General features: G+C 38.1%; 2 protein-coding genes and 1 non-coding gene across 3 annotated transcripts; 2 read left to right on the top strand and 1 right to left on the bottom strand.

The window, feature by feature from the left end:
* Window positions 1-18,262: 18,262 nt before the first annotated feature.
* On the top strand, window positions 18,263-18,366 carry LOC130964210 (small nucleolar RNA R71). The gene has a single exon (XR_009080313.1). It is a non-coding gene; the product is annotated as a small nucleolar RNA R71 (small nucleolar RNA).
* A 16,253-nt stretch (window positions 18,367-34,619) lies between these two features.
* LOC130962825 (uncharacterized) lies at window positions 34,620-35,321 on the bottom strand. The gene has a single exon (XM_057888989.1). The coding sequence runs from the start codon at window positions 35,319-35,321 to the stop codon at window positions 34,620-34,622; it is 702 nt and encodes a 233-aa protein (XP_057744972.1).
* A 7,037-nt stretch (window positions 35,322-42,358) lies between these two features.
* Window positions 42,359-43,360, top strand: LOC130962826 (uncharacterized). The gene is made up of 2 exons (XM_057888990.1): window positions 42,359-42,579; window positions 42,652-43,360. Exons 1-2 carry the CDS (start codon window positions 42,359-42,361, stop codon window positions 43,358-43,360), a joined length of 930 nt encoding a protein of 309 aa, XP_057744973.1.
* Window positions 43,361-72,089: the final 28,729 nt, after the last annotated feature.

The following is a 72,089-nucleotide window of genomic DNA, read 5'->3' on the forward strand; positions in this document are numbered from 1 at the left end:
CATCTGTCCCGAATAGAACCAGTAGCAGGGGCGTCCCTCCCTTCTACTAAGATTTCTGAGACTTTCCCAGATGAGCAACTCTTTGCCATTCAGGAAGCTCCATGGTTTGCAGATATTGCAAATTTTAAAGCTGTGAGGTTCATTCCCAAAGAGTACAGCTACGTGCAGAGAAAGAAATTAATTTCAGATGCCAAGTACTACCTCTGGGATGAACCATATCTCTTTAAGAGATGTGCTGACGGAGTGATCCGCAGATGTATACCCAGAGAAGAAGCACAAAAGATCCTATGGCACTGCCATGGATCACAGTATGGAGGACATTTTGGAAGTGAGCGAACAGCCACTAAAGTCCTCCAATGTGGCTTCTACTGGCCTACTCTCTATAAAGATTCCCGAGAGTTTGTGCGTAACTGTGACAGTTGCCAAAGAGCTGGTAACCTGCCTCATGGATATGCCATGCCTCAACAAGGGATATTAGAGATAGAATTGTTTGATGTATGGGGAATTGACTTCATGGGTCCATTCCCACCATCATACTCGAACACTTACATTCTGGTGGCAGTGGACTACGTATCTAAGTGGGTAGAAGCAATTGCTACACCCACTAATGATACCAAGACCGTGCTAAAATTCCTCCAGAAAAACATCTTCAGCAGGTTTGGTGTTCCCAGAGTACTAATCAGTGATGGGGGCACTCATTTCTGCAATAAACAGCTATACTCTGCTATGGTTAGATATGGAATCAGCCATAAAGTGGCAACTCCGTATCATCCACAGACAAATGGGCAAGCTGAAGTCTCTAACAGAGAGCTAAAGAGAATCCTAGAGCGGACTGTAATAGCCCGAAGAAAGGATTGGGCAAAGAGCTTGGATGATGCTCTGTGGGCATACAGAACAGCATTCAAGACTCCTATAGGAACCTCTCCATACCAACTGGTGTATGGGAAGGCCTGTCATTTGCCTGTGGAACTGGAACATAAAGCCTACTGGGCAGCCAGATTCCTAAACATGGATGCTCAATTAGCTGGTGAAAAAAGATTGCTCCAGTTAAATGAGCTAGAGGAGTTCAGACTCAATGCCTTTGAAAATGCAAAAATTTATAAGGAAAAGGCAAAGAAGTGGCATGACAAGAGATTGTCAACCAGAGCCTTTGAGCCAGGACAAAAAGTTCTGCTCTTTAACTCTAGGCTCAAATTGTTTCCAGGAAAACTCAAATCCCGGTGGAGGGGTCCGTATGTGATTACAGGAGTCTCACCATATGGATATGTTGAGCTTCAGGATGTTGATTCTGACAAAAAGTTCATTGTTAATGGATAGAGAATCAAGCATTAGCTTGAAGGAAATTTTGAGCAGGAATGCTCAAAACTGAGACTTGAGTGAGTCTCAGTGAAGGTCCAGCTAAAGACAGTAAAGAAGCGCTTGCTGGGAGGCAACCCAGTCATTGGAAGGTTGTATGAATTGTTTTTACAGAGGCAAGTATCAAAAATGAAGGAATTCACAGAGTTACAGAAGGATTCAGCTCAAAAGCAGAGAAAATGAGCTTACTGGCGAAAAAACGCCAGTAAGGGGCATTTTGGGCGTTAAACGCCAGAATGGGCACCATTCTGGGCGTTTAACGCCAGGTGTGCAGCATCCTGGGCGTTTTGGAAAAACGCCCAGTGATAAAGGAATTCTGGCGTTTAACGCCAGCCAGGGCACCTGGCTGGGCGTTAAACGCCCAAAAGGGGCACCAAGTGGGCGTTAAACGCCAGAATGGGTGCCATTCTGGGCGTTTAACGCCAGAAAGGTGGGGGGGACCACAATTTTGTTTTCAAACCAGATTTTTTCAAACTTTCCTTTTCTTACCCATATTTTTCCACAAAAATACATCTCAATCTCTCATCATTCACTTTCAAATTTTCAAATATCTAAAATCACTCTTCAAATCTCTCAAATCATTCTCAAAATTGTGTTAAAAAAAATCACCCTTTTCTCAATTTCTTTCCATATCTTTTCAAATCTCTCTTTTTTTTCGAAAACTCCCCTCCCCACCTTATAAATTCACGTTTGGCTCCCTCATTCCATCACACCATTCGAATTTTCTCTTCCTCCCCCTCTCTTCTCTCTTTTCTTTTGCTTGAGGACAAGTAAACCTCTAAGTTTGGTGTGCTTTTCCGTGATCACTAAGCCAAGATTCATCAATATCATGGCTCCTAAGGGAAAACAAACCAATTTAAGAGGCAAGAAAGAGAATAATCCAAAGAATCTTTGGAATCAAGAGAAGTTCTTAACCAAAGAACATGAAGACCATTATCACAAAATAATGGGCCTGAGGTCAGTGATCCCGGAAGCGAAATTTGATCTGAAAGAAGATGAATATCCGGGGATCCAAGAGCAAATTCGAAACAGAGGATGGGAAGTTCTAACCAATCCTGAAATAAAGGTTGGAAGGAACATGGTTCAGGAATTCTACTCAAATCTGTGGCTAACAGATAAGCAGAGAATGACTGGAACTGCTTACCATACCTACAGAACCATGGTCAGAGGGAAAGTTATGTACTTCCATCTGGACAAAATAAGAGAAATCTTCAAACTACCTCAACTGCAAGATGATCCTGATTCCTTCAATAGGAGGATGGTGAGAGCAGATAAAGGGTTGGATCAAGTTCTAGAGGACATATGCCTCCCTGGGACTAAGTGGATAACCAATTCAAAGGGTGTCCCAAACCAACTCAAGAGGGGAGACCTCAAGCCAATTGCAAGAGGTTGGCTAGACTTTATTGGGCGTTCCATATTGCCCACTAGCAACCGTTCTGAGGTCACTATCAAGAGAGCAGTGATGATTCATTGCATTATACTTGGAAAAGAAGTGGAGGTCCATCATGTGATTGCTTGTGAGATTTACACAATTGCAAATAAGAATTCCACTGAAGCCAAACTGGCTTACCCAAGCTTGATCTCCTTGCTCTGTAAAGAGGCTGGAGTGAAGATGGGAATAGATGAGTTCATACCCATTGAACACCCAATCACCAAGAAGTCAATGGAAGGACAAATGCAAGACAACTCTATCAAAAGGAGGGCGCAGGAGTTCCTCCCTGAATTCCCTGAAATTGGCTACTGGGCCAGCCTAGAAGCGTCTATCACCAAGTTGCAAGAAACTATGGAGCAACTGAAGGAAGAACAGCAGAATCAGAACTGCATGCTCTGCAAATTACTGAAGGAACAAGAGAAGCAGGGGCGTGAACTTCAAGAGATGAAACGCCAAAAGCTCTCCTCTCAAGTTGAGGGAGCATCCACTTCTCAAAATCAAGGTTGTTGAGTCCTAACTCTGTGAAAACCTCTATCATTAGGAGCCTAGTTTTTCGTTTTCTTTTATTTTCTATTCCTATTTTTATTTTTTTTAGTCTCATATTATATCTATATTTGAGTCTTGTTCTTAATTCATAATTAATAAAATTTATGCCTTAAAGTTATGAATGTCCTATGAATCCATCACCTCTCTTAAATGAAAAATGCTTTAATCACAAAAGAACAAGAAGTACATGATTTTGAAATTTATCCCTGAAACTAGTTGAATTAGTTTGATGTGGTGACAATAGTTTTTTGTTTTCTGAATGAATGCTTGAACAGTGCATATGTCTTTTGAATTTGTTGTTTTGAGAATGTTAAAAATTGTTGGCTCTTGAAAGAATGAGGAGAAAGAGAACTGTTGTTGAGGATCTGAAAAAAATCATCAAATTGATTCTTGAAGCAAGAAAAAGCAGTGAATTCAAAAAAAAAAATATTTCGAAAAAAAAAGAGAAGAAAAAGAAAAAGAAAGAAATAAAGTTGTGAACCAAAGCAAAAAGAGTGTGCTTAAGAACCCTGGACACCTCTAATTGGGGACTTTAGCAAAGCTGAGTCACAATCTAAAAAGGTTCACCCAATTATGTGTCTGTGGCATGTATGTATCCGGTGGTAATATTGGAAGACAGAGTGCTTTGGGCCACAGCCAAGACTCATACACTAGCTATGTTCAAGAATCAATATACTTAACTAGGAGAATCAATAACACTATCTGAGTTTTGAGTTCTTATAGATGCCAATCATTCTGAATTTCAAAGGATAAAGTGAGATGCCAAAACTGTTCGGAGGCAAAAAGCTACTAGTCCCGCTCATCTAATTTGGAGCTAAGTTTCATTGATAATTTGAAGTTTATAGTATATTCTCTTCTTTTTATCTTATTTGATTTTCAGTTGCTTGGGGACAAGCAACAATTTAAGTTTGGTGTTGTGATGAGCGGATAATTTGTATGCTTTTTGGTATTGTTTTTAGTATGTTTTTAATATGATTTAGTTAGTTTTTAGTATATTTTTATTAGTTTTTAATTAAAATTCACTTTTCTGGACTTTACTATGAGTTTGTGTGTTTTTCTGTGATTTCAGGTATTTTCTGACTGAAATTGAAGGTTCTGAGCAAAAATCTGATTTAGAGACTGAAAAGGACTGCAGATGCTGTTGGATTCTGACCTCCCTGCATTCGAAGTAGATTTTCTGGAGCTACAGAAGTCCAATTGGCGCGCTCTTAAAGGCATTGGAAAGTAGACATCCTGGGCTTTCCAGCAATATATGATAGTCCATACTTTGCCCAAGATTTGATGGCCCAAACCGGCGTAGCAATTCAGCCTCAGAAATTCCAGCGTTTAACGCTGGAACTGGCATAAAACTTGGAGTTAAACGCCCAAACTGGCATGAAAGCTGGCGTTTAACTCCAGAAAAGGTCTCTACACGAAAATGCTTCATTGCTCAGCCCAAGCACACACCAAGTGGGCCCGGAAATAGATTTTTCTGTCATTTACTCATTTCTGTAAACCTCAGGTTACTAGTTCACTATTAATAGGATCTTTTGACATTGTATCTGTACCTCATGACACTTTACACGTTTTCTTTGTGTACCTTTCACAGCATGAATCTCTAAACCCCATGGTTGGGGGTGAGGAGCTCTGCTGTGTCTTGATGAATTAATGCAATTACTACTGTTTCTTATTCAATCATGCTTGCTTCCATTCTAAGATAATACTTGTTGTTAATCCGGATGAATGTGATGATCCGTGACAATCATTATCATTCTCAACTATGAACGTGTGCCTGACAACCACCTCCGTTCTACCTTAGATTAAGTAGTTATCTCTTGGATTCTTTAATCGGAATCTTCGTGGTATAAGCTAGAACTGATGGCGGCATTCAAGAAAATCCGGAAGGTCTAAACCTTGTCTGTGGTATTCTGAGTAGGATTCAATGATTGAATGACTGTGACGTGCTTCAAACTCCTAGCAGGCGGGGCGTTAATGACAGACGCAAAAAAATCAATGGATTCTATTCCGGCCTGACCGAGAACCGACAGCTGAATTCCGCGTGCTGTGACAGAGCATATGCAATCGTTTTCACTGAGAGGATGGGAGGTAGCCGCTGACAATGGTGAAACCCTACATACAGCTTGCCATGGAAGGAGCCTTGCGTGTTTGATAAAGAAGACAGTAGGAAAGCAGAGATTTAGAAGATGGAGCATCTCCAAAACCCCAACTTATTCTCCATTACTGCAATACAAGTAACCATTTTATGTTCTTTTGCTTTTTACAATCAATCCTGATAATTTCTGATATCCTGACTAAGATTTACAAGATAACCATAGCTTGCTTCAAGCCGACAATCTCTGTGGGATCGACCCTTGCTCACGCAAGGTATTACTTGGATGACCCAGTGCACTTGCTGGTTAGTTGTGCGGGATTGCAAAAGTGTGATTGCAATTTCGTGCACCAATATGAAAATACAAGACTTTGTGTTCCTTTCCTAATTTTTGCCTCATGGATGAAAACATGCTTATTTTGCACTAAATTAGATACATTTCTAATCTTCTCTTGGTGCCATTCGATGCCGTGACCTGTGTGTTAAGTGGTTTCAGAATATAGGGCAAGGATGAACCGGAAGAGAGAAGGAGAATGGGCGCAAAGGAAAGGAGCATGAGAAATTGAGCTTTGGGAACTTCAGCAAGGGCGCGTGCACGTAGTTGGTGCGCCCGCATGGATTGCGCAGTTAGAAGTCAAAGCCAGAAGCTAAGCCATGAGCCGGCATGTGTAGCGGCTAGGCCATAATCCCCATGGGCGCGCACGCGTACGTTGCGCCTCCGCTCGCATTGCAAGATGCCCAAGCACGCGTGCGCGCCGGTGCTCGAATATGTTTTTTTTTAAAAAGAGTCACGTGACCTGGGCGTGGAGACAGTTGGAGATCTCATCTTGGGGAAGTGCCTTGGCGGGAAGAGCTTAAGAAGACCGGGGTTGAAGGGTTAAGGGACTTTTGACTCATTTTAGATTGTTCTAGATTTTTTTGCTATTGGTAGTTACACTCTTGGAGAGAGAGAGAGGGAGATTCCAAGCTCTCATTAGGGTTCATCTTCTTCACTAATGAATTCTCAATCACTCTTTGGTGAGATCCATTACAATTCTCAATTTACTTTGTTCATGTTATAGATCTTCTTCTCCAATCTCAATTAGTGCTTGTAATTGCTCAATTCTCATAGATCCTAGATTCAACTTTGTAGTTTTGGATTTTATCAATTTCTTGAGAAGTTCATTTCCATTGTTGTTCTTTGTTAATTGTTGTTAGTTTCTTGTGTTGAAGCACTTTCAATTCTACTTTCTTCTCATTTTTACTATGCCTTTCATCCTTGCTCATCAATTGTTTGATAAAATGCCAACACTAGTTATGGAGTAAAAGTTTCTTACTTGGCATAGGGTTTGGGCCATTAGAAAGAGTTGAATAGTTTATGTTAATTGTTGATTTGGAATTAGAAATTGCTAATTGACTTGGAGTGCACTAAAGCTAGATTTCCCTAAGGTAAAACTAGGACTTGTGACTCAAGTTAGTTATTCTCATTTGACTTTCCTCTATACCTAGGGGTTAACTAAATGAAGCAAGGCCTAATTGTTGTCATCATTGAAGGAACTATAAGGATAGAATTTTTAATGCCAACCCTAGGCCAAGCCTTCTAAAGATTGATTGTTTGTCATCTATTTTGCTAAACCTTCAAAGAATCATAATAAGGCTTCCTAATCAATAAGATGCATTCTCTAGCAATTCCAAGGGAGGATGACTCGGGAGACTAGTACTCTCGGTTATAGATTGTAGGATTGTTTGATGCGAAGTTTGAATGTCGATAAGACTATACTCACGATTATATCCATTATTGAATTCTATATCGGCATGATAAATTTCGGTTATCAACTATTACTGCTTTTTGGATGGCTATTCAGGTTATAACCAAATTGCAGTGGATCCTCAGGATCAAGAGAAAACAGCATTCACATGTCTATCTGGAGTATTTGCCTACAGAAGGATGCCATTTGGTCTGTGTAATGCACCTGCAACCTTTTAGAGATGCATGCTCTCTATCTTCTCTGATATGGTGAAAAATTTTTTGGAAGTCTTTATGGATGACTTCTCAGTATTTGGAAACTCATTCAGCTCCTGTCTTGATCATCTAGCACTTGTTCTGAAAAGGTTCCAAGAGATTAACCTGGTTTTAAACTGGGAAAAATGTCACTTTATGGTGATTGAAGGAATTGTCCTTGGGCATAAAATTTCGAACAAAGGAATAGAGGTGGATCAAGCTAAAATAGAGGTAATTGAAAAATTACCTTCACCTGTCAATATTAAGGAAATTAGAAGCTTTCTGGGGCATGCAGGATTCTATAGGAGGTTTATAAAGGATTTTTCAAAAATTGCAAAACCTCTGAGCAATCTGCTAGCTGCTGACACGCCATTTGTCTTTGACATGGAATGTCTGCAGGTGTTTAAGACTCTGAAAGCTAAGTTGGTCACAGCACCTGTCATTTTTGCACCAGACTGGACATTACCATTTGAATTAATGTGTGATTCTAGTGACCATGCTATTGGTGCAGTCTTAGGACAGAGGCATAACAAGCTTCTGCACGTCATTTACTATGCCAGCCATGTTCTAAATGACGCACACAAAAATTACACAACCACAGAAAAAAAAAGCTGCTTGCAGTGGTTTATGCCGTTGACAAGTTTAGATCCTATTTAGTGGGATCAAAAGTGATTGTGTACACTGACCATGCTGTTCTTAAATATCTACTCACAAAGCAAGATTCAAAACCCAGACTCATAAGATGGGTGTTGCTTCTACAAGAGTTTGATATAGAAATAAGAGACAGAAAAGGGACAGAGAACCAAGTGGCTGATCATCTGTCCCGGATAGAACCAGTAGAAGGGGCGTCCTTCCCCTCTATTGAGATCTCTGAAACCTTCCCAAATGAGCAACTCTTTGCCATTTAGGAAGTACCGTGGTTTGCAGACATTGCAATCTATAAAGCGGTAAGATTCATACCCAAAGAGTACAGTAGGCAGTGGTGGACGAAATTGTGATCCATATTCTTTTGTATTTGTATGAAATCATTATTGTGGCACCAGTTGAATTCACAACTCCTTTCAACTAACCAGCAAGTGTACTGGGTCGTCCAAGTAATAAACCTTACGTGAGTAAGGGTCGATCCCACAGAGATTGTTGGTATGAAGCAAGCTCTGGTCACCTTGTAAATCTCAGTTAGGCAGATTAAAATTGTTTATGGTTTCGAAAATTAATAATAAAAGAGAAGAAATAAAAGGGATAGAATACTTATGCAGATTCATTGGTGGGGATTTCAGATAAGCGAATGGAGATACTGTATGCTCAGGGACGCCTGCTATCCTCCTGCTTCAACTCAGTCCTTCTTACTCCTTTCCATGGCAAGCTGTGTATAGGGGTTCACCGTTCGACGATGGCTACTTTCAATCCTCTCGGGAAAATGGTCCTCTGCGGCTGTCACTCGCATGGCTAATCGTCTGGAGGCATCACCTGGCCGAAGGCTACATCCCATCCTCGTAGTGAAAACTACGCTCACGCGCTCTGTCACAGCACGGCTAATCACTGGTTGGTTCCCGCGCCTACTGGAATAGAATCCCTTGATTCTTTTGCGTCTGTCACTAACGCCCAGCACTTGCAAGTTTGAAGCACGTCACAGTCATTCATTACCGGAATCCTACTCGGAATACCACAGACAAGGTTAGACTTTCCGGATTCCCAGGATCCTACTCGGAATACCACAGACAAGGTGAGACTTTCCGGATCCTCATAAATGCCACCATCTATCTAGCTTATACCACGAAGATTCTGTTGGGGAATCTAAGAGATACACATTCAAGCTCTGTTGCATGTAGAACGGAAGTGGTTGTCAATCACGCGCGTTCATAAGTGAGAATGATAATGAGGGTTATATAATCATCACATTCATCATGTTCTTGGGTGCGAATGAATATCTTGGAATAAGAATAAGAGAGATTTGAATAAAAGAAAATAGAATTGCATTAATACTTGAGGTACAGCAGAGCTCCACACCCTTAATCTATGGTGTGCAGAAACTCCACCGTTGAAAATACATAAGTGAAAGGTTCAGGCATGGCCGAATGGCCAGCCCCCTTAAACATGATCAATAGCCTCTTAGGATGAAGAATAAAACAAAACTGAGACCAAAGATGTCTAATACAATAGTAAGAGGTCCTATATATACTAGACTAGCTACTAGGGTTTACATGAGTAAGTAATTGATGCATAAATCCACTTCCAGGGCCCACTTGGTGTATGCTTGGGCTGAGCTTGATCAATCCACAAGCTGAGGCTTCTCTTGGAGTTGAACTCCGAGTTATGACGTGTTTTGGGCGTTCAACTCCGGATCATGACGTTTTTCTGGCGTTTAACTCCAGACAGCAGCATGAACTTGGCGTTCAACGCCAAGTTACTTCGTCAATTTCCGAATAAAGTATGGACTATTATATATTGCTGGAAAGCCCTGGATGTATACTTTCCAACGCCATTGAGAGCGCGCCAATTGGAGTTCTGTAGCTCCAGAAAATCCATTTCGAGTGCAGGGAGGTCAGATTCCAACAGCATCAGCAGTCCTTTTGTCAGCCTTTTTTCAGAGTTTTGCTCAGATCCCTCAATTTCAGTCAGAATTTACCTGAAATCATAGAAAAACACACAAACTCATAGTAAAGTCCAGAAATGTGAATTTAACATAAAAACTAAGGAAAACATCCCTAAAAGTAGCTTGAACTTACTAAAAACTACCTAAAAACAATGCCAAAAAGCGTATAAATTATCCGCTCATCACAACACCAAACTTAAATTGTTACTTGTCCCCAAGCAACTGAAAATCAAATAGGATAAAAAGAAGAGAATATACTATAAATTCCAGAATATCAATGAATATTAATTATAATTAGATGAGCGGGACTTGTAGCTTTTTGCTTCTGAACAGTTTTGGCATCTCACTTTTTCCTTTGAAGTTTAGAATGATTGGCTTCTTTAGGAACTTAGAATTTTGGATAGTGTTATTGACTTTCCTAGTTAAGCATGTTGGTTCTTGAACACAACTACTTATGAGTCTTGGCCGTGGCCCTAAGCACTTTGTTTTCCAGTATTACCACCGGATACATAAATGCCACAGACACATAATTGGGTGAACCTTTTCAGATTGTGACTCAGCTTTGCTAGAGTCCCCAGTTAGTGGTGTCCAGAGCTCTTAAGCACACTCTTTTGCTTTGGACCACGACTTTAACCACTTAGTCTCAAGTTTTTCACTTGGACCTTCATGACACAAGCACATGGTTAGGGACAGCTTGATTTAGCCGCTTAGGCCTGGATTTAATTTCCTTGGGCCCTCCTATCCATTGATGCTCAAAGCCTTGGATCCTTTTTACCCTTGCCTTTTGGTTTTAAGGGCTATTGGCTTTTTCTACTGCTCCTTCTTTTTCTTTTCTATTTTTTTTCACCATTTTTTTTCAAATTTTTTTTCGCAAGCTTTCTTTTTCACTGCTTTTTCTTGCTTCAAGAATCAATTTCATGATTTTTCAGATCCTCAATAACATTTCTCTTTGTTCATCATTCTTTCAAGAGCCAACAGTTTTAACATTCATAAACAACAAGATCAAAAGACATATGCACTGTTCAAGCATTCATTCAGAAAACAAAAATATTGTCACCACATCAATATAATTAAATTAAATTCAAGGATAAATTCGAAATTCATGTACTTCTTGTTCTTTTGAATTAAAACATTTTTCTTTTAAGAGAGGTGAAGGATTAATGGAATTTATTCATAGCTTTAAGGCATGGTTACATACTAATGATCATAAAGTAGAGACATAAAACATGGATAAATGGTGGACAAAATTGTGATCACATCAATGTAGTATTCTTTGTTGTTGTATGGAATCATTATTATGGCACTTATGTGTGGACACAACTCCGTTCAACTAACCAGCAAGTGTACTGGGTCGTCCAAGTAATACCTTACGTGAGTAAGGGTCGATCCCACAGAGATTGTTGGTATGAAGCAAGCTATGGTCATCTTGTAAATCCCAGTCAGGAGGATAAAATTATGGAATTTAGAAAATCAAATATGATTAATAAAAATAAAAAGGGATAGAAATACTTATGTAAATCAATAGTGGGAATTTCAGATAAGTGTATGGAGATGCTGTGCTCCTCTTGAATCTCTACTTTCTCATTGCTTTCATCCAATCCTTCTTACTCCTTTCCATGGCAAGCTGTATGTAGGGCATCACCGTTGTCAATGGCTACATCCCATCCTCTCAGTGAAAATGGTCCTATGCTCTGTCACAGCACGGCTAATCATCTGTCGGTTCTCAATCAGGTTGGAATAGAATCCCTTGATTCTTTTGCGTTTGTCATCACGCCCAGCCTTCAGGAGTTTGAAGCTCGTCACAGTCATTCAATCCCAGAATCCTACTCGGAATACCACAGACAAGGTTTAGACCTTCCGGATCCTCATGAATGCCGCCATCTATCTAACTTATACCACGAAGATTCTGTTGGGGAATCTAAGAGATATGCGCCCGGCCTAAGGTAGAACAGAAATGGTTGTCAATCACGCGCGTTCATAGGTGAGAATGATGATTGGTGCGCGAAATTGTGATCACTACACAACTTTGCACAACTAACCAGCAAGTGCACTGGGTCGTCCAAGTAATACCTTACGTGAGTAAGGGTCGATCCCACGGAGATTGTTGGTATGAAGCAAGCTATGGTCACCTTGTAAATCTCAGTCAGGCAGACTCAAATGGGTATAGTGATAAACGCATAAAGCATAAAGATAAAGATAGAGGTACTTATGTAATTCATTGGTAGGAACTTCAGATAAGCGTATGAAGATGCCTTCCCTTCCGTCTCTCTGCTTTCCTACTGTCTTCATCCAATCCTTCTTACTCCTTTCCATGGCAAGCTTTTGTAGGGTTTCACTGTTGTCAGTGGCTACCTCCCATCCTCTCAGTGAAAACGTTCCTATGCTCTGTCACAGCATATGGCTAATCAGCTGTCGGTTCTCGGTCAGGCCGGAATAGAATCCAGTGATTCTTTTGCGTCTGTCACTAACGCCCCGCCTGCTAGGAGTTTGAAGCACGTCACAGTCATTCAATCATTGAATCCTACTCAGAATACCACAGACAAGGTTAGACCTTCCGGATTCTCTTGAATGCCGCCATCAGTTCTCGCCTATACCACGAAGACTCTGATCTCACGGAATGGCTGGCTCGTTTTTCAGGCGAGCACTCGGTTGTCAGGCGATCAACCATGCATCGTGTATCAGGAATCCAAGAGATAAACACTAGAGCCTTGGTTGCTTGTAGAACAGAAGTGGTTGTCAGTCACTTTGTTCATGAGTGAGAATGATGATGAGTGTCACGGATCATCACATTCATCAAGTTGAAGAACAAGTGATATCTTGGACAAAGAACAAGCGGAATTGAATAGAAGAACAATAGTAATTTCATTAATACTCGAGGTACAGCAGAGCTCCACACCTTAATCTATGGTGTGTAGAAACTCCACCGTTGAAAATACATAAGAACAGGGTCTAGGCATGGCCGAATGGCCAGCCTCCCAATGATCTAAGAACTAGATGTCCAAAGATGATCTAGAGATCTAAAGTGATCAAAAGATGTCAAATACAATAGTAAAAGGTCCTACTTATAGAGAACTAGTAGCCTAGGGTGTACAGAGATGAGTAAATGACATAAAAATCCACTTCCGGGCCCACTTGGTGTGTGCTTGGGCTGAGCAATGAAGCATTTTCGTGTAGAGACTCTCCTTGGAGTTAAACGCCAGCTTTTATGCCAGTTTGGGCGTTTAACTCCCATTTAGGTGCCAGTTCCGGCGTTTAACGCTGGAATTTCTGAGGGTGACTTTGAACGCCGGTTTGGGCCATCAAATCTTGGGCAAAGTATGGACTATCATATATTGCTGGAAAGCCCAGGATGTCTACTTTTTAACGCCGTTGAGAGCGCGCCAATTGGGCTTCTGTAGCTCCAGAAAATCCACTTCGAGTGCAGGGAGGTCAGAATCCAACAGCATCTGCAGTCCCTTTCAGTCTCTGAATCAGATTTTTGCTCAGGTCCCTCAATTTCAGCCAGAAAATACCTGAAATCACAGAAAAACACACAAACTCATAGTAAAGTCCAGAAAAGTAAATTTTAACTAAAAACTAATAAAAATATACTAAAAACTAACTAGATCATACTAAAAGCATACTAAAAACAATGCCAAAAAGGGTACAAATTATCCGCTCATCACAACACCAAACTTAAATTGTTGCTTGTCCCCAAGCAACTAAAAATCAAATAAGATAAAAAGAATAGAATATGCAATGAACTCCAAAAACATCTATGAAGATCAGTATTAATTAGATGAGCGGGGCTTTTAGCTTTTTTGCCTCTGAATAGTTTTGGCATCTCACTCTATCCTTTGAAATTCAGAATGATTGGCTTCTTTAGGAACTTAGAATCCAGATAGTGTTATTGATTCTCCTAGTTAAGTATGATGATTCTTGAACACAGCTACTTTTTGAGTCTTGGCCGTGGCCCAAAGCATTCTGTCTTCCAGTATTACCACCGGATACATACATGCCACAGACACATAATTGGGTGAACCTTTTCAGATTGTGACTCAGCTTTGCTAGAGTCCCCAATTAGAGGTGTCCAGGGTTCTTAAGCACACTCTTTTTGCCTTGGATCACAACTTTATTCTTTCTTTTTCTTTCTTTTTCTCTTTCTCTTTTTTTTTTGGTTTTTTTTTTTGTATTCACTGCTTTTTCTTGCTTCAAGAATCATTTTTAATGATTTTTCAGATCCTCAGTAACATGTCTCCTTTTTCATCATTCTTTCAAGAGCCAACATTCATGAACCACAAATTCAAAAGACATATGCACTGTTTAAGCATACATTCAGAAGACAAAAGTAATGCCACCACATCAAAATAATTAAACTGCTATAAAATTCAAAATTCATGCAATTCTTTTTCTTTTTCAATTAAGAACATTTTTTATTTAAGAAAGGTGATGGATTCATAGGACATTCATAACTTTAAGGCATAGACACTAAGACACTAATGATCACAAGACACAAACATGGACAAACATAAGCTTTAATTTTCGAAAAACAGAAAATAAAGAACAAGGAGATTAAAGAACGGGTCCACCTTAGTGATGGCGGCTCTTTCTTCCTCTTGAAGATCCTATGGAGTGCTTGAGCTCCTCAATGTCTCTTCCTTGTCTTTGTTGCTCCTCTCTCATGATCCTTTGGTCTTCTCTAATTTCATGGAGGATGATGGAGTGTTATTGATGCTCCACCCTTAGTTGTCCCATGTTGGAACTCAATTCTCCTAGGGAGGTGTTCAGTTGCTCCCAATAGTTTTGTGGAGGAAAGTGCATCCCTTGAGGCATCTCAGGGATCTCATGATGAGTGGGGTCTCTTGTGTGCTCCATCCTTTTCTTAGTGATGGGCTTATCCTCATCAATGGGGGTGTCTCCCTCTATGTCAACTCCAACTGAATAACAGAGGTGACAAATGAGATGAGGAAAGGCTAACCTTGCTAAGGTAGAGGACTTGTCCGCCACCTTATAGAGTTCTTGGGCTATAACCTCATGAACTTCCACTTCTTCTCCAATCATGATGCTATGAATCATGATGGCCCGGTCTAGAGTAACTTCGGACCGGTTGCTAGTGGGAATGATTGAGCGTTGGATAAACTCCAACCATCCTCTAGCCATGGGTTTGAGGTCATGCCTTCTTAATTGAACCGGCTTCCCTCTTGAATCTCTCTTCCATTGGGCGCCCTCTTCACATATGACTGTGAGGACTTGGTCCAACCTTTGATCAAAGTTGACCCTTCTAGTGTAAGAGTGTTCATCTCCTTGCATCATGGGCAAATTGAATGCCAACCTTACACTTTCCGGACTAAAATCCAAGTATTTCCCCCGAACCATAGTAAGATAATTCTTTGGATCCGGGTTCACACTTTGATCATGGTTCTTGGTGATCCATGCATTGGCATAGAACTTTTGAACCATTAAGATTCTGACTTGTTGAATGGGGTTGGTAAGAATTTCCCAACCTCTTCTTCGGATCTCATGTCGGATCTCCGGATATTCACCTTTTTTGAGTGAAAAAAGGACCTCGGGGATCACCTTCTTCAAGGCCACAACTTCATAGAAGTGGTCTTGATGCACCCTTGAGATGAATCTTTCCATCTCCCATGACTCGGAGGTGGAAGCTTTTGCCTTCCCTTTCCTCTTTCTAGAGGTTTCTCCGGCCTTGGATGCCATAAATGGTTATGGAAAAATGAAAAAGCAACGCTTTTACCACACCAAACTTAAAAGGTTTGCTCGTCCTCGAGCAAAAGAAGAAAGAAGAGAGTAGAAGAAGAAGAAATGAGGAAGAAGGAAATGGCTTTTGTGTTCGGCCAAAGAGGGGGAGAAGTGGTGTTTAGGTTGTGTGAAAATGAAGGGGTGAAGAAGGGTATATATAGGGGAGGGGGTGGGTAAGGTTCGGTCAAGTGAGGGTGGGTTTGGGTGGGAAAGTGGTTTGAATTTGAATGGTGAGGTAGGTGGGGTTTATGAAGGATGGATGTGAGTGGTGAAGAGAAAGAAGGGATTTGATAGGTGAAGGGTTTTTGGGGAAGAGGTATTGAGGTGATTGGTGAATGGGTGAAGAAGAGAGAGAGTGGTGGGGTTGGTAGGGATCCTGTGGGGTCCACAGATCCTGTGGTGTCAAGGAAAAGTCATCCCTGCACCAAATGGCATTCAAAATCACGTTTTGAGCCATTTCTGGCGTTAAACGCCGGGCTGGTGCCCATTCCTGGCGTTTAATGCCAGGTTCTTGCCCTTTTCTGGCGTTTAACGCCAGTCTGGTGCCCCTTTCTGGCGTTAAACGCCCAGAATGGTGCCAGACTGGGCGTTAAACGCCCAACTGCTAGCCTCACTGGCGTTTAAACGCCAGTGGATTCTTCCTCCAGGGTGTGCTATTTTTCTTCCTGTTTTTCATTCTATTTTTGCTTTTTCAATTGATTTTGTGTCTTCTCATGATCATCAACCTACAAAAAACATAAAATAACAAAAGAAAATAGTCAAAATATAACATTGGGTTGCCTCCCAACAAGCGCTTCTTTAATGTCAGTAGCTTGACAGAGGGCTCTCATGGAGCCTCACATTTTCTCAGAGCAATGTTGGAACCTCCCAACACCAAACTTAGAGTTTGAATGTGGGGGTTCAACACCAAACTTAGAGTTTGGTTGTGGCCTCCCAACACCAAACTTAGAGTTTGACTGTGGGGGCTCTGTTTGACTCTGATTTGAGAGAAGCTCTTCATGCTTCCTCTCCATGGTGACAGAGGGATATCCTTGAGCCTTAAACACAAAGGATTCTTCATTCACTTGAATGATCAGTTCGCCTCTATCAACATCAATCACAGCCTTTGCTGTGGCTAGGAAGGGTCTGCCAAGGATGATGGTTTCATCCATGCACTTCCCAGTCTCTAGGACTATGAAATCAGCAGGGATGCAATGGTTTTCAATTTTCACCAAAACATCCTCTACAAGTCCATGAGCTTGTTTTCTTGAGTTGTCTGCCATCTCTAATGAGATTCTTGCAGCTTGTACCTCAAAGATCCCTAGCTTCTCCATTACAGAGAGAGGCATGAGGTTTACACTTGACCCTAAGTCACACAGAGCCTTCTTGAAGGTTATGGTGCCTATGGTACAAGGTATTGAAAACTTCCCAGGATCTTGTCTCTTTTGAGGTAATTCCTGCCTAGACAAGTCATCCAATTCTTTGGTGAGCAAAGGAGGTTCATTCTCCCAAGTCTCATTTCCAAATAACTTGTCATTTAGCTTCATGATTGCTCCAAGGTATTTAGCAACTTGCTCTTCAGTGACATACTCATCCTCTTCAGAGGAAGAATACTCATCAGAGCTCATGAAAGGCAGAAGTAAATCCAATGGAATCTCTATGGTCTCATTTTGAGCCTCAGATTCCCATGGTTCCTCATTGGGGAACTCAGTGGAGGTCAGTGCACGCCCATTGAGGTCTTCCTCAGTGGCGTTCACTGCCTCTCCTTCCTCTCCAAATTCGGCCATGTTGATGGCCTTGCACTCTCCTTTTGGATTTTCTTCTGTGTTACTTGGGAGAGTACTAGGAGGGAGTTCAGTAATTTTCTTGCTCAGCTGTCCCACTTGTGCCTCCAAATTCCTAATGGAGGACCTTGTTTCAGTCATGAAACTTTGAGTGGTTTTGATTAGATCAGAGACCATAGTTGCTAAGTCAGAGGGGTTCTGCTTAGAATTCTCTGTCTGTTGCTGAGAAGATGATGGAAAAGGCTTGCCATTGCTAAACCTGTTTCTTCCACCATTATTGTTGTTGAAACCCTGTTGAGGTCTCTCTTGATTCTTCCATGAGAAATTTGGGTGATTTCTCCATGAAGAATTATAGGTGTTTCCATAGGGTTCTCCTAGGTAATTCACCTCTTCCATTGAAGGGTTCTCAGGATCATAGGCTTCTTCTTCAGATGAAGCATCCTTAGTACTGCTTGGTGCATTTTGCATTCCAGACAGACTTTGAGAAATCAAATTGACTTGTTGAGTCAATATCTTGTTCTGAGCCAATATGGCATTCAGAGTATTAATCTCAAGAACACCTTTCTTCTGATTTCTCCCATTGTTCACAGGATTCCTTTCAGAAGTGTACATGAATTGGTTATTTGCAACCATTTCAATTAGCTCTTGAGCTTCTGTAGGCGTCTTCTTCAAATGAAGAGATCCTCCAGCAGAGCTATCCAAAGACATCTTGGATAGTTCAGAGAGACCATCATAGAAAATACCTATGATTCTCCATTCAGAAAGCATGTCAGATGGACATTTTCTGATCAATTGTTTGTATCTTTCCCAAGCTTCATAGAGGGATTCTCCATCCTTTTGTCTGAAGGTTTGGACTTCCACTCTAAGCTTACTCAATTTTTGAGGTGGAAAGAACTTTGCCAAGAAGGCATTGACTAGCTTTTCCCATGAGTCCAAGCTTTCTTTAGGTTGTGAGTCCAACCATGTCCTAGCTCTGTCTCTTACAGCAAAAGGGAATAGCATAAGTATGTAGACCTCAGGGTCTACCCCATTAGTCTTGACAGTGTCACAGATTTGCAAGAATTCAGCTAAAAACTGATGAGGATCTTCCAATGGAAGTCCATGAAACTTGCAATTCTGTTGCATTAGAGAAACTAATTGAGGCTTAAGCTCAAAGTTGTTTGCTCCAATGGCAGGGATAGAGATGCTTCTCCCATAGAAGTCGGGAGTAGGTGCGGTAAAGTCACCCAGCACCTTCCTTGCATTGTTTGCATTGTTGTTGTTTTCGGCTGCCATGTCTTCTTCTTCTTTGAAGATTTCTGTTAGGTCCTCTGTAGAGAATTGTGCCTTAGCTTCTCTTAGCTTTCGCTTCAAAGTCCTTTCAGGTTCAGGGTCAGCTTCAACAAGAATGCCTTTGTCTCTGCTCCTGCTCATATGAAAGAGAAGAGAACAAGAAAATGTGGAATCCTCTATGTCACAGTATAGAGATTCCTTGAGGTGTCAGAAGAACAGAAAAATAGAAGAAAGAGGTAGAAGAATTCGAACTAAATCAGAGAGAGTTCGAATTGTGCATTGAGAAGGAGTGGTACTCTATAAATAAAAGGATGTGGGAAGAGGGGAAGAGAATTTTCGAAAATCAATTAAAAAGTTTTTAAAATCATTTTGAAAAATTGATTGATAATTTTCGAAAACTCAAAGTGGAAAAAGAATCAAATGATTTTTGAAAAAGATTTTGAAATTAGAAGTAAAAAAGACTTGATTGAAAACTATTTTGAAAAAGATGTGAAAAAAAAATGATTGGTTTTAAAAAATATGTGATTGAGAAGATATGATTTGAAAACAATTTAAAAAAAAAGATTTGATTTTAAAAATTAATAACTTGGCTATCAAGAAAAGATATGATTCAAACATTAAACCTTTCTCAACAGAAAAGGCAACATACTTGAAATGTTCAATCAAATCATTAATTGATAGCAAGTATTTTTGAAAAAGGAAAGAAATTGATTTTGAAAACATTTGATTGAAAAGACATGATTTGAAAAAGATTTGATTTTGAAAAACTTTGAAAACTTGAAAAAAAATTGATTTGAAAACAAAATCCTCCCCCTTGTGCCATCCTGGCGTTAAACGCCCAGAATGGTATCCATTCTGGCGTTTAACGCCCAAAATGCTACCTTTTTGGGCGTTAAACGCCCAACCAGGTACCCTGGCTGGCGTTTAAACGCCAGTCTGTCCTTCTTCACTGGGCGTTTTGAACGCCCAGCTTTTTCTGTGTAATTCCTCTGCTGCATGTTCTGAATCTTCAGTTCCCTGTACTATTGACTTGAAAATAGAACCAAGATCAAATAAACAATACATGCAAGACACCAAACTTAAAATTAGACACTAGACTCAAACAGAAACATAAAATATTTTTGGTTTTTTTTTATTTTGAAATTTTTTTGTGTTTTTTTCGAAAATTATATGGAAATAGAAAATAAAAGTTTCAGAATTCTTAATTTGGATTCCAGGAATCATTGCAATGCTAGTCTAAGACTCCGGTCCAGGAATTAGACATGGCTTTACAGCCAGCCAAGCTTTCAAAGAAAGCTTCGGTCCAAAACACTAGACATGGCCAATGGCCAGCCAAGCCTTAGCAGATCATTGCTCCAATAGCAAGATTGATAGAGATCAACAAGCTCTTGTGATGATCAGTTGAAACCTCGGTCCAATAAGATTAGACATGGCTTCTCAGCCAGCCAGATTTCAACAGATCATCATGAAACACTAGAATTCATTCTTAAGAACTCTGAAGAAAAATACCTAATCTAAGCAACAAGATGAACCGTCAGTTGTCCATACACAAAACAATCCCCGGCAACGGCGCCAAAAACTTGGTGCGCGAAATTGTGATCACTACACAACTTTGCACAACTAACCAGCAAGTGCACTGGGTCGTCCAAGTAATACCTTACGTGAGTAAGGGTCGATCCCACGGAGATTGTTGGTATGAAGCAAGCTATGGTCACCTTGTAAATCTCAGTCAGGCAGACTCAAATGGGTATAGTGATAAACGCATAAAGCATAAAGATAAAGATAGAGGTACTTATGTAATTCATTGGTAGGAACTTCAGATAAGCGTATGAAGATGCCTTCCCTTCCGTCTCTCTGCTTTTCTACTGTCTTCATCCAATCCTTCTTACTCCTTTCCATGGCAAGCTTTTGTAGGGTTTCACCGTTGTCAGTGGCTACCTCCCATCCTCTCAGTGAAAACGTTCCTATGCTCTGTCACAGCATATGGCTAATCAGCTGTCGGTTCTCGGTCAGGCCGGAATAGAATCCAGTGATTCTTTTGCGTCTGTCACTAACGCCCCGCCTGCTAGGAGTTTGAAGCACGTCACAGTCATTCAATCATTGAATCCTACTCAGAATACCACAGACAAGGTTAGACCTTCCGGATTCTCTTGAATGTCGTCATCAGTTCTCGCCTATACCACGAAGACTCTGATCTCACGGAATGGCTGGCTCGTTTGTCAGGCGAGCACTCGGTTGTCAGGCGATCAACCATGCATCGTGTATCAGGAATCCAAGAGATAAACACTAGAGCCTTGGTTGCTTGTAGAACAGAAGTGGTTGTCAGTCACTTTGTTCATGAGTGAGAATGATGATGAGTGTCACGGATCATCACATTCATCAAGTTGAAGAACAAGTGATATCTTGGACAAAGAACAAGTGGAATTGAATAGAAGAACAATAGTAATTGCATTAATACTCGAGGTACAGCAGAGCTCCACACCTTAATCTATGGTGTGTAGAAACTCCACCGTTGAAAATACATAAGAACAGGGTCTAGGCATGGCCGAATGGCCAGCCTCCCAATGATCTAAGAACTAGATGTCCAAAGATGATCTAGAGATCTAAAGTGATCAAAGATGTCAAATACAATAGTAAAAGGTCCTACTTATAGAGAACTAGTAGCCTAGGGTGTACAGAGATGAGTAAATGACATAAAAATCCACTTCCGGGCCCACTTGGTGTGTGCTTGGGCTGAGCAATGAAGCATTTTCGTGTAGAGACTCTCCTTGGAGTTAAACGCCAGCTTTTATGCCAGTTTGGGCGTTTAACTCCCATTTAGGTGCCAGTTCTGGCGTTTAACGCTGGAATTTCTGAGGGTGACTTTGAACGCCGGTTTGGGCCATCAAATCTTGGGCAAAGTATGGACTATCATATATTGCTGGAAAGCCCAGGATGTCTACTTTCCAACGCCATTGAGAGCGTGCCAATTGGGCTTCTGTAGCTCCAGAAAATCTACTTCGAGTGCAGGGAGGTCAGAATCCAACAGCATCTGTAGTCCCTTTCAGTATCTGAATCAGATTTTTGCTCAGGTCCCTCAATTTCAGCCAGAAAATACCTAAAATCACAGAAAAACACACAAACTCATAACAAAGTCCAGAAAAGTGAATTTTAACTAAAAACTAATAAAAATATACTAAAAACTAACTAGATCATACTAAAAGCATACTAAAAACAATGCCAAAAAGGGTACAAATTATCCGCTCATCAATGATGAGTGTCACGGATCATCACATTCATCAAGGTGAAGTGCAACGTATATCTTGGATTAAGAATAAAATTGATTTGGATAGAAAATAATAGTAATTGCATTGAAACTTGAGGTACAGCAGAGCTCCACACCCTTAATCTATGGTGTGTAGAAACTCCACCGTTGAAAATACATAAGTGAAAGGTTCAGGTATGGCCGAATGGCCAGCCCCCATGATCTGAGAACTAATCGTCCCCAAGATGTCTAATACACTAGTAAAAAGTTCTATTTATAATAAACTAGCTCCTAGGGTTTACATGAGTAAGTAATTGATGCATAAATCCACTTCCGGGGCCCACTTAGTGTATGTTTGGGCTGAGCTTGATCTATCCACGAGCTGAGGCTTTTCTTGGAGTTGAACTCCAAGTTATGACGTGTTTTGGGCGTTCAACTCCGGATCATGACGTTTTTCTAGCGTTTAACTCCAGACAGCAGCATGTACTTGGCGTTCAATTTCAGAATAAAGTATGGACTATTATATATTTCTGGAAAGCTCTGGATGTCTACTTTCCAACGCCGTTGAGAGTGCGCCATTTGGAGTTCTGTAGCTCCAGAAAATCCATTTTGAGTGCAGGGAGGTCAGATTCCAACAGCATCAGCAGTCCTTTTGTCAGCCTTTTTCAGAGTTTTGCTCAAGTCCCTCAATTTCAGCCAGAAATTACCTGAAATCACAGAAAAACACACAAACTCATAGTAAAGTCCAGAAATGTGAATTTAACATAAAAACTAATGAAAACATCCCTAAAAGTAGCTTAAACTTACTAAAAACTACCTAAAAACAATGCCAAAAAGCGTATAAATTATCCGCTCATCAATAAACACAACATTAAAAATCGAAAAACAGAAAGAAATAAAGAACAAGGAATGAATCCACCTGAGTGAGGGTGGCGCCTTCTTGAAGGTCTAATGGTGCTCTTTGAGCTCCTCTATGTCTCTTCCTTGCTTCTGTTGAATGATTCCTAATAATTTTGGTGTTCCTACCCTTAGTTGCTTCCAATATTTGTGTGGAGGACAATTTATCCCCTGAGGTATCTCAGGGATCTCTTAATTTGCAGCCACATGTTCTACCACTGAGCTATGACGGCTTATATGAGTCTTTCCATCTCCCAAGACTCAGAGGTGGAAGCTTTTGTCTTCCCTTTGAGGTTTTTCTGGCCTTAGGTGCCATTAATGGTAATGGAAAAGCAAAAAGCTATGCTTTTACCACACCAAACTTTAAATATTGCTCGCCCTCGAGCAAGAGACGAAAGAAGAGAAGAAGAAGAAGGAGAAGAAAAAGGAGGTGAGTGAGGGGAGATGGATTCGGCTATATGGGTGGGATTGGGTGGGAACGAGAAGTTGAATTGTAAAGGTAGGTGGGGTGTATGGGGAAGAGTGGATAGATGTAGGTGGTGAATGAAAAAGAGAAGGGATGACCATAAATGGGGAGAGAGGGCGAGGTAGGTGGGGATCCTGTGAGGTCCACAGATCCTGAGGTGTCAAGGAATTCCATCCCTACACCAAATAGGCATGTAAAATGCCTTTGTGCATCATTCTGGCGTTTAAACGCCTATTGGTGCACATTCTGGGCGTTCAACGCCCATGTAAAGCATGTTTCTGGCGTTGAACGCCAGTTTCATGCTTGTTACTGGCGTTCAGCGCCAGTTTTTCCTCTCTGGGCACATTCCTGGCGTTCAGTGCCAGAATGTTGCTTGTTTCTGGCGTTCAGCGCCAGAATGGTGCTCTGTTCTGGCGTTGAACGCCAGCCAGATGCACCTTACTGGCGTTGAACGCCGGCCTGTGCGTCCTCCAGGGTGAAAATTTTTTCTTCTGCTGTTTTTGATTCTGTTTTTAATTTTTATGATTTTTTCGTGACTTCTCATGATCATGTACCTAATAAAACACAAAATAACAATAAAATAGTATAAAATAGAAATTAGATAAATAAAATTGGGTTGCCTCCCAACAAGCGCTTCTTTAATGTCAATAGCTTGACAGTGGCTCTCATGGAGCCACAAGGTGATCAGGTCAATGTTGTATAGTTGTCCACACCAAACTTAGAGTTTGGATATGGGATCTTAACACCAAACTTAGAGTTTGGTTGTGGCCTCACAACACCAAACTTAGAGTTTGACTGTGTGGGCTCTTCTTGACTCTGAACTGAGAGAAGCTCTTCATGCTTACTCTCTTCTGTCACAGAGGGATGGCCAAGTGCCTTAAACACAAGGTAGTCCCCATTCAATTGAAGGACTAATTCACCTCTGTTGACATCTATCACAGCTCCTGCTGTGGCTAGGAAAGGTCTTCCAAGGATGATGCAATCATCCTCTTCCTTCCTAGTGTCTAAGATTATGAAATCAGCAGGGATGTAAAGGTCTTCCACCTTTACTAACACGTCCTCTACTATTCCATAAGCTTGTCTCAATGACTTGTCTGCCAGTTGTAATGAGAACAAGGCAGGCTGTACCTCAATGATCCCCAGCTTCTCCATTACAGAGAGTGGCATTAGATTTATTCCTGACCCCAGATCACACAGAGCTTTTTCAAAGATCATAGTGCCTATGGTACAAGGTATTGAGAACTTGCCAGGATCTTGTTTCTTTTGAGGTAGAATTTTCTGAATCCAAGTATCCAGTTCATTAATGAGCAAGGGAGGTTCACTTTCCCAAGTCTCATTACCAAATAACTTGGCATTCAGCTTCATGATAGCTCCTAAATATTGAGCAACTTGCTCTCCAGTTACATCTTCATCCTCTTCAGAGGATGAATAGTCTTCAGAGCTCATGAATGGCAGAAGGAGATTCAATGGAATCTCTATGGTCTCTATATGAGCCTCAGATTCCTTTGGATCCTTAATAGGAAACTCCTTCTTGCTTGAGGGACGTCCCAGGAGGTCTTCCTCACTAGGATTTTCATCCTCTTCCTCCTTTGTGCATTCGGCCATATTGACTATGTCAATGGCCTTGCACTCTCCTTTTGGATTCTCTTCTGTATTGCTTGGGAGAATACTGGAAGGAGTTTCAATGACTTTCTTACTCAGCTGGCCCACTTGTGCCTCCAGATTTCTAATGGAGGATCTTGTTTCACTCATGAAACTGAAAGTGGTCTTTGACAGATCAGAGACTATATTGGCTAAATTAGAAGTATTTTGTTCAGAATTCTCTGTCTGTTGCTGAGAAGATGATGGATATGGCTTGCTATTGCCCAGCCTATTACGTCCACCATTGTTAAAACCTTGTTGAGGTTTTTGTTGATCCTTCCATGAGAAATTTGGATGATTTCTCCATGATGAGTTATAGGTGTTTCCATAAGGTTCACCCATGTAATTAACCTCTGCCATAGCAGGGTTCTCAGGATCATAAGCTTCTTCAGAAGCTGCCTCTCTAGTACTGTTGGATGCATGTTGCCATCCATTCAGATTTTGAGAGATCATGTTGACCTGTTGAGTCAACACTTTGTTCTGAGCCAATATGGCATTCAGAGTATCAATTTCAAGAACTCCTTTCTTTTGAGGTATCCCACTATTCACGGAATTCCTCTCAGAAGTGTACATGAATTGGTTGTTTGCAACCATGTCAATGAGTTCTTGAGCCTCTTCAGGCGTTTTCTTCAGGTGAATAGATCCACCTGCAGAATGGTCCAATGACATTTTTGAAAATTCAGAGAGACCATAATAGAATATATCCAATATGGTCCATTCTGAAAACATGTCAGATGGACATCTTTTGGTCAGCTGCTTGTATCTTTCCCAAGCTTCATAGAGGGATTCACCATCTTTTTGTTTGAAGGTTTGAACATCCACTCTCAGCTTGCTCAGCTTTTGAGGAGGAAAGAATTTATCCAGGAAGGCAGTGACCAGCTTATCCCAGGAGTCCAGGCTATCCTTAGGTTGTGAATCCAACCATATTCTAGCTCTGTCTCTTACAGCAAAAGGGAAAAGCATGAGTCTGTAGACTTCAGGATCAACTCCATTTGTCTTTACAGTCTCACAGATCTGCAAGAACTCAGTTAAGAACTGATAGGGATCTTCAGATGGAAGTCCATAAAACTTGCAGTTTTGTTGCATTAAAGCAACTAGCTGAGGTTTCAGCTCAAAGTTATTGGCTCCAATGGCAGGAATGGAGATGCTTCATCCATCAAACTTGGACGTTGGCTTTGTGAAGTCACCAAGCATTCTCCTTGCATTATTATTATTTTCGGCTGCCATCTCCTTCTCTTGTTCGAAAATTTCTGAAAGGTTGTTTCTGGATTGTTGTAATTTAGCTTCTCTTAATTTTCTCTTCAGAGCCCTTTCAGGTTCTGGATCAATTTCAACAAGAGTGCCTTTATCCTTGTTCCTGCTCATATGAAAGAGAAGAAAACAAGAAAAGAAAGAGGAATCCTCTATGTCACAGTATAGAGATTCCTTTATGTTAGTAGAAAAAGAAGGGAGTAGAAGAATGAAGAAGAATTCGGATTTTGGATGAAGAGAGGTGAAGAGAAGTGTTAGTAATTAAATAATTAAATAGAAGAAGAAAAGATGAGGGAGAATTCGAAAATAATTTTGAAAAGGAGTTAGTAATTTCGAAAATTGGATAAGAAATAAGATTAAATTTAAATTAAAAATAATTAAATTAATTGAAAAGAATTTTTGAAAAAGAGGTGAGATATTTTCGAAAATTTGAGAGGGAAAAGTAGTTAGGTGGTCTTGAAAAAGATGAGAAACAAACAAGAAGTTAGTTAGTTGATTGAAGAAGATTTGAAATCAAAATTTAAAAAGATAAGAAGATAATAAGATATTTTGAAATCAAATTTTGAAAAAGATGAAATTTTTTTTCTTTTTTTTTGAAAAAGATAAAATAAAAGATAAAAAGATTTAATTCAAAAATTTTAAAATTATTTACTTCACTAACAAGAAACTACAAACTTCAAATTTTTGAACCAATCACATTAATTATTAGTGAATTTTCGAAAATATGATGTAAAGATAAGGAGAAGACTTTTGAAAATAATTTGAAAAATATTTTTTTGAAATTTTCGAAAATTATAAAAAAATGAAAAAGATATGATTTTTGAAAAAGATTTTAAAAAGATAAGATTTTTAAAATTTGAAATTTTGACTTGACTTGTAAGAAACAACTAATTTTGAAAATTTTTGACCAAGTCAACCCAAAATTTCGAAAATTTGGAGGAAAATAAGGAAAATATATTTTTTTGATTTTTGAATTTTTAATTATGAGAGAGAAAAACAACAAAAATACTCAATGCATGAAATTTTTAGATCAAAACAATGAATGCATGCAAGAATGCTATGAATGTCAAGATGAACACCAAGAACACTTTGAAGATCATGATGAACATCAAGAACATAATTTTGAAAAATTTTTGATGCAAAGAAAATATTCAAGACACCAAACTTAGAAATCTTTAATGCATGGACTTTAACAAACAAAAAATGCATATGAAAAACAACATAAGACACAAAACAAGAAATCATCAAGATCAAACAAGAGGACTTATCAAGAACAACTTGAAGATCATGAAGAACACTATGAATGCATGGATTTTTTGAAAAATGCAAGAAAAGATTTTTAAAGCATGCAATTGACACCAAACTTAAAAATTGACTCAAGACTCAAACAAGAACACAAAATATTTTTGGTTTTTATGATTTTCTAATTTTTTTTTGGATTTTTATTAAATTTTTTTTTTCGAAAATATAGCTTGGAAAAACGAAAATTAAAAGAAAAAAAAAATTTTGAAAAAGTTTTTGAAAAGAAAATTACCTAATCTGAGCAACAAGATGAACCGTCAGTTGTCCATACTCGAACAATCCCCGGCAACGGCGCCAAAAACTTGGTGGACGAAATTGTTATCCATATTCTTTTGTATTTGTATGAAATCATTATTGTGGCACCAGTTGAATTCACAGCTCCGTTCAACTAACCAGCAAGTGTACTGGGTCGTCCAAGTAATAAACCTTACGTGAGTAAGGGTCGATCCCACAGAGATTGTTGGTATGAAGCAAGCTCTGGTCACCTTGTAAATCTTAGTTAGGCAGATTAAAATTGTTTATGGTTTCAAAAATTAATAATAAAAGAGAAGAAATAAAAGGGATAGAATACTTATGCAGATTCATTGGTGGGGATTTCAGATAAGCGAATGGAGATACTGTATGCTCAGGGACGCCTGCTATCCTCCTGCTTCAACTCAGTCCTTCTTACTCCTTTCCATGGCAAGCTGTGTATAGGGGTTCACCGTTCGACGATGGCTACTTTCAATCCTCTCGGGAAAATGGTCCTCTGCGGCTGTCACTCGCATGGCTAATCGTCTGGAGGCATCACCTGGCCGAAGGCTACATCCCATCCTCGCAGTGAAAACTACGCTCACGCGCTCTGTCACAGCACGGCTAATCACTGGTTGGTTCCCGCGCCTACTGGAATAGAATCCCTTGATTCTTTTGCGTCTGTCACTAACGCCCAGCACTTGCAAGTTTGAAGCACGTCACAGTCATTCATTACCGGAATCCTACTCGGAATACCACAGACAAGGTTAGACTTTCCGGATTCCCAGGATCCTACTCGGAATACCACAGACAAGGTGAGACTTTCCGGATCCTCATAAATGCCGCCATCTATCTAGGTTATACCACGAAGATTCTGTTGGGGAATCTAAGAGATACACATTCAAGCTCTGTTGCATGTAGAACGGAAGTGGTTGTCAATCACGCGCGTTCATAAGTAAGAATGATAATGAGGGTTATATAATCATCACATTCATCATGTTCTTGGGTGCGAATGAATATCTTGGAATAAGAATAAGAGAGATTTGAATAAAAGAAAATAGAATTGCATTAATACTTGAGGTACAGCAGAGCTCCACACCCTTAATCTATGGTGTGCAGAAACTCCACCGTTGAAAATACATAAGTGAAAGGTTCAGGCATGGCCGAATGGCCAGCCCCCTTAAACGTGATCAATAGCCTCTTAGGATGAAGAATAAAACAAAACTGAGACCAAAGATGTCTAATACAATAGTAAGAGGTCCTATATATACTAGACTAGCTACTAGGGTTTACATGAGTAAGTAATTGATGCATAAATCCACTTCCGGGGCCCACTTGGTGTATGCTTGGGCTGAGCTTGATCAATCCACGAGCTGAGGCTTCTCTTGGAGTTGAACTCCAAGTTATGACGTGTTTTGGGCGTTCAACTCCGGATCATGACGTTTTTCTGGCGTTTAACTCCAGACAGCAGCATGAACTTGGCGTTTAACGCCAAGTTACGTTGTCAATTTCCGAATAAAGTATGGACTATTATATATTGCTGGAAAGCCCTGGATGTCTAATTTCCAACGCCGTTGAGAGTGCTCCAATTGGAGTTCTGTAGCTCCAGAAAATCTATTTCGAGTGCAGGGAGGTCAGATTCCAACAGCATCAGCAGTCCTTTTGTCAGCGTTTTTTCAGAGTTTTGCTCAGATCCCTCAATTTCAGTCAAAATTTACCTGAAATCACAGAAAAACACACAAACTCATAGTAAAGTCCAGAAATGTGAATTTAACATAAAAACTAAGGAAAACATCCCTAAAAGTAGCTTGAACTTACTAAAAACTACCTAAAAACAATGCCAAAAAGCGTATAAATTATCCGCTCATCAGGCAGCAAACAAAAAAATTAATTACTAATGCAAAGTACTACTTATGGGATGAACTGTATCTCTTTAAGAGATGTGCAGACGGAATGATCCGTAGATGTGTGCCCAAGGAAGAGGCACAGAGGATCCTATAGCATTGCCATGGATCCCAATATGGAGGACATTTTAGAAGTGAGTGAACAGCCACTAAGGTCCTCCAATGTGGCTTCTATTGGCCTACTATCTATAAAGACTCCCGAGAGTTTATACATAACTGTGACAGTTGCCAGAGAGCTGGTAATTTGCCTCATGGTTACGCCATGCCTCAGCAAGGGATCTTAGAGATTGAGCTGTTTGATGTATAGGGTATTGACTTCATAGGGCCTTTTCCACTATCACACTTAAACACTTATATTCTGGTGGCAGTGGACTATGTATCTAAATGGGTAGAGGCAGGCAACACCCACTAATGATACTAAGACAGTGCTGAAGTTCCTCCAGAAACATATCTTTAGCAGATTTGGTGTCCCTAGAGCTCTAATCAATGATGGAGGCACTAATTTCTGCAATAAACAACTCTACTCTGCTATGGTCAGATATGGAATTAGCCACAATGTGGCAATTCCATATCATCCACAGACAAATGGGCAAGCTGAAGTCTCGAATAAAGAACTAAAAAGAATCTTGGAACGGACTATAATTGCCCGTAGAAAGGATTGGGCAAAGAGCTTGGATGATGCTCTATGGGCATACAAAACAGCATTCAAGACTCCTATAGGGACTTCTCCATACCAGCTGCCCGTGGAACTGGAGCATAAAGCCTACTGGGCAACCAGATTACTAAACCTTGATGTCAAATTAGCTGGAGAGAAAAGATTGCTCCAGCTGAATGAGCTAGAAAAATTCAGACTCAATGCTTTCGAAAATACAAAAATTTACAAGGAGAAAGCAAAAAGGTGGCATGACAAAAAACTGTCATCCAGAGTCTTTGAGTCAGGACAAAAGGTTTTGCTATTTAACTCTAGGCTCAGACAATTCCCTGGGAAATTAAAATCCCGGTAGAGAGGACCATATGTGATTACAAGTGTGTCACCATATGGATATGTAGAGCTTCATGATATTGACTCTGATAAAAAGTTCATTGTTAATGGATAGAGAGTCAAGCATTATCTTGAAGGCAATATTGAGCAAGAATGCTCAAAGCTGAGACTAGATTAAAGCTCAGTAAAGTCCAACTAAAGACAATAAAGAAGCGCTTATTGGGAGGCAACCCAATCTTCTTTATCTATGTTAATTACTTTTTCATTTCATTTTTCATTGTTATTTTATGTTTTCTTTAGGTTGATGATCATGTGGAGTCATAAAAATAGTTGCAGAATTAAAGTAGAATAAAAAATAGCATCAAAAATAGCACACCTTAGAGGACAGACTTACTGGCGTTTAAACGCCAGTAAGAGTAGCAGAATGGGCATTAAACGTCCAGTCTGGCACCATTCTGGGCGTTTAACACTAGAAAGAAGCACCAGTCTGATGTTTAACACCAGAAGGAAGCAACAAGCTGGCGTTTAACGCCTGAACAGAGCACCAAGTTGGCGTTAAACGCCAGAAAGGGAAGAAAAGTTGGCGTTAAATGCCAAAAACAGGCTGCAACCTAGCGTTTAATGCCAGAATTGCACTCTAAGGGCGTTTTGCACGCCTAAATGGAGCAGGGATGAGAAGTCCTTGACCCCTCAGGATCTGTGGACCCCACAGGATTCCCACCAACCTCAACTCATTCTCTCTTTCCCAAGATCCCCACCTACCTCACCATTCAAATTCAAACCATTCCCCTCCCAAACTCACCCATTCACACACCTCCATCTTCTTCTTCTACTCCCTTCTTTCTTCTTTTGCTCGAGGACGAGCAAACCTTTTAAGTTTAGTGTGAAAAAAATCGTTACTTTTTGTTTTTTCATAACCATTTATGGCACCTAAGGCCGGAGAAACCTTTAAAAAGAGAAAAAGGAAGGTAGTTGCTTCCACCCCTGAGTCATGGGAGATAGAGAGGTTCATCTCAAGGGTCCATAGTTCAGTGGTAGAGCATTTGACTATAGATCAAAGAGCCATGAGGGAGGAGCAACAAAGTCAAGGAAGAAATATAAAGGAGCTCAAGAGCACCATTGGTTCTTCAAGAGGAAGAAGATGCCACCCTCACTAAGGTGGACCCATTCTTTAATCTCCTTGTCTATTTATTTTTCTGTTTTCGGTTTTGAGCTTTATGTTTGACTATGTTTTGTGTCTTTACTACATGATCATTAGGGTCTAGTGTCTATGCCTTAAAATTATGAATGTCCCATAAATCATTCACCTTTCTTAATTGAAAAATGTTCCTAATTACAAAAGAACAAGAGGTACATGAATTTTAATTTTTATCTTGAAATTAGTTTAATTATATTGATGTGGTGGCAATACTTTTTATTTTCTGAATAAATTCTTGAACAGTGCATATTTTTTATAGTGGAGTTTATGAATGTTAAATTTGTTGGCTCTTGAAAGAATGATGAAAAAGAGAAATGTTATTGATAATCTGAAAAATCATAAAATTGATTCTTGAAGCAAGAAAAGGCAGTGAATGACAAAGCTTGCAAAAAAAAAAGTGGCAAAAAAATTAAGAAAAAGAAAGAAAAAAAAAGAAAGGAAAAGCAAGCAGAAAAAGTCAATAACCCTTTAAACCAAAAGGCAAGGGTAAAAAGGATCAAAGGCTTTGAGAATTAATGGATAGGAGGGTCCAAAGGAATAAAATCCTGGCCTAAGCGGCTAAATCAAGCTGTCCCTAACCATGTGCTTGTGGCATGAAGGTCCAAGTGAAAAGCTTGAGACTGAGTGGTTAAAGTCGTGATCCAAAGCAAGAAGAGTGTGCTTAAGAACTCTGGACACCTCTAACTGGGGACTTTAGCAAAGCTGAGTCACAATCTGAAATGATTCACCCAGTTATTGTCTGTGGTATTTATGTATCCGGTGGTAATACTGGAAAACAAAATGCTTAGGGCCACGGCCAAGACTCATAAAGTAGCTGTGTTCAAGAATTAACATACTAAACTAGGAGAGTCAATAACACTATATGAATTCCGAGTTCCTATGGAAGCCAATCATTCTGAACTTCAAAGGATAAAGTGGGATGCCAAACCTGTTCAGAAGCAAAAAGCTACTAGCCCCGCTCATCTAATTGAGACTAAGCATCATTGATGTTTTGGAATTCATTGTATATTCTCTTCTTTTTATCCTATTTTGTTTTTAGTTGCTTGGGGACAAGCAACAATTTAAGTTTGGTGTTGTGATGAGCGGATAATTTATACGCTTTTTGGCATTATTTTTAAATAGTTTTTAGTATGTTTTATTCACTTTTTATTATATTTTTATTAGTTTTTATGCAAAATTTACATTTTTGGACTTTACTATGAGTTTGTGTATTTTTCTATGATTTCAGGTATTTTCTGGATGAAAATGAGGGACCTGAGCAAAAATCTGATTCAAAGGCTGAAAAAGGACTGCAGATGCTGATGGATTCTGACCCTCCTATACGCAAAATGGATTTTCTGGAGCTACAGAAGCCCAATTGGCACGCTCTCAATTGCATTGGAAAGTAGACATCTTGGGATTTCCAGCAATGTATAATAGTCCATACTTTTCCCGAGTTGAGATCACGAAAACAGGCGTTTAACGCCAACTTTCTATCCTATTCTGGCGTTAAACGCCAGAACTGGCATAAAAGTTGGAGTTAAACGCCCAAACTGGCATCAAAGCTGGCGTTTAACTCCAAGAATAGCCTATGCACGTGAAAGCTTCAATGCTCAGCCCAAACACACACCAAGTGGGCCCCAGAAATGGATTTCTGCACTATCTATCTTAGTTTACTCATTTTCTGTAAACCTAGGTTACTAGTTTAGTATAAAAACTACTTTTAGAGATTCATTTGGCACCTCATGACATTTTATATCTGAATTTGTATCTTCTACGGCATGAGTCTCTAAACCCCATGGTTAGGGGTGAGGAGCTCTGCTGTCTCTCGATGGATTAATGCAATTATTTCTGTTTTCTATTCAATCACGCTTGTTCTATTCTAAGATATTCACTCATACTTAAACATGATGAATGTGATGATCCGTGACACTCATCACCATTCTCAACCTATGAACGCGTACCTGACAACCACTTCCATTCTACATTAGATTGAGTGTTTATCTCTTGGGTCCCTGGTTCACAAGTTTGACTGCCTCTCCTGACAACAGAGCGTTCAATCCGTGAGACTAGATTCTTCGTGGTATAAGCTAGAGTCAATTGGCAGTATTCTTGAGATCTGGAAAGTCTAAACCTTGTCTATGGTATTCCGAGTAGGATCTGAGATGGGATGACTGTGAAGAGCTTCAAACTCACGAATGTTGGGTGTAGTGACAGACGCAAAAGAATCACTAGATCCTATTCCAGCACAAGTGAGAACCGACAGATGATTAGCATGTACATGGACCTTTTTCACTGAAAGGAAGGATGGTAGCCATTGACAACGGTGATCCACCAACATACAGCTTGCCATAGAAGAAGCCTTGCGTGCGTGAAGAAGAAGACAGTAGGAAAACAGAAATTCAGAAGACAGAGTATCTCCAAAACTCCAACCCATTCTCCATTACTGCGTAACAAGTATTTATTTCATGTTCTTTTATTTTTCGCAATCAAAACTAAGAATCATTATTTATATCCTGACTAAGAGTTACAAGATAACCATAGCTGCTTCAAGCTAACAATCTCCGTGGGATCGATCCTTACTCACGTAACGTATTACTTGGACGACCTAGTGCACTTGCTGGTTAGTTGTGCGAAATTGCAAAATTGTGATTGTAATTTTTGTGCACTAAACTCTTAACTCTTGACAAAGCAACATAAAGTTGTCCACGGGTGAACACTGATTTTGGCAAGTAAAGTCCTACATGTGATAATGATTAACCCCGACTCTTGTTAATGGTCATTGCAAAGCATACTGTTAATGGAAATTGTCTCAATTGGAACTTAAATGGCAATCTTGAATCTGAAGGGATCAAGTTCATTCTTGGAATGTACACTTTATCTCGAATATTTCTATTGGTCACTACCGTCGCTCCAATTACGTTGTTGCCAATTTCGTTAACTATTAATCTTGTCCCGTTGTTTAAACCTGAAGTCTGGTCTATATTTTGCAGTAGCATTACAGCAACTCCTAGCTTCAAAGTCAACTTGTGATTGGGTAGTCCCGAACATTTGATGTCATTTAGAAACTCTGGTGTGAACCACTCTTGTTGTATATCTTCATTCTCATCAGCTTGACATATTGTGTCAGAACTCAAATACTCGTTTTCCATCCCTAGAAAGATTGTCAAGACGAAATCATTTACCTTCTCGATATACTCAAGCGTGGGTGCAAGAATTGCCTTACTCTGAAAATACCTGTAATCTGACATGTTTCGCAACAAATTTGGATTTGCAAAGTCTACTAAATGAGAGAGATGGTCATCAGAAGTTATAATAAATAGATCATTTGAAATTTCAACTTCTGATTCATCACTAACAATAGAACTAATATTTCCATTTCCAACATCAAGTTTCCAATTAGCAAATCTCTTTATTTCACCTTGATCTTGATCCGAAGAAGACATTAGAAGCCTCATGTTCGTATGCAATTTTAGAACTTTTCAAAACGACAACAAATAGGATGAGTTAATAGCTTATGACAATATCTCGTGTCTACTCCCTTTCGGAATCACTGAAGTATCTGTCTGAAATCACCTCCTAGAACAACAATCTTACCACCAAATGGTTGATGTGTCTTATGTTGATTGGTAACTGACATAAGATCCCCGAGCATGCGATCAAGTACTTTAAAGCACATTTTATTGAGTATTGGTGCTTCAACCCAAATTATTAAACTACTTTGGATGAGCAGCTCAGCCTTCAAACTGCCATGTTTGATGTTGCAAGTAGAATCATCAGTAATTGTAATGGGTATCGAAAACCTAGAATGAGCCGTTTTACTACCAGGTAGGAGTAAAAGTCGCAATTCCACTGGATGTGACATTTAAAATAATCTTTCCTCTAGACCGGATAGCAAAAGAAAGTTCATTCCAAATAAATATATTACCACATCCACCAAGCCCATAAACAAAGTAAAGACCACCAGAGTGTGTAATAACAACATTGTGTATCTCATCGATACTAACCTTTGCTCATGAGTCATCTTTTGTTCCATATATAAGTTTGTATAAGTCAACTCATTTGTGTCATATGCTAATTCCTCCTCTATTAGCTTATTCTGCAAAAGGCGAACATCAGACATCTCAAAATATGGAATTGATTAATAGTCCCTTAAAGATCTCACATTACTGTTGAGTATCTTCTCAATCTCAATAAGGCAGAAATTTTTCAATTCGTCATCAACCATGTTTAGTCCTAGCAAAAACACATGATGATTTTATGAAATATTTAATAAGTAATTCCAAAATAAAACTATTAATATTATTAATAAAAATAAAAATAATAAGAGAATAGAATTTTGATATAAAAAAAGACATAGTAAAATACCTTGATTTTTCAAAGCTTTTTTCCTTTCATATAGTATTCCATCAGCTAATAATGTCTAAGTTGCATTCTAAACACGCTCTGATTTGTTAATGCTATTAGATATCAGTAGCATCGCAAATAGTTTTCTCAATTGATGACCAAATGTAAGTTTAGCTACCTTATTAATAGCTTCAATGAATTCCCTACCATTGCACAGTAGTCCCATTAACTGTCCTAATAGACTCATATGTTGTGCAACCTCTTTGAACAGCTAACGAAATTCTCATATAATAAATATCACCTGTACCTAGTGGAACATAGTCTAACCTCCCGATAGAATATGCTCTTTTGCGTGGATGCCATTTCCTTGCTTCTTTATCATAAACAAATTGATTCGGAAACTCAGCATACGTCAAAGTTTGACCTACTTCAAATTTTTTATTGCCCTCCATCCATGCTAAGAATATCGTATATTTTCCTTCCTCTTCTTCCACGGTTTCCTTAAGATCGTCATCATCTTTAAAGATGATATTTTCTAATTAAACGTTTGTTGTCCATTAGGAATATAGGAATTTGTTAATTTAAAAATAATTTTTTTATTTTTATCATAAATAGTATCAATTTTATTATTTGTTGATAAAAATAAATAAAATTAAATACAATCTAAAAATTAATAACCTTATAAATTACGTAAATTTATAAAAAATATTAATTTTTTTCAAAATACTAAATTAATTCAATTTTGTCGAAACAACATTAGAAACAGAATTAAGTATAGAAGAATGTCAAACTAAATTTTTTTTAAATAGTATAAATAACCTCACATTATAATAAGATTGATAATTTTATTTACTTTAACATAATCTTTTATAATTTTTATATTTGGTTATAAATTATATAAATTTTTAAAAAATATTCTCAAACCCAATTACTTACTTAAAAATTAAAAAAAGAGTATATTTGAATTTAAATTTAAAATTTTAAACATAATACTTTAATTAAAAATTAGAATTAGATTTTTTTAAAAAATAAGTACACATTAAAAAGTTAATAACTAACTTAATTTTATCAACAATAATTCATATGAGAAATTTATAACTTTATGACATTAAATACTAAATCAGAAATTAACAAAATATCAACGGTGTGAATCGAATTGAAAATAAAACCACAAGTAATAACCAAATAAATTCAATTTATATTTAAAAAATTATAAAAATTCCAAACATAAAAATTGAAAAGAATCAAAAGAAAAATAAGAACTCAAGAAAAGACAATGTTTCTACCGAAACAAACATATGTTTGGCATTATTCTATTAGATAGACTCTGAAAGTGATTCTAAAATATGTGCATTCAAATTCTCAATTTTTATTCTCAATCTTGATCTTCTTACAAGTTGAGGTATCTCCTTCCACCTCCGAATCTTTCGACTCCGAGGATAGTCGCTTGGCTGGTGTAATAGTATTTTTCAACAATTCAGATTCATCATTGCCCGCAACTTTATTGGAGAATTCAAGCAACAAATTCTGTACAAAACACTACGTTAAATTAAAGACTTCCTTCTCACATTTGATTTTATCTCAATAATAGTTTTTGAATAAAATTAAGCTCTAACTTTGAGAAAACAAACAAACAAAAAATTCATTTTTTGAATAAATACATTAGCACCTTCTACTTCCTCCCCTCCAATGATTGAGGATGTCTTTGAAGTTGGAAGCAAACCATTGGTGTAGTCAACATTCTAAAATTATAATTAGTTATTAATTATTATTTATAAATTAGATACTAGTAATGACCAAAGAAGCAAAAAATAAATTAATTTTTAATAGAAAGTACACTTATAACTGTACTCACAATTTGAATAGGGTGAGCCTTTTTTAATTTATTTATGAGGTCCACATTATCAGTCATCTTCTTAACTTTATAAGAAGGTGAAAAATGTGGATTATCAGATATGTGAACTTCAACGATAAAGAAGAATGTCTTATCAATTAGGTTGAGACGTATATTTTTCCTCCCTAGAATTGATAAACGAAAATCAAAAAATAATTAAATGAGAATAAACAAACAAATTTAAAATATAAATAATATAAATTTAAAATAATATAAAAAATATCAGTAGAATACTCACGTCTTCATTGAGCCAAACCATCTCAATTGAGTATGGTAATAGAGAATTTTCGTAACTTTGGTAGTGTCCATAATCGTATCACTCGTATATGTATACACAAATTGTCAATTATAAGATTGATTTCTGTAATTTTGTAAATAGCAGCTATTGGAATAAGTAGAAAAATTTTAAATTTTTGATATATGTAAAGAAAGGGATTGATGTACTTTGAATTGTGGTGCTATAAATATCTCATAACTTATACAGTTATATTTTTATATAGTTGACTCATAGCTAAATTTTTTTAAATTTGATTGACTTTAATTTAAATTTAAATTAAACTTGTAGATAAAATAAATAAATATATTAACAATTTTTAAAATTCTAAATTAACCTAAATATATGTAAAAGGAGGTATGTAGCTGCAATTTTTAAAAAGAATCAACATCATTTTAAAAAATAGTGTTAAAAAGAATCAACAATTTTAAGAAAATAGTTTTAAAATTTAAAAAATAACAACTTAAGTAAAATAATTTAAAATTTAAAAAATAACAACCTAAGTAAAATAATCTAAAATTTAAAAAACAATAATCTAAATAAAATAATTTAAAATTTAAAAATAACAACCTAAGTAAAACAACCCAAACAAATAATTTAAAATTTGAAAATAACAATCTAAGCAAATAATAATTTATAATTTATAAATATAATTCTAAAAAATTTTAGTGACGACACCTAAAAAAATAAACTCCCAGACTGAACGTATGAGCGCCACGTCAACATATGAGCTCCCATTTGTATTACTATAAAGATAAATATAAAGATTTATATTACTATAAAGATAAAGATGTCATAAAATTATAAATTTTTCATATGAATTATTGTTGATATAATTAAGTTAGTTATTGATTTTTAATGTGTATTTATTTTAAAAAGAAAATCTAATTATAATTTTTAATTAAAGTATTATGTTTAAAATTTTAAATTTAAATTCAAATAATTTTTTTTGAATTTTTAAGTAAGCAATTGGATTTGAGAATATTTTTTAAAATTTTATATAATTTATTAGCTACTATGCTAATTACAAAAGATTATATTAAAGTAAATAGAATTACTAGTCTTATTAAAATGTGAGGTTATTTATACTATTTAAAAGAAAATTTTAATTTGACATTTTTCTATACTTAATTCTGTTTCTAATGTTGTTCTGACAAAATTGAATTAATTTAAAAAATTTTATTTAAAAATTTAAAATTTGTGCTAATTAATTAGAAAAATCTATTTAAAAATTTAAAATTTGAAATTCAAATACTAATTCCGAATTAAATGACTTCTTAATCATTTCGATTTTTAAATTTAAATTTTTTTACTTGTCACATTTATAAATTTTCTCTTTACTCAATTTACATTGTTATCTTTTAAATTATTTTTGCACGATAGAAGTATTTTTATTTTTTCTCTCTTTTTAAATATTTTTTCTAAATTTACGCAATTTATAAGGTTATTAATTTTTAGATTGTATTTAATTTTATTTATTTTTGTCCACAAATAATAGGATTGATACTATTTATGATGAAACTAATAAAATCATTTTTAAATTAACAAATTCCTATATTCTTGAAGAACAACGAACGTTTAATTAGAAAAATTTATTTAAAAAATTAAAATTTGCACTATCTAATTAGTAAACTCTATTTAAAATTTTGAAATTTAAAATTCTAATACTAATTCCTAATTAAGTGACTTCTTAACCGTTTTGATTTTTAAATTTATTTTTTACATTTATAAATTTTCTCTTTACTCCATTTACATTGTTATTTTTTAGATTGTCTCTGTACAACAATAGAAGTACTTTCATCTTTTTCTCTTTTTAATTATAAGCTGTTTATTTTCAATTTTTTTATTTAAAGAAATGAAAAAAATATTTTAACTATTAGTTGAATTTATTGACTGTGAGATTAAATTTATATTTATTTGAAAACAGAATTTTTTGTGAAAAAATATATATTATTTTTCATAAAATATATTTAGATAACTAAATAAATGAGAATGAAAAGAAAATTAAAGTTGCCATTGAAGTTGAATTGACCATTTAGTTATTTATTTATTGAGTAGAGATGTGGAGGAGCAAGGAGGTTGAATTCAAACTGGATAGTTAGTGAAATAGTTAGAAAAAAAATAGAGAGAAAATGAGAACTACATGGATATAAATATATAACAAAAAATAATGATTGATTTGGAATTTTTGATGGAATAGGAACAGACTCCACTCCTCTTCGCGATACATAAATTCAACTTAGGACTTATTTTTTTTAATAATATAAAAAATTTACTAATAAAAAGAGTATAGGAATAATTTTTTAGATGTGAAACATAAATATAACTAAAACATAATTTATTATCTTAGTGATTATTAGATGTGATAGATATTAGTGACCCAGAATTTTTTTGTCGACATTGCGACGCTATGATGTGTTATGAGGAGAAATCAGAGAAGTCCATAATAGGATCCAATATTGAGTTCTCAATATGTTGTATGCGAGGGAAGGTACAGCTGCCATTTTTGCAACGTCCATCTTAGCTCTTGCAAGATTTAATATCTAGAGCAGACAAAAAAAAAACAAACATTTTAAGGATAATATAAGAACTTATAATAGCATGTTTTGCTTCACGTCCCTCGGAGGTAAAATAGAGACTTCCATCAATGATGGGACAAGTCCTCCCCAATTCATTGTGAGTGGACAAAACTACCATATAATTGGAAGCTTGATGCCAATTGAGGAACAAAGAGCGAAATTTGCGCAGTTATATATTTATGATATAGAAAATGAGGTCTCAAACAGGATAGATATTTTTAGGTTTGTATCATGCATTCCAAACTAATTAAAAACATATTAAGGTAGTTCATACTTTGATTTTGGTTAATTATGAATACTAATATTTTTCAATTAATGTTTTATAAGGTTCAAGAACAACCAACAATAACATTGACCAGTCCTTAGTTCTAGACCTCAAGGACATGATCGATCAACATAATGTTCTTGCTCACACATTTAGGATAGTGAGAAACTACCTGAATCAAGGAGATATCACAAATATAAGGCTACGGTTGTACCGAAAAAGATCAAAGGACGCAAGAGTCTACAATTTACCATCTTCTAACGAGGTCACAACTCTAATAGTAGGAGATTTTCATTATGGAGATGCAGGGCGTGATATTATAGTTCAATTAAAGTCTGAACATCTACAAAGGATTCATGAGACACACACCGTATTTATTCCTCTTCAGTATCTTATGATGTTTCCTTACGGTAAAGATGGCTACCAAGAAGACATTCCTTTGCGAGAATTTTTAAGGACGATGATGATCTTGAGGAAATCGTAGAAGAAGAGGAAGGAAAATGTATGATGTTCTTAGCATGGATGGGGGCCAATATAAAAAATTTGAATCAGGTCAAATTTTGACATATGCTAAGTTTTCAAATCAATTTGTTTATGATAGAGAAGCAAGGGAATGGCATCCACGTAAAAGAGGGTATTCTATTGGGAGGTTAAACTATGTTCCACCGGGTACATGTAATATTTATTATATGAGAATTTTGTTAGCTGTTCAGAGAGGTTGCACAACATATGAGTCTATTAGGACAGTTAATGGAATTACACATTCTAGCTTCCAAGATGCTTGCTATTCCATGGGACTACTGTGCGATGATAGGAAATTCATTACAGCTATTATTGAGGTAGCTGAACTTGCATCTGATCACCAATTGAGAAAATTATTTGCGATGCTACTAATATCTAAGAGCATTAGCAACCCAGAGCGTGTTTGGAATGCAACTTAGACATTATTAGCTGATGGAATGCTATATGAGAGGAGAAAAGCTTTGAAAAATCAAGGTATTTTACTATGTCTTTTTTTATATCAAGATTGTATTCTCTTATTATTTTTATTTTTATTAATAATATTAATAGTTTTATTTTGGAATTAATTATTAAATATGTCATAAAACCACCATGTGCTTTTGGTAGGACTAAACATGATTGATGACGAATTGAAAACGCTCTACCTTATTGAGATTGAAAAGATACTCAACAACAATGCAAGGTTTTTAAGAGACTATCAGTCAATGCCATATCGTGAGATGTCTGATGTTTGCCTTTTTCGGAATAAGCTAATAGAGGAAGAGTTAGCATATGACACAAATAAGTTAACTCATACAAACTTATATACGGAACAAAAGATGACTCATGAGAAAAGGTTAGTATTCGATGAGATACTCAATGCTGTTATTACAGACTATGGTGGTTTTTAATTCATTTGTGGGCATAGTGGGTGTGGTAAGACATTTATTTGGAATGGACTTTCTTCTACTATTCGGTCTAGAGGAAAGATTGTTTTAAATGTCGCATCTAGTGGAATTGTGTCTTTACTCCTACCTGGTGACAGAACGGCTCATTCTAGATTTTCAATACCCATTACAATTACTGATGAATCTACTTGTAACATCAAGCATGGCAGTTTGAAGGTTGAGCTGCTCATCCAAAGTAGCTTAATAATTTGGGATGAAACTCCAATGCTCAATAAAATGTGCTTTGAAGCACTTGATCGGACGCTCAGGGATCTTGTGTCAGTTACCGATCAACATAAGTCACATCAACCATTTGGTGGTAAGGTTGTTATTCTAGGAGGTGATTTCAGACAGATACTTCCGGTGATTTCGAAAGGGAGTAGACACGATATATTGACATCAGCTATTAACTTATCCCATCTGTGGTCGTTTTGTAAGGTTCTGAAACTGGAAACGAACATGAGGCTTCTAATGTCTTCTTCAAATCAAGATGAAGGTGAAATGAAGAGATTTGCTAATTGGATACTTGATGTTGGAAATAGAAATATTGGTTTTGTTGTTGGTGTTGAATTAGAAATTGAAATTCCAGATGATCTATTGATTACAACTACTGATGACCCTCTCTCTCATTTGGTAGACTTTGCATATCCAAATTTGTTGCAAAACATGTCAGATTACAGGTATTTTTAGAGTAGGGCAATTCTTGCACCCACGCTTGAGAGTGTCGAGAAGGTAAACGATCTTTTCTTGACAATCTTTCTAGGGATGGAAAAGGAGTATTTGAGTTCTGACACAACATGTCAAGCTGATGAGAATGAAGATGTACAACAAGAGTGGTTCACACTAGAGTTCCTAAATGACATAAAATATTTGGGACTACCCAATCACAAGTTGACTTTGAAGTCAGGAGTCACTGTAATCCTACTGCGAAACATAGGCCAGACTTCAGGTTTATGCAATGGTACACGATTAATAGTTAACGAACTTGACAGTAATGTAATTGGAGCGACGGTAGTGACTGATAGAAATATTCAAAATAAAGTGTACATTCCAAGAATGAACTTGATCCCTTCTGATTCAGAGTTGCCATTTAAGTTCCAACGGAGACAATTTCCATTAACAGTATGCTTTGCAATGACCATTAACAAGAGTCAGGGTCAATCATGATCATATGTAGGGCTTTACTTGCCAAAATCAGTGTTTATCCAGGGACAACTTTATGTTGCTTTGTCAAGAGTTAAGAGTCGCATTTGCCTCAAGGTTTTAATTCTTGACGAAGACGGAAATCCAAAGTCATCAATAACAAATATCGTGTTCAAAGAAGTTTTTAATAATATTTAGGTAAGAATAATATTATTTTCATTTTAATAGCATCTTATGATTTACACTTTTGTATAAATATTTATTGTAGATATAACTAATTTATCTATAACTCTATTTTCAGATTTGAGATGAAATGTGTAACAAGGAGCACAACATCATATGCCAATTGCTTTTCTAATGAAGTTAGTAAGATATTAGGTTGTCGATAAATTTTTATTAGCCTTTTGATATAAAATTTAGTATAAAATTGACATGCTACTATTACAGTTATATATGTTCTTATTTTTTTCATGTCTTCCTCCTTATAGTTCAAGAATATTATAGACTTTAAACTCTTCTATTTGCTTTTTACTTTGAATAAAGATAAAACAGCATATTCAGTACGTTTAATATATAATGACGATAATCGTGTTATACTAAAGTCAAAAAATTTATAATTATAAAATATTATTTTTAATTTAACATGTCAAATTTAAATATAAGCCCGTGCATTGCACGGGTTTAACACTAGTATATATTAAAAGACGTTCTTGTTTAATGTAAGACAAACATGCAATTTTGGAGAAAGGTCTCAAGATCAAGTCATGCTTGAACCATTTTTGGGACTAATTGAAAAGATTGTTACCTTATATGAACCACGTATTGCATCCAGATCAATTTAATATTGTTGCGAGAATCAGACCGGTCAATAAACCAATAAAATTATTGGTTCAATAGTTTATTTGTTCGATCGAAGTTCAACCGGAGTTCAATCGGTTTAATTAAATATTAAATAAAATTATTAAAAAATTTATAAATAATTTTAAATATATAAATTCAATAATTTTTAATTTAATAAAATTCAAAAATTCACAATTTTACATAATAAATTATCAATAATTTAATATTAGAAGTTCACAAACAATTTCAAACATCAAAGTTCATAATTAAAAATAACCAAAACGCACATAGTGACAAACACATAATGTTCTACTATCAAAAGAATTATTAACAAATAAGTTTTCAACTTTCACAAAATCCTGTTAAACATGTATACATAATTATTGACTGACAAAAAGTAGAATTACATCCAAAATAAAGAGTACATCTGGAGCAAGTGAGAAAATTTTATGGAAAAACAATCCTATCAGAACTTATCCAAATTGTCAACATGTTATTGATAACAGTGATGTATGTATATCTTATACAATGTACCATTTCATTTAATATTCTATATATTGACACATATGGTCTGTACTTCTGTGTGGATATTGTACATGTATGTGTAAGGTTGTCTTCACGATCACTCGTTTGCCATCACCCTTCTCACATTTGTGTTTGCGTTATTGTGCTTGTATTCCATTCATTTACTCTAGTTTTCATGAATTTTTTTTATCATGAATTTGTTACTCTTGCTGGTATCATATGGTTGAGTTATACTTTGTTAATAATATTATATGTATGTGATTATATATAGAAAGAAAGAAATCAGTTGTACTGTAGTCGAACTACCTTAAACAGAAACCGAAATTGATAAAAGTGTTTTATCTTAATTGAACTAAATTTAAAATAATCATGAAAAAAAGAAATTCATTACTAGTATGAATTGAATCTATTCATAACCTACTAATTTTGTCATTGACACCTAGTATCCCAACCCCACCCACCATTCCCCCACACACGAAAAAAAAGGACGGAAAAACACGCTACACAAAAGAAGTAAGCTAAAAATCTAATAAGATCTTGGTAAGGGTTGAGGGTTAAGGATCACTATTCCTGTCACCAATACAACATGATAATTATAAAGAGAAAACCCAATTCGTCAACCTTTACAAATTGAGAAAAATCAATTAGGCTTAACTAATCATAATCCACAAGTCCTAACTAACTTACTAATTGAATTAGTAAAAGATTAGCGTTAGCAGAAATAAGATTAATTAACATCTCTAAATTATCAATAAACTTGGACATTAGTAATTCAAAGTCACCCAATTTCTCAAACCCAAGTCAAGAAAGTAAAATCTACTCTATAACTAAGTGAATCATTTTATCAAAGAATTGGAAGGCATAAAAGTAAAACATCATAAATTGTAAGAAATAACAAAATTTACAACTATTCCATACAAGAATTCAATAATACTGACTCCAATAAGCAACAAGAAAATATAAAACATCAAATTCATTAAAGAAAAATTGCAAATTCAACAAGAGTTCATAAGCTAAAATAGTAAAAACAAGAAACTAACAAGAGAATCCTAGTAAACTAAGATATTAGAACAAAAAAATGTAAATAAAATTAAGCTAAAACAAGACTAAAAACTAAAATAAGAAAGAATTAAAATACAAACCTTAAGAATTCTAGAGAAAAGTTAGAAAATTTGAAACTTCTCTTTAGAACTCACTAAAACATGCTAAAAACTCAAACCTAGGCTACTTAGAAATTACTTCCTTTTTTTTCTTGCATTTTCTCCTTAAATAGATACTTGGGGACTTTTTGGACTTTTTGAGCCAAAAAAATGAGGATGTGTTTTATTAAATATGGTCCGTGGAGTCGTTTTACGCAAGGAGAGAAAACTTGCGCGAATATCTCGCTCGAGTAGGTGCCGCTTGCGCAAGCTTCTAGAATGATCCACTTTCAAATTGTTCCCGAATTCGCTTCTTCGCGCTATTTTTTTTCAATTCTTTGAAGTACGTTAATCCTAAAACATAAACAAATTTGATCCCATCCAATGGCATAAAAAATTAATGATTAGGAATACAAAAGGTATATTTTTCACATACAACTTTATCGAAAGCTAAAATTGTGTAAATTTGTTGATAAATTTCATACTTTTTAACACAATTTAAAATGATAAAATGGAGTTTATCATGTATCCTAACCACTCTTCAGTGATGATGAAGGTGATGAGAGAGACCGAGCATTGTCCAAAGAGCAAGAGGGGAAGAGAGCTGAAACTTCTCAATGGTTTCAGGCGCTCCAACGGCCCTTATGTCATGTTGTTGACTTAATTAAGGTTTTGATAGGAAAAGAGGGCAGGGACAAAGGGTGTGGTGGAGGAGGAGAGATATCGAGTAGAGATGAATTGAATGATAGTGAATTACTACTCTTTCCTCTCAACCTTTTCTTTTTCTTTCGTTAACACACTCCTTTCCAATGCTCCGAAAACCTTCACCCACCCTCTTTTTTGTATCCGATAGAACAGGGAGAGAAAACTAAGAAAGAGAAAAGGAGAGTGTCGATGTGATGGAAAATCTTGTTTTTGATCTCTCGCTCTTTTCCAACATTCCACAAAACACTCACCTACTGCCCTTTTTTCCGAAGAGAGGGAGAGAAAAAGAAAGTGGCGAGAAAAGATGAATTGGAAGAGAAACTCAGTCTTTGTTGATTTAATTTTAATTTTTTTTCTTTTTCATGTTTCAATCCTTTTTTATTTTTTAATTCTAAAATGTTGTGAAAGTGACATGTGGATGAAAGATCTGCAACAAATATACAAGTAGGAGATATCATTTATCCTTATTTCATGCTTCCCTACCTATGATTCTAAAATGGTTCCACTTTATTTAGTTTGTGAGATTAAGAGAACTTAACTATAAAATATTATATAGTAAATTAAAGTAAGTGCAAATATTTTTTTCATTTTTGTGATATTTATTATTTTCAGAATTTAGTACATAGTAAAAGTGAGAGTATATTTTTTTAGAGATTTGATAGATTTTTGAATTGAATCATGATGAATAAAAGAATTTGGAGAGAAAGAATGAAACTGAATGACCTTATATATATATATAACTGACACCAAGTTGCAAAGCATTATAACAAACCCACACTTAAACTTACTAAAAACAAAATGCTAACAGAAAACGAAAGTAATAGTCTTGCAAGTAGTGTTTAGTGGGTTTGAATCTTGATTTTCTTGATTCTTTTGACTATATATACTCTATTACCACCCTTAAAACTCATGGTTATCTTTGGAGTAACTTTGAGTTTGTGTCTAAAATGCTCAAATAGATCATGGGATAATGGTTTTGTGAAGATGTTAGCAGGCTGATTTTCTGTTGGAATGTGCACCACTTTGAGTTTATTTTGATTCACACATTCTCGAACAAAATGGAGGTACAATTCGAAGTGCTTAGTTCAGCTTAGGATTAGTTTCTAGCTGTACTAATGTTGTCATAGTAAATAGTTGGAGTGATTATTGTGTGAACTCTCAACTCAATTAATAAATTCTAGAGCCATATCAATTCTGAATCAATGGCTGCTAATCCTCTATATTCAGCTCCAGTACTTAATCTGCTCACGCTTGCTTTTTGCTCAACCAGGAAATAATATTTGAACCAAGATAGAAACAATATCCACATGTAGATTTCCTATCATCAATATCTGAACCCCAATCACGGTTAGAGAAAGCAAACAATCTTAAGTCAGTGCCAGCATGAAAAAGAATCCCTTTGTTAATGGTTCTAGCCAGATATCTCAGGATCCTTTTTAACACACTTTCAATGAGTGATCAAAGGCCTATGCATAAACTGGCTAACCTTATTAATAGGGAAAGAAATCTCAGGTCTAGTAGTTAGGGTAGCATATTGCAAGGACCTCACTATGGATCTATACAGGGATGGATTTTTGAATGCATCCTCTCCTTCTTTGGATAGTTTTGTAGTAGTGATCATAGGAGTTGGAACCCGTTTACATTCAACCATCCCATCTTTCTTTAATAGGTATGAGATGTATTTTGATTGAGATAAATGATAAGAACCAGTAGTAGTTTTACTTACCTCAATTCCTAAGAAATAAGTAAGTTCACCTAATCCTTTAAAGAAAAAAATGTTAAGCTCATTAATAGTAGATTGAATAGCAAAGTTGTTATTACCAATGATAAGGATATCGTCCACATACACTAAAATATACAAAATAAGCTTAACATCAAATTTAGTGAAGAGGGAAGGATCTGACCTTGCTTGAGTGAAGTAAAAATTTGCAAGAGTATTAAAAAATTTGATAAAGGAAAAATAGACAAAAGTACACCCGAATTTTCACACGGAGTACAAATGTACTCCTCAATTTTTTAATGAGTCATTTGTACACATGAATATAAAACTCCGTTGTCAATTCTACCCTTCTGTGACCTGAGTAAATTTTCCGGCAGTGGTGGAAGCCAGGTGGCACGATATTGTATGATGTGGCTGATGAGCGGATAATTTGTACGCTTTTTGGCATTGTTTTTAGTATGTTTTTAGTATCTTTTAGTTAGTTTTTAGTATATTTTTATTAGTTTTTAATTAAAATTCACTTTTCTGGACTTTACTATGAGTTTGTGTATTTTTCTGTGATTTCAGGTATTTTCTGACTGAAATTGAGGGTCCTGAGCAAAAATCTGATCCAGAGACTGAAAAGGACTGCAGATGCTGTTGGATTCTGACCTCCCTGCACTCGAAGTGGATTTTCTGGAGCTACAGAAGCCCAATTGGCGCGCTCTCAACGGCATTGGAAAGTAGACATCCTGGGCTTTCCAGCAATATATAATAGTCCATACTTTGCTTAAGATTTGATGGCCCAAACCGGTGCTCAAAGTCACCTACAGAAATTCCAGCGTTAAACGCCGGAACTGGCATAAAATTTGGAGTTAAACGCCCAAACTGGCATGAAAGCTGGCGTTTAACTCCAGAAAAGGTCTCTACACGAAATTCCTTCATTGCTCAGCCCAAGCACACACCAAGGGGGCCCGGAAGTGGATTTTTCTGTCATTTACTCATTCCTGTAAACCTTAGGACACTAGTTTTACTATTAATAGGACCTTTTGACATTGTATCCGTACCTTATGACCTCATAACATTTTTACATGTTTCTTTCCACAGTATGAGCCTCTAAACCCCATGGTTGGGGGTGAGGAGCTCTGCTGTGTCCTGATGGATTAATGCAATTACTACTGTTTCTTATTCAATCATGCTTGCTTCCATTCCAAGATAATACTTGTTCTTAATCCGGATGAATGTGATGATCTGTGACAATCATCATCATTCTCAACTATGAACATGTGCCTGACAACCACCTCTGTTCTATCTTAGATTGAGTAGTTATCTCTTGGATTCTTTAATCGGAATCTTCGTGGTATAAGCTAGAACTGATGGCGGCATTCAAGAGAATCCGGAAGGTCTAAACCTTGTCTGTGGTATTCTGAGTAGGATTCAATGACTGAATGACTGTGACGTGCTTCAAACTCCTGAGGGCGGGGCGTTAGTGACAGACGCAAAAGAATCACTGGATTCTATTCCGGCCTGATTGAGAACCGACAGATGATTAGCCTATGCTGTGACAGAGCATCAGGGACGTATTTTCACTGAGAGGATGGGAGGTAGCCACTGACAATGGTGAAACCCTACATACAGCTTGCCATGGAAGGAGCCTTGCGTGTTTGATGAAGAAGACAGTAGGAAAGTGGTGCACGAAATTGCAATCACACTTTTGCAATCCCGCACAACTAACCAGCAAATGCACTGGGTCGTCCAAGTAATACCTTGCGTGAGCAAGGGTCGATCCCACGGAGATTGTCGGCTTGAAGCAAGCTATGGTTATCTTGTAAATCTTAGTCAGGAGATCAGAAATTATCAGGATTGATTGTGAAAAGCAAAAGAACATGAAATGATTACTTGTTTTGCAGTAATGGAGAATAGGTTGAGGTTTGGAGATGCTCCATCTTCTGAATCTCTGCTTTTCTACTGTCTTCTTCATCAAACACGCAAGTCTCCTTCCATGGCAAGCTCGTGTAGGGTTTCACTGTTGTCAGCAGCTATCTCCCATCCGCGCAGTGAAAGCTAATGCACGCACTCTGTCACAGTACTGCCAATCACCGGTTTGGTTCCCTCCCCTACCGGAATAGAATCACTCTTTTGCGTCTGTCACTAACGCCCAGTAGGTTACAGGTTTGAAGCACGTCACAGTCATTCAATCATTGAATCCTACTCAGAATGCCACAGACAAGGCTTAGACCTTCCGGATTCTCTTGAATGCTGCCATCAGGTCCTGCCTATACCACGAAGATTCCGATTAAAGAACCCAAGAGATAACTACTCAATCTAAGATAGAACAGAGGTGGTTGTCAGGCACATGTTCATAGTTGAGAATGATGATGATTGTCACGGATCATCACATTCATCCGGATTAAGAACAAGTGTTATCTTAGAATGGAAGCAAGCATGATTGAATAAGAAACAGTAGTAATTGCATTAATCCATCAAGACACAGCAGAGCTCCTCACCCCCAACCATGGGGTTTAGAGGCTCATACTGTGGAAGAAACGTATACAAAATGTTATGAGGTCATAAGGTACGAGTACAATGTCAAAAGATCCTATAAGTAGTAAACTAGTGTCCTAAGGTTTACAGAAATAAGTAAATGACAGAAAAATCCACTTCCGGGCCCACTTGGTGTGTGCTTGGGCTGAGCAATGAAGGAATTTCGTGTAGAGATCTTTTCTGGAGTTAAACGCCAGCTTTCATGCCAGTTTGGGCGTTTAACTCCAAATTTTATGCCAGTTCCGGCGTTTAACGCTGGAATTTCTGTAGGTGACTTTGAGCGCCGGTTTGGGCCATCAAATCTTGGGCAAAGTATGGACTATTATATATTGCTGGAAAGCCCAGGATGTCTACTTTCCAATGCCGTTGAGAGCGCGCCAATTGGGCTTCTGTAGCTCCAGAAAATCCATTTCGAGTGCAGGGAGGTCAGAATCCAACAGCATCTGCAGTCCTTTTCAGTCTCTGGATCAGATTTTTGCTCAGGACCCTCAATTTCAGCCAGAAAATACCTGAAATCACAGAAAAACACTCAAACTCATAGTAAAGTCTAGAAAAGTGAATATTAATTAAAAACTAATAAAAATATACTAAAAACTAACTAAAAGACACCAAAAACCTACTAAAAACAATGCCAAAAAGCATACAAATTATCCGCTCATCACAACACCAAACTTAAATTGTTGCTTGTCCCCAAGCAACTGAAAATCAAAATAGGATAAAAAGAAGAGAACATACTATAGACTCCAAAATATCAAAGAAACATAGCTCCAATTAGATGAGCGGGACTAGTAGCTTTTTGCCTCCGAACAGTTTTGGCATCTCACTCTATCCTTTGAAGTTCAGAATGATTAGCATCTATAAGAACTCAGAACTCAGATAATGTTATTGATTCTCCTAGTTAAGTATATTGATTCTTGAACATTGCCAGTGTATGAGTCTTGGCTGTGGCCCAAAGCACTCTGTCTTCCAGTATTACCACCGGATACATACATGCCACAGACACATAATTGGGTGAACCTTTTTAGATTGTGACTCAGCTTTGCTAAAGTCCCCAATTGGAGGTGTCCAGGGTTCTTAAGCACACTCTTATTACTTTGGATCACCACTTTATTTCTTTTCTTTTCCCTTTTTTTTTTCTTTTTTTTTTTCGAAAATTCTCTTTTTTTTTTCACTGCTTTTCTTGCTTCAAGAATCACTTTGATGATTTTTCAGATCCTCAATAACAGTTCTCTTTTCTCCTCATTCTTTCAAGAGCCAACAAATTTAACATTCTTGAAAACAACAAATTCAAAAGACATATGCACTGTTCAAGCATTCATTCAGAAAACAAAAAGTATTGTCACCACATCAAGCTAATTAAACTAGTTTCAGAGATAAATTTCGAAATCCTGTACTTCTTGTTCTTTTGTGATTAAAGCATTTTTCTTTTAAGAGAGGTGATGGATTCATAGGACATTCATAGCTTTAAGGCATATGCTTAAATTTTATTAATTATGAACTAAGAACAAAACTCAAATATAGATATAAGATAAAACAAAAAATGAAAATAGAAAACAAAACAAGAAAACGAAAAAAAAATAGGCTTCTAATGATAGAGGTTTTCACAGAGTTAGGACTCAACAACCTTGATTTTGAGAAGTGGATGCTCCCTCAGCTTGAGAGGAGAGCTTTTGGCGCTTCATCTCTTGGATTTCACGCCCCTGCTTCTCTTGTTCCTTCAGCAATTTGCAGAGCATGCCGTTTTGATTCTGCTGTTCTTCCTTCAGTTGCTCCATAGTCTCTTGCAACTTGTTAATAGATGCTTCTAGATTGGCCCAGTAGCCAATTTCAGGGAGTTCAGGGAGGAACTCATGCGCCCTCCTTTTGATGGAGTTGTCTTGCACTTGTCCTTCCATTGACTTCTTGGTGATTGGGTGTTCAATGGGTATGAACTCATCTACTCCCATCTTCACCCCAGCCTCTTTACAGAGCAAGGAAATCAAGCTTGGATAAGCCAATTTGGCTTCAGTGGAATTCTTATTTGCAATTGTGTAAATCTCACAAGTAATCACATGATGGACCTCCACCTCTTTTCCAAGCATAATGCAATGAATCATCACTGCTCTCTTGATGGTGACCTCAGAACGGTTGCTAGTGGGCAATATGGAACGCCCAATAAAGTCTAGCCAACCTCTTGCAATTGGTTTGAGGTCTTCCCTCTTGAGTTGGTTTGGGACACCCTTAGAATTGGTTATCCACTTAGTTCCAGGGAGGCATATGTCCTCTAGAACCTGATCCAACCCCTTATCTACTCTCACCATCCTCCTATTAAAGGAATCAGGATCATCTTGCAGTTGAGGCAACTTGAATATTTCTCTTATTTTGCCCAGATGGAAGTATATAACTTTCCCTCTGACCATGGTTCTATGGGTATGGTAGGCAGTTCTAGTCATTCTCTGCTTATCTGTTAGCCACAGATTTGAGTAGAATTCCTGAACCATGTTCCTTCCAACCTTTGTCTCAGGATTGGTTAGAACTTCCCATCCTCTGTTTCGAATTTGCTCTTGAATCCCCGGATATTCATCTTCTTTCAGATCAAATTTAACTTTCGGGATCACTGACCTCAGACCCATTATTTTATGATAATGGTCTTCATGTTCTTTGGTTAAGAACTTCTCTTCATTCCAAAGATTCTTTGGATTATTCTCTTTCTTGCCTCTTAAATTGGTTTGTTTTCCCTTAGGAGCCATGATATTGATGAATCTTGGCTTAGTGATCACGGAAAAGCACACCAAACTTAGAGGGTTGCTTGTCCTCAAGCAAAAGGAAAGAGAGAAGAGAGGGGGAGGAAGAGAAAATTCGAATGGTGTGGGCAAAAGGGGGTTCCAAACGTGAATTTATAAGGGAGGGGAGGAGAGATTTCGAAAAAAAATAAAAATTTGAAAGGAGATTTGAGAAGATATGAAAAGAAATTGAGAAAAGGGTGAAATTTTGAAGAAGATTTGGGATTAATTTGAAATAGATTTGAAGAATGGTTTTGATTTGTGAAGATTTGAAAGTGAATAATGAAAAGTTGAAGTGCATTTATGTAGAAGAGTATGGTTAAAAAGAGAAAAGTTTGAAAAAAATTGAGTTGAAAACAAAAATGTGGTCCCCCCACCTTTCTGGTGTTAAACGCCAAGAATGGCACCCATTCTGGCGTTTAACGCCCATTTGCTACCCTTTTTGGGCGTTTAACGCCTAGCCAGGTGCCCTGGCTGGCGTTAAACGCCAGAAATCCTTTATTACTGGGCGTTTTTCCAAAACGCCCAGGATGCTGCACACCTGGCGTTAAACGCCCAGAATGGTGCCCATTCTGGCGTTTAACGCCCAGAATGGTGCCCATTCTGGCGTTTAACGCCCAGAATGGTACCATTACTGGCGTTAAACGCCCAGAATGGTGCCCATTCTGGCGTTTAACGCCCAAAATGCCCCTTACTGGCGTTTTTTCGCCAGTAAGCTCATTTTCTCTGCTTTTTGAGCTGAATCCTTCTGTAACTCTGTGAATTCCTTCATTTTTGATACTTGCCTTTGTAAGAACAATTCATACAACCTTCTAATGACTGGGTTGCCTCCCAGCAAGCGCTTCTTTACTGTCTTTAGCTGGACTTTCACTGAGAATCACTCAAGTCTCAGTTTTGAGCATTCCTGCTCAAAATTTCCTTCAAGATAGTGCTTGATTCTCTGTCCATTAACAATGAACTTCTTGTCAGAATCAATATCCTGAAGCTCAACATATCCATATGGTGATACTCCTGTAATCACATACGGACCCCTTCACCGGGACTTGAGTTTTCCTGGAAACAGTTTGAGCCTGGAGTTGAAGAGCAGAACTTTTTGTCCTGGCTCAAAGACTCTGGTTGACAATCTCTTGTCATGCCACTTCTTTGCCTTTTCCTTATAAATTTTTGCATTCTCAAAGGCATTGAGTCTGAACTCCTCTAGCTCATTTAGCTGGAGCAGTCTTTTCTCACCAGCTAACTGTGCATCCATGTTTAGGAATCTGGTTGCCCAGTAGGCTTTATGTTCCAGTTCCACAGGCAAATGACAGGCCTTCCCATACACCAGTTGGTATGGAGAGGTACCTATAGGAGTCTTGAATGCTATTCTGTATGCCCACAGAGCATCATCCAAGCTCTTTGCCCAATCCTTTCTTCGGGCCATTATAGTCCGTTCCAGGATTCTTTTTAGCTCTTTGTTAGAGACTTCAGCTTGCCCATTTGTCTGTGGATGATACGGAGTTGCCACTTTATGGCTGATTCCATATCTAACCATAGCAGAGTACAGCTGTTTATTGCAGAAATAAGTGCCCCCATCACTGATTAGCACTCTGGGGATGCCAAACCTGCTGAAAATGTTTTTCTGGAGGAATTTCAGCACAGTCTTGGTATCATTAGTGGGTGTAGCAATTGCTTCTACCCACTTAGACACATAGTCTACTGCCACCAGAATATAAGTGTTTGAGTATGATGGTGGGAATGGTCCCATGAAATCAATTCCCCATACATCAAACAATTCTATCTCTAATATCCCTTGTTGAGGCATGGCATATCCGTGAGGCAGGTTACCAGCTCTTTGGCAACTGTCACAGTTACGCACAAACTCTCGGGAATCTTTATAGAGAGTAGGCCAGTAGAAGCCGCACTGGAGAACTTTAGTGGCTGTTCGCTCACTTCCAAAATGTCCTCCATAATGTGATCCATGGCAGTGCCACAGGATCCTTTGTGCTTCTTCTCTGGGTATACACCTGCGGATCACTCCGTCAGCACATCTCTTAAAGAGATATGGTTCATCCCAAAGGTAGTACTTGGCATCTGAAATTAATTTCTTTCTTTGCACATAACTGTACTCTTTGGGTATGAACCTCACAGCTTTATAGTTTGCAATATCTGCAACCATGGAGCTTCCTGGATGGCAAAGAGTTGCTCATCTGGGAAAGTCTCAGAGATCTCAGTAGAAGGGAGGGACGCCCCAGCTACTGGTTCTATTCTGGACAGATGATCAGCCACTTGGTTCTCTGTCCCTTTTCTGTCTCTTATTTCTATATCAAACTCTTGCAGAAGCAACACCCATCTTATAAGCCTGGGTTTTGAATCCTGCTTTGTGAGTAAGTATTTAAGAGCAGCATGGTCAGTGTACACAATCACCTTTGATCCCACTAAGTAGGATCTAAACTTGTCAATGGCATAGACCACTGCAAGTAATTCTTTTTCTGTGGTTGTGTAATTCTTCTGTGCATCATTTAGAACACGGCTAGCATAATAAATGACATGCAGAAGTTTGTTATGCCTCTGTCCCAACACTGCACCAATGGCATGATCACTGGCATCACACATTAATTCAAATGGTAATGCCCAATCTGGTGCAGAGATGACTGGTGCTGTGACCAGCTTAGCTTTCAGGGTCTCAAATGCCTGCAGACACTGTGTATCAAACACAAATGGTGTGTCAGCAGCTAACAGGTTACTCAGAGGTTTAGCAATTTTCGAAAAATCCTTAATAAACCTTCTGTAGAATCCTGCATGCCCCAGAAAGCTTCTGATTGCCTTAACATTGGCAGGTGGTGGTAATTTTTCAATTACCTCTACCTTTGCCTTATCCACCTCTATTCCCCTGCTTGAAATTTTGTGCCCAAGGACAATTCCTTCAGTCACCATAAAGTGACATTTCTCCCAGTTTAAAACCAGGTTAGTCTCTTGGCATCTTTTCAGGACAAGTGATAAGTGGTTAAGACAGGAGCTAAATGAGTCTCCATATACTGAGAAGTCATCCATGAAGACTTCCAGGAATTTCTCTACCATATCTGAGAAGATAGAGAGCATGCACCTTTGAAAGGTTGCAGGTGCATTGCACAGACCAAAAGGCATCCTCCTGTAGGCAAACACGCCAGAAGGGCATGTGAATGCTGTTTTCTCTTGGTCTTGAGGATCTACTGCAATTTGGTTGTAGCCTGAGTAGCCATCCAAAAAGCAGTAATAATCATGACCAGCTAGTCTTTCTAGCATTTGGTCTATGAATGGTAAAGGAAAATGGTCCTTTCTGGTGGCTGTATTGAGTCTTCTGTAGTCAATACACATGCGCCACCCTGTGACTGTCCTTGTAGGAACCCGTTCATTTTTTTCATTATGAACCACTGTCATGCCTCCCTTTTTGGGAACAACTTGGACAGGGCTCACCCAGGGGCTATCAGAAATAGGATAAATAATCCCAGCCTCTAGTAATTTAGTGACCTCTTTCTGCACCACCTCCTTCATGGCAGGATTTAGCCTCCTCTGTGGTTGAACCACTGGTTTGGCATTATCCTCCAATAGGATCTTGTGCATGCATCTAGCTGGGCTAATGCCCTTAAGATCACTTATAGACCACCCAAGAGCTGTCTTGTGTGTCCTTAGCACTTTAATCAGTGCTTCCTCTTCCTGTGAATTTAAGGCAGAGCTTATAATCACTGGAAAAGTGTCACCCTCTCCCAGAAATGCATATTTCAGGGATGATGGTAGTGGTTTGAGTTCAGGCTTAGGATGCTTATCCTCCTCCTGAGGAATTTTCGAAAATTCCTTTGCCTCCTCTGGCTCTTCCTGATCAGTTTGAGCATCTTTGAAGATGTCCTCAAGCTCTGATTCTAGGCTTTCAGCCATATTGACCTCTTCTACCAGAGAGTCAATAATGTCAGCGTCCATGCAGTCCTCTGGTGTGTCTGGATGCTGCATAGCTTTTACAGCATTCAACTTGAACTCATCCTCATTGACTCTCAAGGTTACTTCACCCTTTTGTACATCAATGAGAGTTCGTCCAGTTGCTAGGAAGGGTCTTCCTAGAATGAGAGTTGCACTCTTGTGCTCCTCCATTTCCAGCACCACAAAGTCAGTTGGAAAGGCAAATGGCCCAACCTTGACAATCATGTCCTCTATTATGCCTGATGGGTGTTTAATGGAGCCATCAGCAAGTTGGAGGCATATCCTGGTTGGTTTGACTTCTCCAATCAACCCAAGCTTTCTGATAGTGGATGCAGGTATTAAATTGATACTTGCTCCAAGATCACATAAAGCTGTCTTGGTGCAAGTGCCTTCTAATGTGCATGGTATCAGAAAGCTTCCAGGATCTTGAAGCTTTTCTGGTAAGCTCTTTAGAATGACTGCACTGCATTCTTCAGTGAGAAATACTCTTTCAGTTTCTCTCCAATCCTTCTTATGACTCAAGATTTCTTTCATGAATTTAGCATAAGAAGGTATTTGCTCCAGTGCCTCTGCAAACGGAATCTTTATTTCAAGAGTCCTTAAATAGTCTGCAAAGCGGGCAAATTGCTTATCCTGTTCCGCTTTGCGGAGTTTCTGAGGATAAGGCATCTTGGCTTGATATTCTTCAACCTTAGATGCTGCAGGTTTATTCCTTACAGAAGTGGTTGAAGAAGCCTTGTTAGAGGGATAATTATCAGCACTCTCAGGTGTCTGATCCCCCGTGGGCGTTTGGACGCCAGGAATGGGTGGAAAATGGGCGTTAAACGCCAACTTTTCCCCCTTTTCTGGCGTTTGAACGCCAGAACTGGGCAAGGAATGGGCGTTTAACGCCAGCTTTCCTTCCCTTTCTGGCGTTTGAACGCCAATATTCCTCTCTGGGCTCTTACTGTCCTCAGAGGGATTTTGAACAGAGGTTTGGTTGTCCTCTGTCATTTGTTCCTTGTTTGGCTTTTTACTCTTTTGAACAGTGTTATTCAAGGTCTTTCCACTCCTCAATTGAACTGCTTGACACTCCTCTGTTATTTGTTTAGATATTTGCTGTTTTGCTTGATTCAACTGTAGTTCCATGCTCTTATTAGCAACTTTAGTTTCACTGAGCATCTCTTTAAATTCTGCTAACTGTTCTGTCATCAGGAGTAGTTGTTGATTAAGCTCCATTATCTGTTCTTGAGGATTATGATCAGTGACTAATGCCATGACTTCCTCCTTTGGAACGAATTCATTGCTAGAATACAAGTATTGGTTTCTAGCAACAGTGTCTATGAGCTCTTGAGCTTCTTCAATTGTCTTCCTCATGTGTATAGATCCACCAGCTGAGTGGTCTAAACACATCTGAGCTTTCTCTGTAAGCCCATAGTAGAAAATGTCTAACTGGACCCACTCTGAAAACATTTCAGAGGGACATTTTCTTAGCATACCTCTATACCTCTCCCAGGCATTATAAAGGGATTCATTATCCTCTTGTTTAAAGCCTTGGATGTCCAGCCTTAGCTGTGTCATCCTTTTTGGAGGGTAAAAATGATTCAGGAATTTGTCTGATAACTGTTTCCATGTCTTTATGCTTGCTGTAGGTTGGTTATTTAACCACCTTTTAGCTTGATCTTTTACAGCAAATGGAAACAGTAATAGTCTATAGACATCCTGATCCACCTCTTTATCATGTACTGTGTCAGCAATTTGTAAGAACTGTGCCAGAAACTTAGTAGGTTCTTCCTGTGGAAGACCGGAATACTGGCAATTTTGCTGCACTATGATAATGAGTTGAGGATTTAGCTCAAAGCTGCTTGCTTTGATGGGAGGTATACAGATGCTACTCCCATATGCAGCTGTAATGGGGTTAGCATAAGACACCAGAGTCCTCTTGGACTGATTAATTCCACTTAAGTCCATAATGGACAAAAGGGAAATGATAATGATTGCAAAGAGATAAATTTTGTTTATTTTTATTTATTTTTGAAATAACCGAAAAAAAGAAAATTAAAATAAAATAAATTAAGTTAAAAGGAAAATAAAATTCGAAAATTAAAAATAAAATAAGATCAAAGCAAATTGAGAACTGAATCAATTAGTAAAAAAAAGATTTTGAAAACAGCAATTAGGAAGATATGATTGAAAAAAATTTTTATGAAAAAGATTTGATTCTTAAAAAGAGGAAAGAGAAAAACACAAAAAGACACCAAACTTAAAATTTTTAGAAAATCAAACACTAAATTTTCGAAAATTTTAAAGGAAAAACACAAAAAGGACACCAAACTTAGAACTTTTATAGATCAAAAAGGAACTAAGGACATGCAAAATTCGAAAATTAAAAGAGGAAAAACAAAAAGCATGCAATTGACACCAAACTTAGAATATGAAACTAGACTCAACTAAAAGACTCTAAACCAACAAAAAGAAAACAGTCCTAATCTAAGCAACAAGATAAGCCGTCAGTTGTCCAAACTCGAACAATCCCCGGCAACGGCGCCAAAAACTTGGTGCACGAAATTGCAATCACACTTTTGCAATCCCGCACAACTAACCAGCAAGTGCACTGGGTCGTCCAAGTAATACCTTGCGTGAGCAAGGGTCGATCCCACGGAGATTGTCGGCTTGAAGCAAGCTATGGTTATCTTGTAAATCTTAGTCAGGAGATCAGAAATTATCAGGATTGATTGTGAAAAGCAAAAGAACATGAAATGATTACTTGTTTTGCAGTAATGGAGAATAGGTTGAGGTTTGGAGATGCTCCATCTTCTGAATCTCTGCTTTTCTACTGTCTTCTTCATCAAACACGCAAGTCTCCTTCCATGGCAAGCTCGTGTAGGGTTTCACTGTTGTCAGCAGCTATCTCCCATCCGCGCAGTGAAAGCTAATGCACGCACTCTGTCACAGTACTGCCAATCACCGGTTTGGTTCCCTCCCCTACCGGAATAGAATCCCTCTTTTGCGTCTGTCACTAACGCCCAGTAGGTTACAGGTTTGAAGCACGTCACAGTCATTCAATCATTGAATCCTACTCAGAATGCCACAGACAAGGCTTAGACCTTCCGGATTCTCTTGAATGCTGCCATCAGGTCCTGCTATACCACGAAGATTCCGATTAAAGAACCCAAGAGATAACTACTCAATCTAAGATAGAACAGAGGTGGTTGTCAGGCACATGTTCATAGTTGAGAATGATGATGATTGTCACGGATCATCACATTCATCCGGATTAAGAACAAGTGTTATCTTAGAATGGAAGCAAGCATGATTGAATAAGAAACAGTAGTAATTGCATTAATCCATCAAGACACAGCAGAGCTCCTCACCCCAACCATGGGGTTTAGAGGCTCATACTGTGGAAGAAACGTATACAAAATGTTATGAGGTCATAAGGTACGAGTACAATGTCAAAAGATCCTATAAGTAGTAAACTAGTGTCCTAAGGTTTACAGAAATGAGTAAATGACAGAAAAATCCACTTCCGGGCCCACTTGGTGTGTGCTTGGGCTGAGCAATGAAGGAATTTCGTGTAGAGACCTTTTCTGGAGTTAAACGCCAGCTTTCATGCCAGTTTGGGCGTTTAACTCCAAATTTTATGCCAGTTCCGGCGTTTAACGCTGGAATTTCTGTAGGTGACTTTGAGCGCCGGTTTGGGCCATCAAATCTTAGGCAAAGTATGGACTATTATATATTGCTGGAAAGCCCAGGATGTCTACTTTCCAATGCCGTTGAGAGCGCGCCAATTGGGTTTCTGTAGCTCCAGAAAATTTACTTCGAGTGCAGGGAGGTCAGAATCCAACAGCATCTGCAGTCCTTTTCAGTCTCTGGATCAGATTTTTGCTCAGGACCCTCAATTTCAGCCAGAAAATACCTGAAATCACAGAAAAACACACAAACTCATAGTAAAGTCCAGAAAAGTGAATATTAATTAAAAACTAATAAAAATATACTAAAAACTAACTAAAAGACACCAAAAACCTACTAAAAACAATGCCAAAAAGCATACAAATTATCCGCTCATCAGAAAGCAGAGATTCGGAAGATGGAGCATCTCCAAAGCCTCAGCCTATTCTCCATTACTGCAAAACAAGTACCTTTTTCATGTTCTTTTGCTTTTTACAATCAATCCTGATAATTTCTGATATCCTGACTAAGATTTACAAGATAACCATAGCTTGCTTCAAGCCGACAATCTCCGTGGGATCGACCCTTGCTCACGCAAGGTATTACTTGGACGACCCAGTGCACTTGCTGGTTAGTTGTGCGGGATTGCAAAAGTGTTATTGCAATTTCGTGCACCAAGTTTTTGGCGCCGTTGCCGGGGATTGTTCGAGTTTGGACAACTGACGGTTTATTTTGTTGCTTAGATTAGGACTGTTTTATTTTTGTTGGTTTAGAGTCTTTTAGTTGAGTCTAGTTCATATTTTAAGTTTGGTGTCAATTGCATGCTTTTGTTTTTCTTTTAGTTTTTCGAATTTGCATGTCCTTAGTTTCTTTTTGATCTATAAAAGTTCTAAGTTTGGTGTCCTCTTTGTGTTCTTCCTTTAAAATTTTCGAAAAAATTAGTGTTTGATTTTCTAAAATTTTAAGTTTGGTGTCTTTTTGCTGTTTTTCTCTTTCCTCTTTTTAAAAATCAAATCTTCTTCATAAAAATTTTTTCAATCATATCTTTTTAATTGCTGTTTTCAAAATCTTTTTTTTACTAATTGATTCAGTTCTCAATTTTCTTTGATTTCATTTTCCTTTTGATTTTCGAATTTTTTTATTTCTATTTTATTTCATTTTAATTTTTTTCGGTTATTCAAAAAAAAAAAATAAACAAAATTTATCTCTTTGCAATCATTATCATTTCCCTTTTGTCCATTATGGACTTAAGTGGAATTAATCAGTCCAAGAGGACTCTGGGGTCATATGCTAACCCCATTACAGCTGCATATGGGAGTAGCATCTGTACACCTCCCATCAAAGCAAGCAGCTTTGAGCTAAACTCTCAACTCATTATCATAGTGCAGCAAAATTGCCAATATTCCGGTCTTCCACAGGAAGAACCTACTGAGTTTCTGGCACAATTTTTACAAATTGCTGACACAGTACATGATAAAGAGGTAGATCAGGATGTCTACAGACTATTACTGTTTCCATTTGCTGTAAAAGATCAAGCTAAAAGGTGGTTGAATAACCAACCTACAGCAAGCATAAAGACATGGAAACAGTTGTCAGACAAATTCCTGAATCATTTTTACCCTCCAAAGAGGATGACACAGCTAAGGCTGGACATCCAAGGCTTTAAACAAGAGGATAATGAATCCCTTTATAATGCCTGAGAGAGGTATAGAGGTATGCTAAGGAAATGTCCCTCTGAAATGTTTTCAGAGTGGGTCCAGTTAGACATTTTCTACTATGGTCTTACAGAAAAAGCTCAGATGTCTTTAGACTACTCAGCTGGTGGATCTATACACATGAGGAAGACAATTGAAGAAGCTTAAGAGCTTATAGACACTGTTGCTAGAAACCAATACTTGTATTCTAGCAATGAGTTCGTTCCAAAGGAGGAAGTCATGGCATTAGTCACTGATCCTAATCCTCAAGAACAGATGAATGAGCTTAATCAACAATTGCTCCTGATGACAGAACAGTTAGCAGAATTTAAAGAGATGCTCCATGAAACTAAAGTTGCTAATAAGAGCATAGAACTACAGTTGAATCAAGCAAAACAGCAAATATCTAAACAATTAAATAACAGAGGAGTGTCAAGCAGCTCAATTGAGGAGTGGAAAGACCTTGAATAACACTGTTCAAAAGAGTAAAAAGCCAAACAAGGAACAAGTGACAGAGGACAACCAAACCTCTGTTCAAAATCCCTCTGAGGACAGTAAGAGCCCAGAGAGGAATATTGGCGTTCAAACGCCAGAAAGGGAAGGAAAACTGGCGTTAAACGCCCATTCCTTGCCCAGTTCTGGCGTTCAAACGCCAGAAAAGGGGGAAAAGTTGGCGTTAAACGCCCATTTTCCACCCATTCCTGGCGTTCAAACGCCAAGGGAAAATCAGACACCTAAGAGTGCTGACAGTGATCCCTCTAACAAGGCTTCTTCAACCACTTCTGTAAGGAATAAACCTGCAGCATCTAAGGTTGAAGAATATCAAGCCAAGATGCCTTATCCTCAGAAACTCCGCAAAGCGGAACAGGATAAGCAATTTGCCCGCTTTGCAGATTATTTAAGGACTCTTGAAATAAAGATTCCGTTTGCAGAGGCACTTGAGCAAATACCTTCTTATGCTAAATTCATGAAGGAAATCTTAAGTCATAAGAAGGATTGGAGAGAAACTGAAAAAGTGTTTCTCACTGAAGAATGCAGTGCAGTCATTCTAAAAAGCTTACCAGAAAAGCTTCAAGATCCTGGAAGCTTTCTGATACCATGCACATTAGAAGGCACTTGCACCAAGACAGCCCTATGTGATCTTGGAGCAAGCATCAATTTAATACCTGCATCCACTATCAGAAAGCTTGGGTTGATTGGAGAAGTCAAACCAACCAGGATATGCCTCTAACTTGCTGATGGCTCCATTAAACACCCATCAGGCATAATAGAGGACATGATTGTCAAGGTTGGGCCATTTGCCTTTCCAACTGACTTTGTGGTACTGGAAATGGAGGAGCACAAGAGTGCAACTCTCATTCTAGGAAGACCTTTCCTAGCAACTGGACGAACTCTCATTGATGTACAAAAGGGGGAAGTAACCTTGAGAGTCAATGAGGATGAGTTCAAGTTGAATGCTGTAAAAGCTATGCAGCATCCAGACACACCAGAGGACTGCATGGGCGCTGACATTATTGACTCTCTGGTAGAAGAGATCAATATGGCTGAAAGCCTAGAATCAGAGCTTGAGGACATCTTCAAAGATGCTCAACCTGATCAAGAAGAACCAGAGGAGGCAAAGGAATTTTCGAAAATTCCTCAGGAAGAGGATAAGCCTCCTAAGCCTGAACTCAAACCACTACCATCATCCCTGAAATATGCATTCTGGGAGAGGGTGACACTTTTCCAGTGATTATAAGCTCTGCTTTAAATCCACAGGAAGAGGAAGCACTGATTAAAGTGCTAAGGACACACAAGACAGCTCTTGGGTGGTCCATCAGTGATCTCAAGGGTATTAGCCCAGCTAGATGCATGCACAAGATCCTGTTGGAGGATAATGCCAAACCAGTGGTTTAACCACAGAGGAGGCTAATCCAGCCATGAAGGAGGTGGTGCAGAAAGAGGTCACTAAATACTAGAGGCTGGGATTATTTATCCTATTTCTGATAGCCCCTGGGTGAGCCCTGTCCAAGTTGTCCCCCATGAAGTGGTTCATAATGAAAAAAATGAACTGGTTCCTACAAGGACAGTCACAGGGTGGCGCATGTGTATTGATTACAGAAGGCTCAATACAGCTACCAGAAAGGATCATTTTCCTTTACCATTCATAGACCAAATGCTAGAAAGACTAGCTGGTCATGATTATTACTGCTTTTTGGATGGCTATTCAGGCTACAACCAAATTGCAGTAGATCCTCAGGACCAAGAGAAACAGCATTTACTTGCCCTTCTGGCGTGTTTGCCTATAGGAGGATGCCTTTTGGTCTGTGCAATGCACCTGCAACCTTTCAGAGGTGCATGCTCTCTATCTTCTCAGATATGGTAGAGAAATTTCTGGAAGTCTTCATGGATGACTTTTCAGTATATGGAGACTCATTTAGCTCATGTCTTAATCACCTAGCACTTGTCCTGAAAAGATGCCAAGAGACTAACCTAGTTTTAAACTGGGAGAAATGTCACTTTATGGTGACTGAAGGAATTGTCCTTGGGCACAAAATTTCAAGCAGGGAATAGAGGTGGATAAGGCAAAGGTAGAGGTAATTGAAAAATTACCACCACCTGCCAATGTTAAGGCAATCAGAAGCTTTCTGGGGCATGCAGGATTCTATAGAAGGTTTATCAAGGATTTTTCGAAAATTGCAAAACCTTTAAGTAACCTGCTAGCTGCTGACACGCCATTTGTGTTTGACACACAGTGTTTGCAGGCATTTGAGACCCTGAAAGCTAAGCTGGTCACAGCACCAGTCATCTCTGCACCAGATTGGGCATTACCATTTGAATTAATGTGTGATGCCAGTGATCATGCCATTGGTGCAGTGTTGGGACATAGGCATAACAAACTTCTGCATGTCATTTATTATGCTAGCCGTGTTCTAAATGATGCACAGAAGAATTACACAACCACAGAAAAAGAATTACTTGCAGTGGTCTATGCCATTGACAAGTTTAGATCTTACTTAGTGGGATCAAAGGTGATTGTGTACACTGACCCTGCTCTTAAATACTTACTCACAAAGCAGGATTCAAAACCAGGCTTATCAGATGGGTGTTGCTTCTGCAAGAGTTTGATATAGAAATAAGAGACAGAAAAGGGACAGAGAACCAAGTGGCTGATCATCTGTCCCGGATAGACCCAGTAGCTGGGACGTCCCTCCCTTCTACTGAGATCTCTGAGACTTTCCCAGATGAGCAACTCTTTGCCATCCAGGAAGCTCCATGGTTTGCAGACATTGCAAACTATAAAGCTGTAAGGTTCATACCCAAGGAGTACAGCAGTGTGCAAAGAAAGAAATTGATTTCAGATGCCAAGTACTACCTTTGGGATGAACCATATCTCTTTAAGAGATGTGCTGACGGAGTGATCCGCAGATGTGTACCCAGAGAAGAAGCACAAAGGATCCTATGGCACTGCCATGGATCACAGTATGGGGGACATTTGGAAGTGAGCGAACAGCCACTAAAGTTCTCCAGTGCGGCTTCTACTGGCCTACTCTCTATAAAGATTCCCGAGAGTTTGTGCGTAACTGTGACAGTTGCCAAGAGCTGGTAACCTGCCTCACGGATATGCCATGCCTCAACAAGGATATTAGAGATAGAATTGTTTGATGTATGGGGAATTGACTTCATGGGGCCATTCCCACCATCATACTCAAACACTTACATTCTGGTGGCAGTGGACTATGTATCTAAGTGGGTAGAAGCAATTGCTACACCCACTAATGATACCAAAACCGTACTGAAATTCCTCCAGAAAAACATTTTCAGCAGGTTTGGCGTTCCCATAGTGCTAATCAGTGATGGGGGCACTCATTTCTGCAACAAACAGCTATACTCTGCTATGGTTAGATATGGAATTAGCCATAAAGTGGCAACTCCGTATCATCCACAGACAAATGGGCAAGAAGAAGTCTCTAACAGAGAGCTAAAAAGAATCCTAGAACGGACTGTAATGGCCCGAAGAAAGGATTGGGCAAAGAGCTTGGATGATGCTCTGTGGGCATATAGAACAGCATTCAAGACTCCTATAGGAACCTCCCCATACCAACTAGTATATGGGAAGGCCTGTCATTTGCCTGTGGAACTGGAACATAAAGCCTACTGGGCAACCAGATTCCTAAACATGGATGCTCAGTTAGCTGGTGAGAAAAGACTGCTCCAGCTAAATGAGCTAGAGGAGTTCAGACTCAATGCCTTTGAAAATGCAAAAATTTATAAGGAAAAGGCAAAGAAGTGGCATGACAAGAGATTGTCAACCAGAGTCTTTGAGCCAGGACAAAAAGTTCTGCTCTTCAACTCCAGGCTCAAATTATTTCCAGGAAAACTCAAATCCCGGTGGAGGGGTCCGTATGTGATTACAGGAGTCTCACCATATGGATATGTTGAGCTTCAAGATACTGAGTCTGACAGAAAGTTCATTGTAAATGGACAGAGAATCAAGCACTATCTTGAAGGAAATTTTGAGCAGGAATGCTCAAAACTGAGGCTTGAGTGATTCTCAGTAAAAGTCCAACTAAAGACAGTAAAGAAGCGCTTGCTGGGAGGCAACCCAGTCATTAGGAAGGTATATGATTAGTTCTTACAGAGGCAAGTATCAAAAATAAAGGAATTCACAGAGTTACAGAAGGATTCAGCTCAAAAAGCAGAGAAAATGAGCTTACTGGCGAAAAAACGCCAGTAAGGGGCATTTGGGCGTTAAACCAGAATGGGTACCATTCTGGGCGTTTAACGCCAGTAATGGTACCATTTTGGGCGTTAAACGCCAGAATGGGCACCATTCTGGGCGTTTAACGCCAGGTGTGCAGCATCCTGGGCGTTTTGAAAAAATGCCCAGTGACAAAGGATTTCTGGCGTTTAACGCCAGCCAGGGCACCTGGCTGGGCGTTAAACGCCCAAAAAGGGTAGCAAATGGGCGTTAAACGCCAGAATGGGTGCCATTCTGGGCGTTTAACGCCAGAAAGGTGGGGGGACCACATTTTTGTTTTCAACTCAAATTTTTTCAAACTTTCCTCTTTTTAACCATACTCTTCTATATAAATGCACTTCAACCTTCCATCATTCACTTTCAAATCTTCACAAATCAAAACCATTCTTCAAATCTATTTCAAATTAATCACAAATCTTCTTCAAAAACTCACCCTTTTCTCTATTTCTTTTCATATCTTCTCAAATCTCATTTCAAATTTTTCTTTTTTTTCGAAATCTCTTCTCCCCTCCCTTATAAATTCACGTTTGGAACCCCCTTTACCCACACCATTCGAATTTCCTTTTTCTCTCTCTCTCTTCTTTCTTTTCTTTTGCTTGAGGACAAGCAAACCTCTAAGTTTGGTGTGCTTTTCCGTGATCACTAAGCCAAGATTCATCAATATCATGGCTCCTAAGGGAAAACAAACCAATTTAAGAGGCAAGAAAGAGAATAATCCAAAGAATCTTGGAATCAAGAGAAGTTCTTAACCAAAGAACATGAAGACCATTATCACAAAATAATGGGTCTGAGGTCAGTGATCCCGGAAGTGAAATTTGATCTGAAAGAAGATGAATATCCGGGGATCCAAGAGCAAATTCGAAACAGAGGATGGGAAGTTCTAACCAATCCTGAGACAAAGGTTGGAAGGAACATGGTTCAGGAATTCTACTCAAATCTGTGGCTAACAGATAAGCAGAGAATGACTGGAACTGCTTACCATACCTATAGAACCATGGTCAGAGGGAAAGTTATGTACTTTCATCTGGACAAAATAAGAGAAATCTTCAAATTGCCTCAACTGCAAGATGATCCTGACTCCTTTAATAGGAGGATGGTGAGAGTAGATAAGGGGTTGGATCAAGTTCTAGAAGACATATGTCTCCTGGGACTAAATGGATAACCAATTCAAAGGGTGTCCCAAACCAACTCAAGAGGGGAGACCTCAAGCCAATTGCAAGAGGTTGGCTAGACTTCATTGGGCGTTCCATATTGCCCACTAGCAACCGTTCTGAGGTCACCATCAAGAGAGCAGTGATGATTCATTGCATTATGCTTGGAAGAGAAGTGGAGGTGCATCATGTGATTGCTTGTGAGATCTACACAATTGCAAATAAGAATTCCACTGAAGCCAAATTGGCTTACCCAAGCTTGATCTCCTTGCTCTGTAAAGAGGCTGGGGTGAAGATGGGCATAGATGAGTTCATACCCATTGAACACCCAATCACCAAGAAGTCAATGGAAGGACAAGTGCAAGACAACTCCATCAAGAGGAGGGCGCAGGAATTCCTCCCTGAATTCCCAAGAATTGACTACTGGTCCAGCCTAGAAGCATCTATCACCAAGTTGCAAGAGACTATGGAGCAACTGAAGGAAGAACAGCAGAATCAAAACTGCATGCTCTGCAAATTGCTGAAGGAACAAGAGAAGCAGGGGCGTGAAATTCAAGAGATGAAACGCCAAAAGCTCTCCTCTCAAGCTGAGGGAGCATCCACTTCTCAAAATCAAGGTTGTTGAGTCCTAACTCTGTGAAAACCTCTATCATTAGGAGCCTATTCTTTTTTTTTTTTTTCGTTTTTTTATATATATATTATTTCATTTTTTTTCTATTTTTAGTTTCATCTTATATTTAATTTCTGAGTCTTGTTCTTAATTCATAATTAATAAAATTTAAGTTTATGCCTTAAAGCTATGAATGTCCTATGAATCCATCACCTCTCTTAAAAGAAAAAATGCTTTAATCACAAAAGAACAAGAAGTACAGGATTTCGAAAATTATCTCTGAAACTAGTTGAATTAGTTTGATGTGGTGACAATACTTTTTGTTTTCTGAATGAATGCTTGAACAGTGCATATGTCTTTTGAATTTGTTGTTTTTAAGAATGTTAAATTTGTTGGCTCTTGAAAGAATGAGGAGAAAGAGAACTGTTATTGAGGATCTGAAAAATCATCAAAATGATTCTTGAAGCAAGAAAAAGCAGTGAACACAAAAAAAAAATTTTCGAAAAAAAAAAAGAGAAGAAAAGAATAAGAAAGAAATAAAGTGGTGATCCAAAGCAATAAGAGTGTGCTTAAGAACCCTGGACACCTCTAATTGGGGACTTTAGCAAAGCTGAGTCACAATCTAAAAAGGTTCACCCAATTATGTGTCTGTGGCATGTATGTATCCGGTGGTAATACTGGAAGACAGAGTGCTTTGGGCCACAGCCAAGACTCATACACTGGCTATGTTCAAGAATCAATATACTTAACTAGGAGAATCAATAACACTATCTGAGTTCTGAGTTCTTATAGATGCCAATCATTCTGAACTTCAAAGGATAGAGTGAGATGCCAAAACTGTTCGGAGGCAAAAAGCTACTAGTCCCGCTCATCTAATTGGAGCTATGTTTCTTTGATATTTTGGAGTCTATAGTATATTCTCTTCTTTTTATCCTATTTTGATTTTCAGTTGCTTGGGGACAAGCAACAATTTAAGTTTGGTGTTGTGATGAGCGGATAATTTGTACGCTTTTTGGCATTGTTTTTAGTATGTTTTTAGTATCTTTTAGTTAGTTTTTAGTATATTTTTATTAGTTTTTAATTAAAATTCACTTTTCTGGACTTTACTATGAGTTTGTGTGTTTTTCTGTGATTTCAGGTATTTTCTGACTGAAATTGAGGGTCCTGAGCAAAAATCTGATCCAGAGACTGAAAAGGACTGCAGATGCTGTTGGATTCTGACCTCCCTGCACTCGAAGTGGATTTTCTGGAGCTACAGAAGCCCAATTGGCGCGATCTCAATGGCATTGGAAGGTAGACATCCTGGGCTTTCAAGCAATATATAATAGTCCATACTTTGCCCATGATTTGATGGCCCAAACCGGCGCTCAAAGTCACCTACAGAAATTCCAGCGTTAAACGCCGGAACTGGCATAAAATTTGGAGTTAAACGCCCAAACTGGCATGAAAGCTGGCGTTTAACTCCAGAAAAGGTCTCTACACGAAATTCCTTCATTGCTCAGCCCAAGCACACACCAAGGGGGCCCGGAAGTGGATTTTTCTGTCATTTACTCATTCCTGTAAACCTTAGGACACTAGTTTTACTATTAATAGGACCTTTTGACATTGTATCCGTACCTTATGACCTCATAACATTTTTACACGTTTCTTTCCACAGTATGAGCCTCTAAACCCCATGGTTGGGGGTGAGGAGCTCTGCTGTGTCCTGATGGATTAATGCAATTACTACTGTTTCTTATTCAATCATGCTTGCTTCCATTCCAAGATAATACTTGTTCTTAATCCGGATGAATGTGATGATCTGTGACAATCATCATCATTCTCAACTATGAACAGTGCCTGACAACCACCTCTGTTCTATCTTAGATTGAGTAGTTATCTCTTGGATTCTTTAATCGGAATCTTCGTGGTATAAGCTAGAACTGATGGCGGCATTCAAGAGAATCCGGAAGGTCTAAACCTTGTCTGTGGTATTCTGAGTAGGATTCAATGACTGAATGACTGTGACGTGCTTCAAACTCCTGAGGGCGGGGCGTTAGTGACAGACGCAAAAGAATCACTGGATTCTATTCCGGCCTGATTGAGAACCGACAGATGATTAGCCTATGCTGTGACAGAGCATCAGGGACGTATTTTCACTGAGAGGATGGGAGGTAGCCACTGACAATGGTGAAACCCTACATACAGCTTGCCATGGAAGGAGCCTTGCGTGTTTGATGAAGAAGACAGTAGGAAAGCAGAGATTCGGAAGATGGAGCATCTCCAAAGTCTCAGCCTATTCTCCA

The sequence above is a fragment of the Arachis stenosperma genome, chromosome 2 (assembly GCF_014773155.1).
Source record: "Arachis stenosperma cultivar V10309 chromosome 2, arast.V10309.gnm1.PFL2, whole genome shotgun sequence".
NCBI lineage: Eukaryota > Viridiplantae > Streptophyta > Magnoliopsida > Fabales > Fabaceae > Arachis > Arachis stenosperma.

What these genes read in the sequence shown, in the direction of transcription:
- LOC130962825 (XM_057888989.1), bottom strand. Translation starts at nt 35,321, where the DNA reads ATGAGGCTTCTAATGTCTTCTTCGGATCAAGATCAAGGTGAAATAAAG.
- LOC130962826 (XM_057888990.1), top strand. Translation starts at nt 42,359, where the DNA reads ATGATTGATGACGAATTGAAAACGCTCTACCTTATTGAGATTGAAAAG. An exon ending in AAGATGACTCATGAGAAAAG is followed by an intron (nt 42,580 to 42,651) that starts GTTAGTATTCGA and finishes TTGTGGGCATAG; the next exon opens with TGGGTGTGGTAAGACATTTA.